General features: G+C 50.2%; 2 protein-coding genes across 2 annotated transcripts; both read left to right on the plus strand.

Annotated features, from left to right (window-relative positions):
- Positions 1 to 15,299: 15,299 nt before the first annotated feature.
- On the plus strand, positions 15,300 to 43,908 carry BAHD1 (bromo adjacent homology domain containing 1). Its single transcript, XM_032993132.2, is given in 8 exon segments — positions 15,300 to 15,311; positions 28,267 to 29,025; positions 29,028 to 29,915; positions 33,207 to 33,568; positions 35,641 to 35,800; positions 36,786 to 36,862; positions 39,275 to 39,366; positions 40,822 to 43,908. Coding segments are annotated over 7 exon segments (2,511 nt in total). The 5' UTR covers positions 15,300 to 15,311; positions 28,267 to 28,283; the 3' UTR covers positions 41,012 to 43,908.
- A 14,131-nt stretch (positions 43,909 to 58,039) lies between these two features.
- CHST14 (carbohydrate sulfotransferase 14) lies at positions 58,040 to 60,307 on the plus strand. The gene has a single exon (XM_032993103.2). It carries the CDS (start codon positions 58,258 to 58,260, stop codon positions 59,236 to 59,238), a length of 981 nt encoding a protein of 326 aa, XP_032848994.2. The 5' UTR covers positions 58,040 to 58,257; the 3' UTR covers positions 59,239 to 60,307.
- The last annotated feature ends 641 nt before the right edge of the window (positions 60,308 to 60,948 follow it).

The following is a 60,948-nucleotide window of genomic DNA, read 5'->3' on the forward strand; positions in this document are numbered from 1 at the left end:
AATAAATTAGTTTCTCAAAAGGGAGGGAGCTCTGCAGATGGCTTTGTTGTGCCTTCCACTCTTGTACAGCTCTAGAGCACAGTCCTCCATCCCCAACTTGTCCGTGCTCCAGATGTTCTCCTATTCCAAACACCTGGAAGAGGGGAGGTGGCCTCATCTCCACCTCCACCAGAAAGCAGCTGTTAAATGTCTGATATTTATCGCTAAACTTCAGCATCAGTTTTGTCCAAGTATTTGCCTCCTGAATGCTGTGAATCTGAAGGTTTATTGCTGGGGTTGCAGTACAGCTCCGGCTAAGTCTAACGCAGACCAGGGGGCTGTTAAAGAACTGCTGATTAAAACAGGGGGCTCAGCCATGCGCCCCATTTCTTCAGGAAGTGCGAGAATTCAATGTGTTTGGAGGGAGGTATTTGACACCTACACTGTTATCCCGCAAAACAAATTGCTGAGCAGGGAGGATTTTAGAAGCCACTTCAGCAGCCAGCAAGCTGTGGGCCAGGGTCAAGGTCTCCATGCCCCTAACTCAGCCTCCTGGACAGCTTCTCCTCTCTTGGGGAGAGAAAACCTCTCCCCTGCTGCAGTCATTTGCTCCCCGGTATGGGCAGGCCTTTTCAGGGGGCGGTTGTCTGAACCCTCAGGTGAACGCTTGATCTCCAAACAGCCCGTTTCAATTGTGCTTGTTTTTTTCTGGCAGCCTGTTTGTAGCAGTGTTCTGAGGGGCTCTGGTCCTCTTGCTGTGCAAAGCCAGCCCTGCGCCTCCAAATTATTCTATCTGCGCAGGGAACACCACAGCAGCAACACACAGTTGCTGAAAGTTTATAATTTCCCATCTCTTCATTTCCCTGCTCCAAACAGGGGTCCTGTTTAGCTAAGTGAGTCCAAGGCGGTGGATTTCTGAAGTCCCTCAAACACATCTAACTCCTGGTGGGCGTGTGCTCTGTATGACGCCAAAATTTCCCTCGCTCTGGTGCTCAGCGGTGCTTTAGTTACCCTCCCGTTGGCTGGGGCTCACAGCAGAGGGGAGGGCGCTACTGAAAATGTCATTTTTAGGGGGCACTTTGGCAGCGATATGAGCTGCCTTTGCTTTTCAGGCAGGGAGCGGTGCGGCGCAGCGCTGGCCTGAGGGGCGAGGCCGCCCTTCGCACTTCGGGAGCGGTGATGCTCGGCTGTGCTACACCGGGGTGGTGAAAGCCTCACCCGAGGGGCACGTTCCCACATTGCAGCCCCTGGAGAGAGCAGCAAAATGGGGTAATGTAAGAGTGTTCTTAAGGAGAATTGCTAACCCCTGAGGCAAGCGTGGAGAGCAAGAGTGAGTGTGCTGCACTGAGCAGACTGTCATGTGCTTTTTGCCACAAACCCACTTATTTAAAAAAAAAAAAAAAAAAGCGTAGTCCCGGGCTGTATCTTTCAATCTTTCACCCCACCAAGGGCAGGCTTCAGGGAGTGACTGAGCAGAGGGTGTGACTGCATTGTAAACCATGGTCACAGCCCCCGCAGGGACAGGCTCTTCCCCGAAATCCAGGAGGCATCCCTATTTTTCCACCTTTTATGTTCTGCTGGGTATGTAACGTGTTTGCTAAGCTCGTTTGGTAATGATCGGGCAGTGGTCTCATAAACACCTCCTTGCGCGAGTGGATTCCCATCTGAACGCTGCCGAAACAGCCGGGAAAGCTTCTTGTTCAGTCCTGTATGAGCACACAGGATTATATTCTGAGTGTGCTGAAAGAGGGGATCCGCCACGACGGGAAGGTGCAGATGCTGCTGCACATCGCCCTTGTGGGCTGCCAGGGTTGTAGCTCTTCAATCTATTTATTTTAGCTCTGTTCTTTTCTGCTGCATCACCAATGATTGGTTTTTTTGTTTCAGGGAGACTTCTGGTTTATTTGTGTGTCATGCTCAGATGCAGCGCTTGCTGCTGGGGTCTCTGGTGTTGAGCTCTCACCCTCTAGACAGGCCTCCTCTTTGCCTCGGGCACTCCAGAAGCACCATGGTGAGCGCAATTTATCCACCCAGCTCATGTTCACTGAGGTACCATCAGGTACAGTTCCACTTGGCAAGAAAAAAGTGCTGATCCCTTTCCCTACATCTGCTACCCGGCTTGGAATCGGTGCTGCCAAGCCTGTGTTGTCCACAGGGTTACTTGGTCACCGCGTGGGAGCCGCTGCTGCTCCGAGCTCGCAAATCCTGATTGCGGAGAATGGTTGGATTTATCGCTCATCACCTTGTGCACAACGGAAGGAAGAAAAGCTTCAAACTTCAGGTATAAAGGAAACCACGTATTTTTGGACTCGTTGTCTCCAAATGGTTGAACTTTCCCTCGATCTTCTCCTGCCTAGCATCTGGGTCCTGCAAAGATCACACCGGTGGCTGATCTTGCTCTTGCTTGTGAGGTCCTTGTGGACCGAGGACCACAGGAACAAGGGAGAGAAAGTATTTTAGCCTCCTGGGTTTCCTGCAGCTTTGTTGCATTTCAAGCAGACCCTCCGGGCTTGGGGGGGGGTTTAACTCATCGCGTGTATTTTTTTCTCCTGGTGCACTTTGGGTTGCTTGTCCATGTGGTAGTTGCTCACCTCTCTCAAGTTCCCTTGGTTTAAAAGAAACAGGACAAACCACAAACCCCGTTCTGCAGCTGGTGGAGATACTTCAGCGGTCCTGCCAAAGGTGCCACCGCGGCGCTGAATCACCAAGGCTGGTTGTATCCCTGTTAGGGTTTTAAGCCCATTTTTTGAGGAGGATGTGGGGGGGTTAGAGACACTCTCCTTGTTGGGAAGAAGAGGCGGCTGCCGCGTCTTGGGCCCGTTGGGGTCCCAGTGATGCCGTGGCGTGCCCGTGCCCGGCTACGCGGGGAAGCTCTGGGGCTCCTCGGGATTTCCCCCTGCCCTCCGCCCTGCCAGCCAGGCTGCCCAAACGCCTCCGTGAATTCCAACTTTTCCCGAGTTTGGGTGCGTTTGGGTGTAAGGGCCGGGGCCGATCCAGTGGTGGGCCTGGCAGGGTCCCCCGGCGGGAGTGGGCTACGGGGCCCGGTTGCGGTCGCCCTCCGGGCCGTGCAGGCCGCCGGGGAGGGCTCCGGTAACGGCTCCCGGGGTGTGAAGGCGTCTCGGGCTCCGCTGAGGAAACCGCCGGCGGCGCTGACAGGACCCCGCGGGGCCGCGCCTCACGCCCCCCGTCCTGCGGGGAAACCGCCGGGGTCCGGGGCTGCCCCGGCGCCCCACAGCTCCCCCCGGGGAGGGGGGGTCGGCACCGCCGGTACCGCGATACACCGGGGGGGGGGAGGTGGGGGGGCGACCCGGAGGGGGGGGCCCCCCACCGGTACCGGGGGGGGGGGGGGCGGGGGGGGCGAGGGGCGGGGACGTTCCCTACGATTGGCCGGTGGCGGCGGGCAGGAGCGCTGGCGATTGGCCGGCGCGGCGGAGCGAGCGGCGGAGCGGGCGGCGGCGATTGGCTGCGGACGAGGAAGCAGGAAGGAGGACGGAGGGGGCGAGCGGCGGCTTTGCGGGGAGTTCGCGGCGGCGCCTCTCCCCCCCCTCCCCGTCCCCCCCTCCGCCCCGTTCCCCCCCCCCCTCGGCGGCCCCGGTTCCCGCCCCCCCTCCCGCCCCCGGCCTCTGCGCGCCGCCCGCCCGGGCCGCGCCGGATCGCGACGTCTCTGCGGTCGAGGGCGGGCGGGCGGCGGGGGCGCCTCATCCCCCCCGATCCCGGAGGAGGCGGCGGCGGCGGCGCTGACGCAGCAGCGTGGAGCCCGGGACACGGGCGCCCCGGGAAGGGTTCCCGTCGCTGGATCTCTGCTTCGACCGGGGCCTGCGGCAGCCCCGCGGCGCGGGAGCTCGTCCCGGTGAGTCCCCACGCGGCCGGGGGAGCCCGCGGTGCCGCCTCGTCCTCTCCCGCCCGCTCCCCCCCCCCCGCCCCCCGGGGAACTCCGGCGGGCCGGGAGCAGGTGCCGCCGCCCCGGGGCTTCGGGGAACGACGCACACACGGAGGACGCGGAGCCACCGCGGAACTTTCCTCGCCGCCGGGGGTGGGAGCCCCGGGAGGGCATCGCGGGCGCCCCGCGGCCTCGGCGGCAGGTGGGCCGGGCCGCCCTCAGGTGCGGCCGGTAAGTTGCCGAGTCCCGGCGGTGCGAGGCCGAGCCTGACCCCCTCACGCTTTACCGCACCCCGCCGCGGCGGGTGCCCCCCCCGGGGCGAGCCTCCCCCGGCCCCGGCAGCTCGGCAGGACAAAGGCGGCGGGGCCGGCGGCCGGCTGACAGGCGGAGGTGGGGGGGGGGGGGGGGGGGTCAGGCCTCCGGGCCGGGCAAGTTACGGGGGACCGAAAGCGGTTCGGGCTCGGTGGGAGCGTATTGCCCCGGGGCGGGAGGGTGTTGCGCGGCGGGGAGGTGTCTCGACATCGCCGGTTTGGAAGGCGATTCCCGGGGAAAACGGCCGGGAGCGTGGGCTGGCGGAGCCGCTCTCCGCCGGTGCCTCCCGGGGCACCGGGGGATGTTTCGGGGCGGCAGCCGAGAGCGAAACCCGCTCTGCCCAGCGCGAAGTTTGCACGGGGTGGACGTGGCGGTGGGTTGGTGTTTTGTTTTTTTGTTGTTGTTTTTTTTTTTTTTTTTGACGGGGTCGGGGTGGTGGGGGGGGAAGAGAAGCCCCATGCCTGAGCGTGGAAATAATCCCCTGGCCTGGGTGGCCGGTAATTAACTGGGCAAGTTCGTCTCGACTTTCTCCCCATTTGCTGGAAGGTGTCGGCGATGCCGTGCGGGCTGGGAGCGGTGCCCGGCCACGGGAGCGCAGGTGCCATCGAGCCTCTTTGGGAGGACAGCGGAGGAGTTGGTCGTTTTCACGGTGTTTTAACCCCCCCCCCCCCCCCCATCCCCGGCCTCCTCTCGCCTGCACTTGCCGTGCGTTTCCCGCAGCCCTGGCCATCTCTCTTTTCCCGTTGGTAGCTCCGGTGGCTGTGAGCTCGTTTCCTCTTCTCCTTTTGTGTAGCGGTGGCTCCTAATGGAGGCAGCTCCGCTGGCTCCCTCTTTTCCAGCTGCTTCTACAAGGCGCAGGAGCCAGCACATGTGACTGGGCAGATCTCGGCAGACAAGCGAGCGCTCGCCGGGCCCCGGCTCGACAGCCAGCCGCCGGCCGGGGATGCCCGAGCCCCGGCACGGTGAGCCACGGGGAGCCCCGCTCTTTCAAAACAGCAGCCACGAAAACTTGAAAAATACAAGCATTTGGGATCTATTCTGTTTGCCTTCTCCCCCCCCCCCGGCCCCTTTCCCCCTCTCTCTTTCCCCGAGTGCTTATCTGAAAGAGGTTCTGGTTTGGTTTTGTTTTAAAGAATACAGCTGCCCCTCGCGCTCGCCCTCCATCTGAAGTCATCATTGTCAGGAGCAGGCGAACCTCAAAGCGAAAGGCTTTTCTGGGCTTTTGCTAGCCTGGTTAATTGATCTGTCCATCAGTTTGCCACAATTAGAAAGCGCTCGCTCCAGACTGGCGGGCTCTGTGTGATCTTTGGTGCTGCGGGTGCGGGACTGTGTTCTGGGGTCTCGGGTTTTTATTTTAAGGTTTCCAGTCCTTACGGTTGAGAGAGGTAGGGTGACACGAACTGTATGATAGACGGATGCTTTTGAAATCTTAATGTGATTTGAATACCAGCATGCTGCTGATCGTTTTAACAGAAATATCCTGCTAACGTATTCATCCCAAACCATCTTTCACATTTGTCATGTCCTGGCTACCTGAATCATTCTTGAGCTTCAGCTGGAACTGTCTAAATATTTGCTTGCGATAGGAAACTGTGTGTTAGTCTGATTTAACAGGACATTTTGGATTTAAACATTGATTTCTGTTTGTTTTCCTAATGAATTCAGTGCAGCATTTTAAATGGAGCAGCAGCACAGGCTTTCCAACTGCTGTTCTCGAGCAGAACAGCATTGTTACCACAGGGAAGCATAGCTTTGACTGTAGGTATAAAATCAGCTGGAAAATGCCAAACCTGCAGGTGAAAATAATTCCCCCAACTTTGTGAGAGTGGATCCTTTCTAGATCCTCTGTTTGCTGTGGGCTGATGGTGACAGTTGCACAGAACAATATAATGCCCCTTAGAAACGTAGCATTTGGGGAAAAAAGCAGTCACAACCTTGGTCACAGAGCAGAAATGTTGTTATTTCTTAAGCTGTTGAGGTTTTTTCATCCAATTGTATCAATTAGTCTTAACATCGGTGCTCTGTCCTTCTTGCCAGTCATCTGCATTACCTTTCTGTCTCCAGTCTGACAGCCTTATTATTTATTTGGGGTTTTTTAACCTCTCTGGGCAGAATAAGTAAGCTGATTTTGTTTCCTGTGATGGTGTTAATTGCTGCTGTGTGATTCAGGGGCTGTACGGACTGCGGGACACGTGTGCTGGTACAGCCTGTGGATATCTGATTTAGATAGCGCTTGGCGATTATTTTGGGGAAATACACCCTTCAGCAAATGCTTTTCAAATACTACTGCAGCAGTGAAAGTAAGCCGTTAGCAGGAAATCTACCCAAAGTAAACAATTGAAAAATAATTAGAAATCGTAGGCAAAGGCATGCTTGCTGTTTGGCATTAAGTTCAGATCACAGGGAAATGAATGAATGTTTATACCTGGTGCTGCAGAAATAGGGAGGCATGCTCAGATGTGCAGATGTTGCATCCTAAAGCAGCTGTGTGGGGCTTTTTTTGCCCCATGTAATACTCAGTTAACCGTGGCGATACACCCATGGAGGTAACGCCAGGGACAGCCCCAGCTTTGTGCCCAGCCAGCCGAACTAATTAAGTCACAACTATCATATTGTTAATAATACATGAAACGGCAGTTCAGATAACTGGGAAATAACAAAAACTGAAAAATGGGCACCTCAGAGTCGTCGTAAAACTAAAAGCAGCTTCGAACGCGAGGTGTGCGCTCGGGGCCGGGGCGGTTGGGCCGTCCCGGGGTTCCCCCTCGGGGCCGGGGGGTTCTGGCCGCCGCGCCGTTCCTCGCGGTGTGCCGGTGGGTTGGAGGCGAGCGCCGAGTAAACCCGCTGCGTTGGAGGCTGCAGATCTGTGTCTGTCTTCAGGTATTTCCTCTAAGTGCGAAGGCTGGGGAGCGTTTGTAGCTTCTGGATGCAAATTGCATTTGAGGGGGGAAAAAATACAAATAGAGAGGGGACACTTTGTAGTCGGGGCTGAGGAGGAATTGTGGCCCTTGCTTCAGCAGGATGAGGGTCAGGCTTTGGGGCACAGGGGGTTCTTCAGAAATGCTCATAGCTGTCCAGCGCAGCAATCTCCTTTTTCCTTTGGACCAAAGGCATGGTTTTTAATGACAAAAAATATTAAAATTCATGGCCAGATTGCTACTCTGAGTGCATGAGTTATTTGTAGCAAGACCATTACAATTTAACCCTTTAAGCTTTCACGCTGGCAACTGATACTCTTTAAATGGGGAAAATGCACTTAAAGGTAATACTACTGGTTTTATTTCTTAAGACGGAAAGAAAAGTGGTTGTGTGGAGCAGTGCAGTAGGCCTTTATCCAGTTACTGTCCAGACTTGATATTACAGCATGAGCTTTATTATAAGTGAGTCGCAGTGATATCTCACAAGAGTTGGAAAAAAAAAAAAAAATTCCATTAGAACAACAGGACGATGGAAGTCTTTATCTTGCTGTAAACTGAAATGAGGGACTGATGTTGTTACTGAAAAGTTAAATCAAAGGGTGTCATCATTAAGAATAAAAAATATAAACCAGGCTTAAAATGAATTCATTTTGCACCTGTTCTTTCTCCCCGGTCAGTATTTGTGCCATTGGAATTTAATTCATCTATTCAATGTTATTTCTTTTCTTGCAACGTGGGTGAAAACCCATACAAAACAAGAGAGAGAGTATGGAGAGCTGGCAAGATATAAAAAGCGTGTAAAAAGGGAAGCAACATGAGCCTCTTTTTAAAATCTCTGAACTATCAATATTACAGTAATATAATTTCCATATAATATTTTGAGTTAAATTGTAGCGGAAACCCCTCTGACTAGGGACAGCAGTGCTGTGCTCTGGTTCTGGCGAAATGTAGCTGAAAATGAGAGTAACTTGGCTGGAGAAGCACTTACATTTCCCCTATTCAGCTAATGATTGAGATACATTGAATTTAAAGAAATTGTTGATGGAGGGTGTGTGGTTATTAACTCCGTGCAAGTCAAAAATAAGACGAGGGCCACTTCTGATTTTTGCCGGGGTTCTCTTGGATGCTAGCCTGCTCGCTGCTTAGGCCGGGGTGAAGCGGCCTCTCGGCCATGGGAGCTGCGGCGTGTCTTTCCTCGGCCGGTTAAAAAAAAAATGTGGAACTGGCAGCGTAACCGGCCGCGGGCGCGGTGGCACTGAGCGGTCCCGCGCGGTGTCGGGGCAGTGGAGCAAATCAGCGCCTGGTCAGATGGGGAAGGAGCGTGTGTCCGCTCACACGAGAGCACGGTGTGTTCAGGGCCTTGCATCTGCACTTCCCATGTGTGGCTTGGCTGGGAATGCTGCTTTCAGCCCCTTTTTAAAAAAAAAAAAAATTAAAAAAAAAAAATGTGACTTGGGTTATAGGTGCATCTTCGTTGAAGACGCTCGGGTGAGTTCTTGCTGAGGGCTGCTTTCAGTCATTTGTTTAGTAGGTCTCCTTCGTTTGCTGTTTAAATTTCCCAGTGTTTTTCGAGGCTTCCAGCGCGGGCTCTCGAGAGGCGCTGGTCACAACACGTGCGGCCGTGACGAAAAAGGCCGGGGGGCAGCTCCTGTCCCCCGGGGTGTGCGTGTTGGGGCCGTCCCCTGCCAAAAGCAGGGTGGGCTTTTCCCTCCCGCTGTGCCCCGTGCAGGTCTGGGCGCTGTCCTGCGTGGCGTGGGCGCTTCTGGAAGCGGCACACGAGGCAGGGCGGCTGCTGCGTGGCTGTGCTGGGGTGGCTGTGGCATTGAAGAGCCTGGGGTTTGTGTTAAATGTGGTGTGGTCAGGAATAACGTGATGTTTGGGTTCAGAGCTGCTGGTTGCTGTACTCCTCATGTCCCAGTTCTCTTGAACAAAGGTGTGACTAAACAAGAAAATTAGGGTTTTGTTTTGTTTTTTTTTTTGTTTTTTTTTTTTTTTTCCTCCCCCCCCTTTTTAAGCCAGATAGCAAGAATGCTTTCTGGCACCCATTGTTCTTCAAGCAGTTTTTTGAAGGGCTTTCTCATGCTCAGCTTTGAAACTATACAGCTTGCCCAGCTCAGCAGGCTTGATTATTATTTTTTTTTTTTAATAAAAGATCTTGGCTTCTAGTGACTGCATGTGTATCAATATTTCAAATTATTCATGGTGCTCTTAGAAATAAAAAGGAGGCATTTTCCGAGCATTGATTTGAATAAAGCAGCTTTGCTGGTGGCTTATTTTTCAATGTCTGAATTATCATCCTTTAAATAAAATTGTAGTGCTAGGGAAGCATCGAGATCCATGGGCATCGCTGAACTGTGCTGCTTCATACGTACACCGTGCATGGCCTTCTATTGTTCCTGGCTGTGGCCTGCGTGAAGCACTGAAAATAGCAAGCTTTAGCCTGCCTGCACGCAGTACAGCATTATCCTCTGCCGCTTGTCTTCATTGTATCTCCGAGTGCCGGCGGAATACCTGGAATAGGCTTAAATTGGCAGCGAAGAAAAGAAATTGGGGAGTTGCAGGCGTGCGAGGAAACGGTGGTTGAGTTGACTTTTGGAGGCTGGAAGGGAGAAGGAGCTGCTGCAGCAGCACGTTGCTGGCAGAGCAGGCGGCTGCTGCCCCAGCCGGGCGGCACCTCGCACGCCGAATCCACGCCGGGGAAGTTCCTTAAACTCAAGCGCGGTTTTAGCTGGACCCTAAAATGGAGGGGGCTCGAGGGTTTGCGAGAGCGCCGGTGTTATATGATCGTTCGCTGTATTAGGGCAGTTGGCAGATGGAGCGCATTCTTGCTGATTTAGGTTTGGGAATACCGTAAAAAGGAAAAGGATTTGGCGGGGGGGGGCGGGAGAGGGGCACTGAAGCATCTCCCTCTGCGGGGGGAGGACAGAGAAGCACCGGGGGGGTGCAGGCAGTGAGGAATAAGCACAATAATCACATATTGGTGGAAGATTTGGAAGGAGGAGGAAAGCAGAGGCTTATGTAGGAAACTAGTGGGCAGCAGGAGGTTTGTTTGCTGCTTTTTTTTTTTTTTAATTAAAAAAATCCTCCATAAAACAGATGCAAGAGGCATGTTTGGTTTTGTTTCTTTGTTTGTCTACCTCGGTCAAAATCAGTTCAAGAAAGCAAGGTTGGAGGTGGTTCAGAGCAAGGAGACACAGCAGATCTCTCCAAGGTGAGCAAGACAGCAAAGGAAAAGGATTTGGCAGCTATAATCGTGTGCAGTCAGAGGAGAGATTTTCTTAAAATCCTAGCTAAGTGCCAGGTGCCAGGACAGGTATGAAAATCCTGACAACTTGGACAGATAAATCCCAAACTGGAAATTCCTTAGGTTTAAGCAACTGCATGAGCAACAGAAGTGAACCAGGCATTTCAGGGATTTGTGCCCTAAACAATCACTTAGTAACCCCAACTCCCTCGCACATCCCTAATTACTAGGGGTGGTACATACAATAACCAAGCACGTGCTGGGTAGAGCGCCTGGCGAGGTGGAATGTGTAATGACGGCTGTCTGCCTCCCTTTTCCCTCATGAGAGCCCTGTCATCTTGTCTCTCCCTTTCTCAGATGCTGAATTTCATGAAAGATCTCTAGGAATGTAGTTATTTAGGAGTTCTACTGCCTTTGTGTTCCAGTTGCAAAGAGGTGAATCCTTTCAAATCCTGTTAGAGAGGACAGACGGCATGATTGGGAAAACACTGTTTAGCCAGTCCTCAAAAAAAAAAAAAGCCATTTTCATTTCTTGCTGTTTCCATTTCTTCCCATATAGTGGAAGCATTGCTAGGGAATAATTCCCACTTCAGAATAAATTACCAGCTTTGCTGAGATTGCAGTTCTGACACCTCCGGGGCTATAAAGGTGTGATAAAAAATCCTGCCCCTCTGTGCTGGGGAGGAAGGGGGCTGCAGCTCGGAATCAGTCACTGGGAACAACTTCAGCCTAGCTTAGCTTCAGCCTAGCGCTGAAGTTCTTGATGCAAGGAGCATAATTACGGTGCAGATAGTGCATCAGTACCTGCGAAAGGCTCTTGTCTGCGCTCAGCATACGTGTGATTTGCATCAGTTGTCCTGCCTGAAACCACTAATGAGCTTAAGAACTCTTCTGTTTCCTTGGCACTTAACAAAAATTAAATCCTTCCCCCAAACAAAAATGTCGTGTGCTTAGCCCGATGCTTTCAGGCCAGCACAATGGGTAATCGCTGACCTTGCCTGAGATGCCACCTCAAAGCTCATTACTGAATAATTAGGTGATCCTTAACCTTTCTACAAAGTTTGTGGGTTTTTGGAGCTTGGTGGGGCTCCTGGTTTAAGGGTTTGATTTTTTTTTAATTTGTTTGTTTGTTTGTTTCCCCCACCAATAACATGACATATCCCGATACTCAGCCTTGAATTTCAGGCACTGGGCTGTTCCAAACTCCATCTGTCCACTAAGTGAATGTCAATCCAATTTAAGCTTGCATATGTTTCCAAGGAAACCAGCGGAGGCAATGGCGAGAAATGGACCACGGAGGGGCAGGGAGGCAAGCACAACAGCAGCATTTTTACTTTTCAATACTTAAACATGATTAAAACCCAGTTAGCTGTAATTACCTTGTATAGAGCAGTGTTTAGAGTACTTGAAGGTCGGATAGTTCCTCTTGGAGAACAGATAGTCTGTGATGTGTGTGAATGAATTGTAGTCAATTTACAAATAAAAAAAAAAGGGGGGGGGGGAAGTGGCTTTAGGTGCTGCCCCCAAGGTCTCATTCCAGCTCTTAGAGCTCTATATTTTCCCATATAGATTATGATTTTGTATAGTATGGTCCTAATTTTCTTGCCTTTCTAACAGGCTGGAAAACTCATGCGGCCATATAAGAGCATGTCCAGCCCCGCAGCTGAAAAAAGCGAGCTGTAAATGCTTTCACCCTGTTCTACCTGAAGGAGTCTTCATTTAGAAACTCCCCCAACACACACACACACACACAACCCAAAAAATATAAATTGAAGATGTTTAGGTAAATTAAAGATCAGTGTCCTGGTCATGTTAAAAGAGCAACAAAGCATCTCAGTGCTGCGCTGGTGTATTCCTGCGCTGTTTTGAAGAGCAGTAGTAGTGATTTGCATTGCTTGAGGAGCAGGGAAGAGGGGGATATATTTGGATATTTGCTTGTGATCACTCAGACCAGCCGAAGGTGCTGCAGTGCCCTGAGAGCTCATCTCTTACCCAAGGCCTGAGAATTTCCAGACACTTACCAGCTCAAGCACACTTAGCCTTTTGGAGGTACAAAAGGAAACCCGCCAGGTTAGATGGAGCATAAGGCTGCAGAGGTGTGTTGGTGTTTGCTACCTTTTGCAGATCCTGATGGCAGGCTGTGTTGACCACAGCAGAGAACCGACAGGACTCGTGGCATGCTCCGTGTCCGCGGGGCTCTGCGAGGCATCCCCCGGCTCTGCTGGTGCTCCCACACTGCGCGGCAAAGCTGTCAGCGGGCTGGGAAGCAGCAGAGCAGTCTGGAGACTCAGAGGCAGAATTTGCACTGGGTTTTTGTTTAGAAGAAATTACGGTGGTTGTATTTTTTTTTTTTTTTCCCCCCTGTTTAGAGGAATTCATCCTTAATTGAGAGTCTAAATTCTGCAGGAGCCTGAACTGTAAGTCTGCCTTGCTTTCTGAAGAGAAGCGTATTTCTGCCTGTTAATACAGCCATTAAATAAAATGTTTATCTTGGTTATTGAAATGAGTAGCGAGGCTCTCACTTTGGAGCTCTAAAACGGGATATTAGCTGTCATTTTAGTTTAAAGAATGCTGCTAGCACGCCTGGGCTTAAAATGTTTTACTGTGACAAACAGTTGAAGCAGGAGCTGAAATTCTGGTATCTGGGGGTATCCTGCGTGGGTTTATCGTGTCCTTGTGCATTGTAACTGCAACAGGAGGCAGAAACTCCTCAGCTCTGAGCTCTTTGCAGCTGTTGTCCAGCATCAGAACCTTTTTGGGTCAAATCTCCAGAGATTTGGACTGGCTCTGGGGAGGTGAGCACCTGGGCACGGGCACTGGGAGTCGTGCTCGGGGCTGTGAGTACGCGGTAGCGGGGTGGTTGTGGCCGGTGGCGGGGGGCTGATAAGGTACCTCCTTATCAGCTGTTTACCCTTCCACGTCTGGGCACAGCATGGGAAAGCAGAGCTTGCTGCAGCTTTCTTGCATCTTCTAGCAGCTCCTGGAAACTTTCTGCCAGTTCTTCTGCCGTTTGACTGGTAGCTGCGAGCATCTCCCGCTGCCACTTTGGCTCTGCTTCAGCTGGCAGCTCTTGCAGCTGCAGGGATCCGTCTCTGATCAGCTCTCTGGTCAGATTTATGATGGTCTAGCTTCAGATTTTGTCTACTTGTACCCCAGCCCGCTGGGTTCTGTAGCTTTAAACTGTTTCCCTCTTTTACCCTAGTGCTCTCATGCTCGTGACTTGGATGTATGAGGATGTTTTTCTCTTCCCCATCCATCTGGCCTGTGTGTTGAACATCTCAAATCATGGAGCTGACAATCAAGCAGTAATACTGATTATCTTTCTGTTTATCCACTTTTCAGTTCTAGGAGTTCCTAAAAGTTTTGCTCTTCTCTGTTACAAATTATTCTCCTTGAAGCCAGAATTGGGAAAAGTATGGGGGGTGTCTTGGAAGTATCAGAGACTCATTTGTGAAGAACAGCTTGTGTATCACTTGCAGGACTCTTGTCCCCAGCACTCATGGCACTTAGATGTTTTGAAGCTACAGCCTGACTTCAAGGGACCTTCCTGAAAATCCAGTTGGAGGCACCCATGACATTTCCATAAAACTAGACTGAACTGTTTAAAAGCTTTGTAGTTCCCAAAGGGGAAGTTGTAATTTTGCTCCTTTGACAGCAATCTGGTGGTTTATCCTCTGGAGATCACAATGACTTCATGGTGACCTGCACTGATGTGAAAATGGAAGGCTTCAGAGGCTTGTTTCTGGGCTCCCCTTGAGATGAGACAGTGCCTCTGCTTAGGGAGCAAATGTCTAAATGGGCTCCTCTTGTAGCCACAGGTCTGAATGTGAAATGTCCAAGTATGAATAAAGTCAATGTAACTGTAGGTGAGATTTGCATGGAAGCTGCAAGTCGTATAATGAAACTGTTTTGATCTTGAAGCAAATTGTAGCTCTTGGTGCTTGGGAGTTTATCTGCACCAGAAAACGCTGAACCACTTCTGGCAGATCTCTTGCAACGCGTGTTGTGGAGGTACTGCCAGTGCTTGTTTGGGTTAACTAGCTTCTTTTTTTTTAGTGTGGTCTTATGAGAAGTGCTGTTAGCCTGAAATTGCAGAGCTAGATGGATGTGGAAGTCGGGAGAGGTGCAATGCTGAACATGAGTGCTCTTAAAAATAAATGGTGAAAATGGCAATCAAGCTTTAAAGCGTCTTTGCCAGCTGTGTGTGGCCCCGGGATCTGTGTGTGCCCGGGGCAGTAGTGGGTGTAGAGAAGGAACCTGGAGTGGCTGTAGGCAGCCCTGCTCTGGGGCAGGGGGTGAATCGTACCAAAACGTTGCTGACAGATGTTATTCTAACTGCTTTTTTTAACCTCAACTTCTCTAGGCGATCTCATGCTTTTTCCATCTCAGCAGGAAGGAGACATGTAGGAAAAGGCTTCTAACCATCCCTAAGTGCAGTTCAAGTCCTCTCATTCCCTAGGGAATGCCGTATCACCATCTTCTTACATGTTGTGAAATTTCTTCTCTGCCCTTTTTTTAACTGCATGACATAAGCTCCTACGCCCTCTCCTTGCTGGCCACCCTCATGTCCTTCGCCCTTGCTGCTCCCTTGCTCGCCCAGCACGGAGGACACGGGCTGGCTGGAGCCTGCTGTCCTCCGGGCTCCTACCACGCTGCGCCTGGCCTGTCTGCCATGCAGTGGTCCTGGCCATCTGCCCCAGGGTGCTGTTTATTTTTTTTCACCATGGTGGGATGTTGTTGACTCGTCCAGCCTGTGCTCCTCAACAGACCCCAGCTGCTTTCTGCAGAGTGGCCCCTGTTTTGCATTTGTGTGACCGATGATTCCTGTCTGGCTGGGGGATAAATTGTACATTTATCCCTATTGATGAGCTCTTTAAACTTTTTTTTTTTTAATGCTTCTCTGGTCCATCAAGATCATATGTGAACACATAGCTTGTCTTCTGACTTTGCTTGCTGTCTCTTCAAATATTACCTGCAGGTGAGTCTGTGACTACTAATAAAACACTATGTGACTTACTAATAAAATATCGAGTAGTCTCAGGCCTGCCCCTGGAGAACCTGCAATGTCTGCCATTGTGTTTTGTCACAGAATCGTCAGGTTTGGGGAAGGGCCATATTTGTGTCTAGCTTACGGTGGTTTTCTTCAGGCCATACACCCCTCGCTGGTTCCAGGGATGTCCCAGAGAGCAGCCTGAGAACAGCTGAGGAGCAAAACCCAGTGCTTTGCTCCCACAGCACTGGACGTATTAAGTGGCAGCAACCAGGCAGGTTCAGTAGATGATTCCCAAATATTTCTCCTTGTAGACAACTGCTATTAGCAGGGTCTGCTTGCGTGTCGTTCTGGGGCACACTTTCTGTGCAAGGTCACGTAGCAGCAGTGGGTGGCTGTGCTGCAGCTGAGGGAGCATAACCTCCTAGGGCCCCCCCGGACATGGGGCACCTTCCACAACCAAGCCCCCACATCATTCAATCTGGAGCTCTTGGGATTGAGTGTGTAACATAGTCATTATTCTTAATTATTCCTGATTTTTTTTTTTCTTAAAGTCTGTTTTTCCTTCCAGCTGTGCAAGATGCAACAAAATCTAAGTAGCACTTTGGTGTGATGTAGTTTAAATGGCTCACCTTATTGAAAACATCTTATCATACCCATTGCTTTGAAAGCTAATTGTGTTTAATCACTCCCTTTCTGAATGGCCAAATAATGTCACGCATGTATAGGTAGATAAATGCAAGTTAATGAGTGGATATAAAACAATCACTCCCAGAACAGGTCTGCAAATGCTGTCCAGTCTATTTAAAGGTGATATTTGTTGCCATGACTGATCAAACCTGGGGCGCAAGCAAATGTGTGTATTTAAATCTACCTCTAATGATATGGGTAAAGGATGAAAGATCAGGTCGAGCTTCTAATGGGAGTTAAATGGGCTCTCGTGGAAGCAGTGTTCCAGTTATTGGGCTTCTATCTGTCAAAAGGGGCTGAATTGCCTATGTTTGTGGTTTCTGTTATTTTAGTACCACTTAACGAGTCTTGTATGGAGACATATACCAACATTCAACTGTCTTGCTTGAGTTTTCTCTCATCAGATCTCTGCCAACATCATGCCAGCTGCTGGTCGCTAGAAACTCTTCTAGCTCTGCTTGGGACCTTAGGCAACATAGGTGTTGAGTCTCTCTGCTTTCCTGGCCTTAAATTAGTAAAAGGAAGTTTGTGCTGGGGCCAGCGATTCCTCTGCCTGGGCCAGGAGCGGCGTGGCAGCCGTGGCATTCGGCGTGGTGAACGGTCCACGCATGGTGCTTGGGCTTCCCCAACCCAACCTGGAGCCCCGACAGTTCTGGAAAGAGCCAGGGCTGGGCACTGAAGACCTTGCAGTGCTAATTGCTTAGTAATGAAAAGTGTAATTGCCAAGCAATTAACTTTAAGCACGTTGTGGCTGGTGGAGGCTCAGTCTGGTCTGATGAAGACATTAATAACTTTAGGTTCCAGACTAAAATCTCATCTGTTTCCTGTACAAGTGCGAGTACCTTGGGCCTTCCCGCACACTCCCCATTGACTCCCCGAGTCTGAAACTGTCTTCTGCCTTTCCACCTGCTCCCTCACCAGAGGCTGTATTCCTGTGTGCTAATTCCCCTAATGGAGAATCAATTAAACTGCTCTTTGAAAAACAAAACAACAACAAAACCCACCTTTGAGTTCTGTCATACAGGTGAGTGTGTTAACACCACCTTAGGAATGAAGTCACTTGTTCTGCTTTGAGAACTCAGAAGGTGTTGCACCACCATCCAGTTGTGCTAGATTTTTTTTTTTTTTTGTCTGCCCTAATACATTAAACCAGCTGAGTTGTGAAATTTTAAGAGGAACTTTTTCACTTACCTTGTATTCATTTGTAAATACTGTGCTCTTGATTTAAAAAGAGGGAGGAAAGGTTTTACAGTAAGTTTAGTTAGGCTCGGCAGTTTTACCTTGGTTAGAACTGTGCCGCTAGAAGATGTGTGAATATACACCTATACGTGTGGTGTTGATTGATACTGTATTTTGTGAAGGAAAAAATAATAATTGTATGTGTATTTTAAAATATGTTTTAGAGATATTTTCAGGTGGGCTATTTTATTGAGAAAACCGATGGGTATGCCTGGTAATTTTTAGATGCTGGGATGTCAATAGGTGTCCTGTAACTTGACTCTTCCCTGCTTGGAACTCCCAAGTTTCTAGACCTGCAGAAGTTCTGCCCACTTTGTTGACAATATTTTAGGCTTCAGCCACATCGGAATTTTTATTCTGTAAGTTTAAATGCAGCAAAGTCAGCTTCAAATTTAAGCCCTGCTTAGACGTTCAGTGCGGTGCTCTGGTTTATAAGACATACAGGGAAGGAGAGTGTGTGGCTACGGGGATTCCAGTGGGAATGCGAGAGTTTTGTAAACTCGTTCTTTGACTTGAATTCTGGATTGGGATTGAAACTCTCAAATGGAAAACTGCTCAGCATAAGTCATCTTCTGTCACCTGTGTCCTCATCTGGAGAAGCACATGGAGGATGGTGGTATTTTAGGTGATGGTAGGAAAGCGAGAATAAAGAAATAGAAAGTGTGTTTTCTTTTGAAATGTCTGTTGCGCTTTGACTATAAAGAGGAATCAAAACCTATGATGGAGGAAATTTGAAATCCCAGAACGGTGTTCTGCTTTATGGACAGCTTTGTATGGACCAAGCTGAGGCTGAAGTAATGTGGTACTACTTTTTAAAACTGCATAGAAACAATGTGTATTTCTAAACAAAAGTTGATACTGTCTTAAGTACTTACTCTAGAACAGACAATACATTCAGATTACAGTTTTAGTCTGAAGAGGTAGTTCTGGTCAATGTATTTCAGCTGTGGATGAGTCAGAACACAGGAATCCCTGAAAATATTACACGAACTTGTTTTTTAAGATAGCCTTTTTTTTGCCTGCCTGCCTTTAAGGCTTCTGTAAATTTAAGTTGAGGTTATAAACATTCATGTCTGTTAAATTTTAAAATCCAGTCTCCCTTCTGCTCTCCTCTCAGAGATGATAACTGATAGTCAGCACCTGGAGCTGCAGTGCCAAGGATTCAGATGCAGAGGTGGGGCACTGTGGTGTCAGGCAGTTTTGAGGGATGCTCTGAGGTGAGGAAAGTAAGATGAATTATTTAAAGGGGGGGAAAAAAAACCAACACTGTTCTTGAAGTTGCATTTTGGGTCAGATTTTATGATAGTTAATTAAGTGTTACATTGAAGGAATGCCTTGCCTTTCCCTGAATTTCCTGTGCTGTTTTTTCCTCCCCTAAAGCAACTTTTGAGCTTGTTGAGTAGTAACCTGTCTGTGGATCTCGAGGGTGCTGTGCTGACAGTTTCTAGTCGAAAGGGTTGAGAGTGAATGAAGACCTTTGTGGAGGGAGATGTCCCGGAGAGAGAAGGGAAGGCCAGATCCAGAGATAGGAGGGCAGCAACAGCTTCGAAACGGAGAGGAGCTGGCAGGGAAGCACCTGCCCTTGAAATTCCCAAAGGCAGCACAGTTTTGCAGATGCATGTGTAATACACAAAATCACGGTGCATCTTGAATTATTTAAACTGAGCAGTTTGGAGGAAGTTCCTAAAGAGGTTGTGGAAGAGTGTGATTATAATATATAGAAGAGCTTTAATATTTACTGTGGAAAAATCTTGCACCTTGTTCTTCAAAATAAAGTCTTGGAAATAATTTGTTATTCCATTTTGTCCGTATAACCAGGAATGGTGCCAGAGCTATCTGAGCAAAGTGACATATGATTGATATTTTACCAGACTCAGCCTTCTGCCATGAAGGAATTCAGTTTGCATTTTGCATATATGGAAAATCAGATGAGCAGGGCTTGGGGTTTTTTTTAAACCTTGATTAACTTGATTGGCAAAGCTTGTGCTCCTTCTAAAAACACAACTGTCAAAGCTGTCCTGAAATATTTTTGACTTGGTTTTTCAAACTACTTATAGGCATCTTACAGGGCGTTGTTAAGAGTAGCTGTCACGTAGGCAGCTTTATGCGGAACCTATTTAAAGTTCTATTAGGCAACTCTTTGTAAACGTGGGATATTCAATGTATCTAGTATTTCATGTGTAGTAGTAGTTGCTGCTGATCTTCTCTGGGATATTTCAGAAGAATCGCAAAATCCATGCAGGCTTTAGCCTTCCTGTTTCTTGGGTGGTCCAGTCTGTGCACCTCCCATCCCTTCCAGGGCTCGTCTTGCCTAATCTCTCTACTCTGCTTGTCTTTATTAAGAGCAGACCTTAATGACTGATTCACTGGGGAGCGATATAGCAAAGGCCGAGTGTCGAAGCATCTCTTCAGCGTGAGTGCTTTCGTTCAAAATTGTCAGCCTTAAGACAAGCCTGATTTTTCACCCCTGCCTCCACGTGCTCATCCGCTGCACATGCAAATGCCAGGGATTTACTTTGCCTTACCTGGGCTTTCATTGCAGCAGTGTGGCTGGATCTGGTTATCCATGGTTCTTCATTCTTACTATTTTTTTTTCAGATTGATTTTGAGAGATGAGAAGCTGATGGTGGGCTTTGCACTGTGGGAATAATTGCAGTGTTTGTATTGGGAAAGAAGTGGCTTCTCTTCAGGGAGGGGGTTAGCTTTCTGTGTGTAAGCTTGTTTGCTTGTGTCTTCAATGCCATGGTTGCATATTATTTTTCCCCAGAGCTCCTGAACTGTTCCGTGCACCAAGAGAGTTTAGAGAATAGCATCCAAAGCTGGTGGCTACTGGCCCTGAATTTTGGAGTGGCCGTGGGTTCCTGCAGCTGAGAGGCTCTCTTGTAGGAAGATCAAGCGATGAATGCAGGATTAAAATGCTGTTCAGGAATTCCAGTATGCTCTATCACCCTTAAGACAAGCTCGGGGTTTTGTCCTCGTCCTGGTATACCCTGCTTTAACCTGTCAAAAGGCAAAAGAAATGTGTCCCCTCTGAGTGAGAGGCGGTGGTCATTTTGTCCCTCTCTGAGCAAACGGAGGGGTCAGAATGTAATCCTCATCTCCGATTTGCTTCTGATTTTTCCTGCTTGTGTAGCGAGTTTGGGGTTTTGGGGAGGCAAGAGTGGCCTTGCTTGTGGATAAGCACAGCTTTTGCATCTCTCCTCCAGAGAGCTGGTATGGAACCGTGGTTGTCGCTGCCTCTTGAGCTCCAAACTCACCCAAACCGATTTCACGGTGCTGTTTGGCAAGGCTGTAAGCAGCAGAAGCAGCAGAACTTTCTGCAGAGGTGCAGGAGGGCACTGCTTTATGTTCGGGTCACAAGCAGGAGGCGAGGGGCAACTTGTGAGGGTGGAAATCTTCAGTTCTTACAGGCCGTAGGAAGCAGGTTTTGAAAGTGTTGGTCACGGCTGTGCAAATAGCTGTTCAGGGAAGACTTTGCATTCAGAAACTTTGGTTTTACTTCAATGCAAGTATGTAAACAGGCTGTGACTATGGAGATCTGGTTTTGGTGACTGAAGTTTGAGTTGCTGAGGTTACATATTCCCACACTTATTTTTTACTATAGCATTTATTGAGTATTCCACCTAAGTGCAGCCTTTCACTGAAAACGTAACACAGTAATACAGCTTCTTAGCATCAGTAACGGGCAAAGGAATCTGCTGCCTTTTTGGAAAGGAATGTGTTTTTTCCAGGTGTTGCATTAGTCCCCCAAGCAACAAGCCATGTCATTGATTTTGAGAAAACATCTTCCCGCTCTCTCCCAAACTTCTTTTCCGCTGGTATTGAAAGAGCTGGCTTTTTTCTACTAGATGTGAGTTGAATTAAGCAGTTTACTCCCAAGCGAAAAAACTTACTAAGCAATTGAAGTTAGCTGAACAGTTCTTGATACAATCTCTCCTCTGAAAGCGGGTGCCTGCCTTTGCCAAAAGCTGTGAGTCTGAACCGAAGGCTCCCCATCGCCGTGGGCATCTCGGCGCAGTGCAGCTCTCGCGGCGCGGGCTGGGAGCCGTGCCGGAGCGTTCGCCATGGCAGGGGAGGCCCGGCAGATGCGAAATGCCTTCCCTGCCCGTGCCCTGTGCCTCTTCGGGCTTGCCAAATTGCTTTGGCCAGGGAGTTTTGAATTCTACTTTCTGTATTTGAGGCTTTAAAAGGGCCGCTTTCCCTGGGGCTGGCAAACTATCGCGGTGCTGGTCATAAATGCTGCCTGGGATTCGGGCAGCGCCTTCTGCCCAGGGCTCTGCGCCTTTTCCGGATGCTGAGCAGGCTCCTGTTTCTTGGGCTTGCATGCACTGAGGTCGGGCTTTGGTGGAGCAGCAGGGATTTCTTTTTTTCTTGCTCTTTTTTTTTTTTTTTTTTTTTTCTTCCTCCTTGTGAATGCTGCTTGCTGGGGCTGTGGAGAGTGTGAGAACAGCCGGAGAAATTTAATTTTGGCTTCCCTGCAAAGCACTTCAGAGCACTGCCACTAGGCAAGATCTGAAACCAGATAATCAAGGCTAGGACAGGCCCTCCCAAGAAATCAGCTGGGTAACTTCTCTGCCAGGGTGTTAACAGGTCTAGCTCATGTTTATGCAAGTGGTCAGCCCTGCAAGTAGGGACTGCACCCCAGCGTGTTTTGTTCTCAGCTTCCCATTGCTTTCAGACAGGTATGGCACTTCTGTTTTTAAAGCATTGGATTATAATTGCAGTTGTTTGAGCGCTGTAATTCATCACAGCCACGCATGTTCTGCAGCACTCACAGCTATGTGGCTGGAGCACAGGCTTTCACAATGAAGTTATAATTACTGGTGTTGGACCAGGGAGTGGAGCGGAGCGTAGTCCCATACAACTTCCAGAGATCCTCTCTCAACGGTGCAAGAGTTGCCCCAGATCCCTTTTTCTAAGCCTTTTTGAAGCTATGGAGGCATGGGCTGCATCCTCCGGTACAGTTATTCACATGGCTTTCAGGAGGTGCTGGCAAATGGTTAGGGCTGTGTTGATGAGAGAGGGGAACAAGCCTTTTCTGCAGTCTAATGAGCTCTGTATAAGCAGTTTTCTCTGGAGCGTGTGGATGATGGAGTTTTCGGTGGGCCTCCGGAGAAAAATCAGGGCTGGACCCTGGGAAGACAAATTGCAGCCTGCAAGAATTACAGTTTTTCTAAATGTTTGAGATTGAAACGATGCTTCTGCTCATGGGACTCACGCAGCATTTAGGTAATTCAGCCTGGGATACCTGATGCTTCTGTGATTTATCCGGATTTCCGAGAGCTCCTGGGAGGCTTCCTTCATGCAACATGTTCCTTATAGCACCGAGAATTATTCGACTGTAAAAGCAGCAGGGAGAAATGAGCCAATCCTCCAGATACTTACAGTTATAGGGCTGTTGTCATAGCATAAGCTGTGCCAATTTAAATGGATATAACTTCTTGAAGTAGACTGGGGCTGAATGTCGACAAAATGATGCTGTGCACAGAGAGGAAGATTCGTGTTGTCGTAACTCTTTGTATATTACTGAAGTGCCAAATGGATTAGGAGCTTTAAAAGCTTTAAATTTCCGTGCTTTTGGCATCGTCTCCTTGGAATGAGTATGTCTCTGCAGTGAAACTTTGGAAAGGAAATGGTGCTTGAACGGGTAGTCCCAGACTAGTTTCTTCTAATTTCGCTTGCAATCAAGTGATAGAGAGGGAGAGACAGATGCTGCAGCTGCGTGATTACAGAACATGCAGCTGTTAACACACTTGCTTATTTTCCTAGTAATGAGGCATCAACTCTCTTCTGATTCTGCTGTTTGGGTAGTGGTTTTATTCTAGCAGAAAATTGGACCGGTGGTGTTTTTTTAAATTTTTCTTTATTCTGATCTGGTTTGGGTTCAACAGCTGTCAAGATAATTTTTCAGAACTAGTCCAGTTTGAGGAAGGAAGTAGCGATTCCAGCTAGCTTTAAAATGCTCTCTGGGCTCTGGATGCAGCTGGTTAGACTAGGCTGCTTCACTGAACTTGTTTCATTTCTGATAGAGTTATACCTAAATGTCTTCTCACCGTAATCTGGCTCTTCAGCTGCAAGCAGTAAATGGGTGGTTCTGGCTTAAGTATCTTTGCTTTCAGCTCTTCAGATTATCTTGTGATTTCTTGGAGACTTCTGGGCACAGTTGGTTTTTCTTCTTTGCTTTGTGAAGCAATACAAAGATGGGAAGAAGATGAAGAGCCCTGACACTCTCCCTTCCTGGCTGAAATGAGTACAATACTCGCTGTAAGTAAACTCGGTGTGACTCTGATTTTGAGACATGATACACTTGACTGTCAGATGGTTTCATTTTGAGCCGCGTTCAGAAGCTCCGCTTCTGTGTTATGCTGGGGGAAGAAAAAGGATTGCTGTATTCCAGATAAGTCAGTAGCCTTAGCTGCTCTGTGCTTTTTATCAAGGAGGGACTGAGCAGGAGAATCCCCTTAGCAAAGCAAGCCATGCAGTACAGGCCATTTTGTAGCCATGGAAGGGGCTTTTAGTAGTCCAGCATGCTGAAGATGACCTTTGTAAGACTGTTTGGTGCCTGTTGCTGAATGCGTACTTGCCATGTGCATGAATTGTTGGTTTAGTAGGTTTTTTCTTCATGCTTGTCACATCACCTCTCCTAAAGTGGCCGTGGCATCGCTATAGCAGCCTTGTAGCAAGTCCTGCTTAGCACAAGGCCCAGGGTGGCTCCTTCTGCATTTGTGTATGACAAATCACGGAGAACAGAAAAATTCATGGAGTTCACCAGGCTGTGGTGACTTGTGTGGGGAGGTGAGAGAGTTTTTCCAAAAGAGATGTCAAGGAACAGATCTAACCCATTGCACTTGGCTTCTGTGGGATATGGAGCCAACTGTGGGTATCTCCCCACACCCACCATTGGTTACGATGGTTTGTAATAAATCCACATTGCATATGGCTCTGGAATAACAAGGTTCATTACGGATGCTAAACCTGGTTGTTCTCACCTCCATTAGAATATTATGTCAGAAAAAGGACTTGGGAGGATAAACAATGCTCCAGCCTCTGCAAACCACTCTGTGAGTCATGGCAGTTGTTTTACCATGGTGATATCATGGGGAAGTTCCTTGTATAGAAACTGAACCTTTTTAGCCATACTTTGTAACTGATCCCCTCAAAATTAGTTTATTTCTACTAATAACATACTGATAATATTGAGCCAGCGCAGAGCAAATGGGACTGTCATGTGTTTGAAGACAAACAGAATTCACCTGACTTTGGACTTCAGGTTTTTAATGGGGTGTGATCTAGAAGAATGACCTTCTCTTGGTCTCCAAACTTAATAGGTTGGAGAGCAACTTAGCTGATTTTTTTTTTTTATCCCCCTGTTTAGCCAAAGAATCCATTGTGGTAGTTTCTGAGAGAATAATGCAGACTTCTGCATTTGCTTAAGTTACTGTGATTGTATTTCTGCGTGCTGTCCTGTGTTTCTGTTTGTAAAACTGGATTTCAGAGGGTTTATAATCGTGTGGAAGTGTTGCTGGATAGTCCTGGTGTTTTCCTTGCTGGCACTCAAAGGATTTACTTGGCCATAATGCCAAAATATGTGGAGTTGGCTTATTTTGTCTTTCCACAAATTTCCAGATACCTACATCTTTGTTTGTAGATACATGCTTCGTAGTATTAGAGCAGCTGACCCCTGAGTGTGGGAGACAGAACTGAGAGACCAGATGCCAAGAAGATCTATGCAGACATAACCTCCTTTTATTAAAAAATAATAAGTAAAAACCACCAGCTGCCTGTGATTGCTTGATTACTATTGTGCCTAAGAACTACTCGTTTCAAAGGGCTTATGCGACTCAGACTCTTAAAATGAATTGCATTGAATCTTAGTGCTCTTCCTGCTTTAATGCGTTCTTTACTTGGTATCTCTGTTGTCATCTTTGTATGTTCAACTTGAGTGTTTCTCTTGACGTTCCTGGTTGCAGCCTGTCAGTGATGAAAGCTGGGTTAGAGTATTAGCTGTAAATGTGTGACAACACGGCAAGACGGTGCTACCTGTTCCATGCTGGAAGACGGGTCTCATGTCTGGGCTTCGGAGAGGGAGGTGGGTTTCTCACAGTTGTAGGAAAAGGAGGGGAGGGGAAGAGTCAGTTTTAATTTGGGGTATTGCTGCTTAAAGCATTCCTATGCTTAGGTTCCAGAAAAGATACTTTATTTAAGCTATTGTTCATCTTGTCATTCCTTATGGGGTCAAACAGGGAAGACAGTCACTGTGCTGTTAATGATTCTTCTTCACTGTTGGAAAAATCCCCTTCCTTGCATCTCTACCAGACTTTTTCTAACTTTAGAGCAGATGTGATGTGAACAAAGTCCTGTCTATAGCACTCAGTTCTTGATAGATCCCCTAACTCATTTGAGTACTAACAGGCTATAAAGCCCCGGCAAGCAAAGAATGTGAGTGGCCAGAAGGTCGGACTGCTGCTTGCAAAAGTGTGGGGAGAAAGAGGCAGCTGATTCTAGTTTTTCAGGCAAGCCATGGCTGTTTATTTTAGGTTTTTCACCTCTCTGCCGAGCACCTCTGCCAGAGGCTCAGTCTCTCAGTAGGGACAAGAGAAAATGGGTTGAGAGTTGCAAGGAAACCACTGATCCATATGTTTGGGAAGAGTTACCCTCCCGGGCGTGGTTATATAGGATGCCTGGTCTACCACTGCCAAACCCCACTGCCAGATTTATTTTTTAAATTACACTCCTCTTGCAGACTCCAGAGGTTGTGTGTAATCAGTTTGGCCTCTTGTTCAAGACGAATTTCGTTTTGGAGGAAGTAGTCTGTCTGACTTGGTAAGCATCTTCCTAACTTCCAGAACCCGTTTTTCTTATCAGAAAAACGTGGATACACATAAATGTTTGCTCCCCGCAGAGCACTCCCATTTGGGCACTAGCCAAGGGAGGTATCCTGGGTGTAACGAGGTGTAAAGGGTCAGTTACCCTAAAACAGGGGGGTGGGGGAAGAGCCTGACATCTAGAAGAGCAATGTGGAAACCACACTGATTTTCAATGCCTAAGTTTCTTTTAGTTAATGCATATATAAGCAAGTCAATTAAAACACGTTGGGCTTATTTCAAATAGATAATCTAATTATCAGCTTGATTAAACCATATCAAATGAATGCTTCTTGTAATTTGGTAGCTTTGTTCTAATCACTGCAAAAGCAGTAGTAGCTTTAATTAAGAGCCTCAAAAAGTGGCAGACCAGTGTCAATTGTGTCAATTGAAGGTGTTCCAGCAAATGCCTGATTGCAGGGAGGATCGAACTGCTCCTAGGTTGATGCTAATATGAAGGTTGACTCTTTGGTGCCAATAAAAGGAATCTGACTATTTAATAAATATCATTAAATGCAGCAGTTGTCCTTTTCTGCTGTTTCCAGTGCTCAGATGCAGGCTTAATTAAATCTATTCCAACATCACTCAATTAGGCTGATTTTTTTTTTTTTTTTTTAATGTTTATAGGTTAGTATCGCCTACCTGTATCCTCTTTTAGCTTTAGACCTACAGCTTCTTATGTGAACGCCTGTTCCTTCAGACTGCAAAATTGCTTAATTCCTTCGATATCTGATACAAGCCTGCTGCAGGTCGCTTGCTGAAGCTGAAATGCTTCAAGTACAAAGTACAAAGACATGGTAACCCTTCTGCTAAGAGTGAAACAGGAAAACTAAAAATCAGATTTAGTCTGCAGGGTGCTCAGGAAGCCAATATATAACTGGAGGGGCTCTCTGGATTGTGCTGTACCTCTCATCACTTCCTTACTAAATACTTAGAGGCTATTTAGTAGTAAACTCCCACTCCGTGGTGTGGTCAAAGCCTCATTGTGTGGCTGGGTGAGCACCCAACCTCTGCTACTGGTGCTTTGGGGGAAGGCAGGCAGCAGTTGTTCCCATTTCTTTGGGGTTTGATGCTTCCTCCTCACCTTTCCCCAGAGACCTCTTGCGATGTGTTGCTTGGAGGGAGCCGTCCTCCCGAGGCTGGCATGCCTTCTGCCTTTGCAGGGAAAATTCCCTCTGACGGTAAATCGGAGCAGGACTATTCCTGTAATGTTCTACCTGGCTGGGCAGTCCAGATGTGCTGAAGCTGTCCGGCCTGCCAGCAGCTTGGTTGGGGTGCTGGGTGCTGGTTTGCTCAGCCGTGCCTTCAGCAAGGCGGTTCCTGTTCTGGGTGCAGATTCTTATCTCCTTCTTTTTATATGTTAGTAATTTGTGTTGGTTTTGAACAGTGACTTGACATAGCATCTAGATGAAAAGTCAGGAATGACATACAGATGAGTAATTCTTTTTCCTCCCATAAACATATTTTTAGGGCCCCTCTGCTGAACATGATGATTTGGTTGTTTAATGTCCACAATGTTTATAAAACGCAACTGTAGGGAACAACAACAGCAGTGAGTAGCCAGGTTCTAACCTGCATAAGGATTTGCATGTATTTAATTTATTAATGTTGGCAGATCTCTGCTTAATAGGCCAAGTTTGCTTTTCACATGAGTAGGTGGACCTTTTGTTTTTCTTTTGTCTAATTGTTTCAGAAAACGACAATGAAACAGCCTGCCTGTATCAACATGCAAGCAGTCAAATACCTGGGATTTATTTCTGCTGTATGCCCCAGACCAGCATTCAGATCAGCTTTAGTAGATTGGATGAGAATTTGTAACGTGTTAGAGACAGCATCAATGTAACAGGGCACGTACTTGGAGTGGGAGCTGGGTGAAACAGCTTTCTGGCCGTACCCTGGTTTTCCCAGCTGCTGTGGCATTTGCTGTCACCGCCTTGCTTTTAATTGCTATCGTGTTCTATGGCTTAATATTAAACCACATCTCATTGCATCCTGTCTCTTAATTGGCTTAACTGGCCATCACCCAAAAAGACTCTACCGTGTATAGAAACAAGCTTCCCCAAATATTTCCTAATTGGCAGTTGGTGCTTTGTGAGGAGATGGGTCCCTCTCAGCGATATTAATAGATGTTTTCTTCTGTTCGTTCTCAGGATTGGACATTGATCCTATGACGCATGCCCGGAAGAAACAACTTTTCCTTCTGAAACATCCAGCTGGTTCTGCTGGCCAAGCTTCATCACCAGCAGGCAGCAGGAGGATGGACAGGACCGAGGCAGAGTGTGGCGAGCAGAGAGATGGAGATGCTACCGAGGCTCCGAACTGTCCGAGTGGGTTTGTGGGGACGAACAAAAGCAAAAATTTGCATGAAGTGCGAAAGACATACCCACTGCGGAGACGTCTGCTCCCCTCGGTGAACAAAAAAACCTGCAAAGTGCTCCTCACCAGGCTGGAGGATGTGGCTGGATCTCTGTCGAAACAGACCCAGAGCTGTAAAAAAAAGGACCTTCCCAGTTGGATGGAGGGTTTGGGACCTGCTTTGTTCTCCGAGCAAGTTCAGCCTGTGGGAGCAGGGAAGAGTGATTCATCTGGGGAAAAGTGCACAATAACTTATCCAGGGACGGAGCAAGACCTTGATACTGCTCCTACAGAGCCCAGGAAACGCAGGCTGGCCTCGCTGAACGCAGAGGCAGTGAACAACCTGCTTTTTGAACGGGATGATGGCTTATTGTCTGGCAGGCGTTTTCGGAGGGACTCCGTTAAAGCCGGTGGAGACTGTACTGTTAAGAGTTTGCATTGCAAAGCTGGTGACAACTGGCCTGCGCTGGAAAAAACAGCTGTGAAAACAGGTAAAGGAAAAAATCGGCATGAGCCCAGTCAGAAATGCAATAGCTGTGACCATTCACTGGATGAGTCTTTGATGATGGGACGAAGAGGGACGGTGCCATCTCCTATCATCCCACCCCAAAAAGACTGGCCAGCCTGAACGCTGTGGCCTTTCTGAAGCTGACCCATGAGAAAGACCAACCCCTGAAACAGAGGAGTAAATCGGACGGAGAGGGCAAGTCTGAGAACCACTGTTCAAAATCTACGCTCAAATGGGCCAAAGCCGGTAGGAAGAATTGTGTCAAATCCAAGAAGGAAATGGCTAGCTTAAAAAGAGAAGGTCAGCATGGCTGGCGAGGACTTGCTGTAGGCGCTTTTGGGAAAGGAGAGCAGCAGGACTCCTCCAGGCTCTACGGAACAACGGAACCCGTCCCTTATGAGTCGCTGTCTAGCTCCTATGCTAGCACAGAGGGTTTCTACCACAGACTGCCTTTGCTTATGGGTGGACAAGCTTCCATGAAGCCAGAGTATGGAAGACCTGGAGAGAAATCCCCGACCCCCAAACAGGAATTTCATCAGCCTTCCTTTCCCGTGCAGCAGTTCCCTCCCTTGCCTGTGCCCGGAAATCACACGGATTGTGGATGTCTCTATGAATCCTCGGATCTGACTCCGCTGAACGGGTTTTACTTTTATTATGGCCAAAGTGGATACAGTGGCTACTCTCACTGCTCCGTTTACCCCAAGGACGAGCTTTCACAATCTGCTACCTGTGAGGGGCTCTTGGTATCGCCCAGTTCCTTGCCATCAGGTGCTCATTTCCAGCCACTCCACTGGTGCAACTCTCCGTACTGTTGCGGAGAAGGAACAGCGATTAACAGTTACAGCGTCTGTGGAGTCGTGCACGTGCCAGAGGGCAGGATTAGCAGCGTGCACGCAGGACGGAACAGCTACCCCTACAAAATGCCTTTTGCAGCAGGTAAGGTGCAAAGTGCGCGCAAATCTCGTTCGGCGTTCCTGGGAGAAGAGGGCTGGTTCAGCACGGTGGCTAATGAAGGTATCTGGTTGCCAGGAGGCAAGCTCCCTCTGCGCGTGGTGCGTCTCAGCTTGGCAGCCGAACTGCAGCTGGGAAAGAATCTGCATTTCGCCTCCCCCTTCCCCCGTTTTTAGCCCCGAGGGTTTTTCCCACTGAAAGGTCTTATTGCTGTGGAAAGCATAGAATCGGTGAAAGGATTTGGGCAGTGAGAAGGTGACTCATGACTTGTCATGCTGGAGCTAACCGCTTAGCTTTGATCTGTGTGAAATGAGTGGTTTTTAGTTCCTACATGCTCTGCAAGGCTCCTCGCCGTCCTGCTGTGCTGCTCTGAGCGGAGGGTCTAAAGCACTTTGGGCTGAGTTACTCCTCCGTTCCCAAAAGCTTGCTCTCGGGACCAAAGTGTCCTCGCAGAGCGGAGCGGTGTGAAGAAGCAGGCATTGCCTTGGTCACTAGACTCACTGGTGCAAGCTGTAAGGGGAATGCAGCCTTTTAAGATTTTTATAGATCGGATCTGGCAGGGCTGTGTAACGATGCAGCTCGAGTCTGCTATTTGGACAGATGCTTGAATTTCACTCCAGTGATAGAAGTGCCGGGTACACTGAGTTTGGTGAGTGGCTGTCCCATCTCTGCTCTTAACATCTGAAAATGAGAACGGGTGACTGTAAGAGGTGATGTAGTTATTCTCCTGGCTATCTTCTGTCCTCTGTTTTTCAGACTCTGTCCTCCAGTGTGCTTTATCTTGGAGTTTTGCCTTTGCTATTGAAAAATATCTTTTGAAATATTTAAAACTGGATTGTTGTGTGGGGGTTATCAGACACCAGTACTTTGTATAAAAGCCATCAAGCTAGACAGCACTGCTGTTTGCAAGCGGGGCACGGTCTATAGACAAGGCTGCTTCTTCAGCTTTTGGGAGTGTAAACATCAGTCTTTCAGTTAACCACGCGTTCGAGTCAAAAGGAGGCATGACTTACCCGCTTAAAACAGATTTTCAGGTAGGTGGATGAAGTTTTGGTTCAGCGCTTGGTTTGAGCAAGGCTTTGTCATCTTCCGTTGTAGGAAGCTGCTGAAACTCAGGAGCATTTGGTTGAAGTATAATTTCCGTTTTCCCTAAATATCCCTGCTGTCGTGGTGCTGCTTCCTACAGTAACAGCTAGACAGTGTTCACTAGTGGCTTCATGCTCTTTAAAGCTGAATGCTTGCAAGACAACTAGCTCAGCAATGTGTTCTTGTCTGACAGTTTTCTGTGTAGTGCCCCGAGGTCATGGCAGTCTACTTTGTTCCTGAAATTTTGCATGCTGGTGCCTCTGACTTTGTGCAACCAGAAGGATGCAGGCAGTGCAAACGGAGTATTTTGGGGAGTTCAGCCCTCCCTGCGAACTCGGTAATCCCTCCTGGTGCTGGCAGGGGCAATAGTGGTTCCAGGGGCACGTATTTATTAGCAGTGTGTCACCCCGCTGCTGAGGTCTTCCTTGGTGTGGTTTCCTTCCTGTGAGCAACTTTGATTTAAAAGCCTACAACATTGGAATAATTTAGACTTTGTTTTGTGGATTGAAGTGTATGAGGAGGCCTCCTAGAATATGAACAGGGATTTATGCTTAGGAGTTGATACATGTGTGTGCCTGGGAAATCTCATCCTTCCCTGAAGTGGGTTATTTTAGTGAATTGTCTGCAAGCAATGAGCTCCTGTCTGAGGGCACTGGTACGAGGGGATCCAGCTTGGCGTGTCGCGTGCCTTGTGTTGTATCTGTCTTGTTGTGTTTGAGATGCTCCTGTGAAAATTCCAGCGTGTCTGGTACAAACCGAGGGATCAGGCTGCAGGCTTGGGCAGTCATGCCCGCCCTAGGCAGGAGAGAGGCACTGCCATCCCTGTCCTGCAGACGGTTTGCAGCGTGCCTTTGGAAAGCGGGGTGGTGGGGTGAGCTGGAGATGCTTTAGCCCTGGTGCTGGGAGGGGATGTGACCAAGGAAGGAGTCCCAGGGCCGCCGGCAAGGCCAGCTCTGCCCGGCTTTCCTGAACTTCAGTAGATACTTCTGCGAAGCTTCATCCTGCTTTAGTTCAAGCTTGAAAACTGCTTTTGTAAGCAAAATACTCCGGAGGTGATTCACTGCTCTGTGGTCCCGTGCCCGCCGAGGCCAGGCAGGATACCTGAACTCACATCCCGACGGCTTGGCTCGCTGCGGGAGCATTTGCAGCCCAGGGTCGGTGGCGACAGCCCATAGCAGCCCTCACACTTGCAGCTCGGCGGCAGCTTTATTGCAGCCCTCTTAGGGAGGGTCAAGTGGGAGACAGGAGGCAATAATTTCCTGTTATTGCGAGGGGATCTCAGCAGTTACTCAGCTGGAGCTTGGTGATTTCAGATGGGTTTTTTTCACTTCCAATTACCCTTTTTTTGCAGCTCTGCAGCAGTGCGGTGCCACAGGTCTGCTAGGGCACGCTCCAGTCTGCAGGCATCTCCTGGAGGTTGCCTGAAGCTGCGCTTTGTCACCCCAGAAAGCATGCTTTCTGCTTTGGGGACCAGGGTTGCGTTGTATATTGGTCTGGGAGCTTTCTTCCTGCTGACGGTGGATAATTCAAACGCGACTTGCTCTACTGCCAGACGCGCTGGCCTGGGCCGAGGGCTTGTTCTGGGACCCTGGCGCGGTGCGAGGTGTTCTGGGGTGCTTTTGAGCGGCAGCCGACTCATTAACCTGTTGTGGTTAAGGCGTCTGCTTTAGGGACACGGTTTTGCTGAAGGCAGCAGTGTATATCATCTTACATAGTTTTGTTCCCCGTTTCATATTTCTGGAGCTAATTTGGAGAATCTTCTCATTTTTCCCTGATTAGTAGAATTTGGCTTTTAGAAAGAAGCTGGCTGCTTCTGCTAGTGTGGTTTAATCCTTCCCATCGTTTTGATAAGCCTTTTATTTCTTTTAAACATATTGACAGGCTGGAACTGCTTTGAACACTGGCCAACCTTATGTGTATTACTGGCTGGCGTTACTTTGGGGGCTTTCAGATGGGTTTGTTGTAGTGCAGTGTCATCGGCAGCAACATACTGGAGCGTTGCAGGCTTAGAAATATCTTTGCTTTTAGAATCCAGCGACAGTGCAAAATGAAATTGCAACGTGAAGTGCCTTTACTACTCTAATGCCATAAAGGGAATTTCAGGGGAAAAGCGGTGGTAGTTTGGGGCAGTCTTGACTGTTTAGTCATCTTGTATTTGCAATGAGCTACATGTCTCTTCCTTTCTGTTAGAAGGCTGCAAGTCTCTGGACCAGCTGAACCTCACAATCCCTGTGGCAGGGCACCCCGCGTCACCTGCCCACCCGCTCTCAGGATGCCCTGTACCCAGCGTGCCACCGGCTGCAGAACCCGTTCCTCATCTGCAGACCCCCAACTCTGATCCTCAGACCATGGCCCGAGAATGTCCTCAGAGCTCCAAGCCGCCCAGCGGCTCCAAATCCGGTCTCCGAAACACGACGGGCTGTCTCCACGCCTCCGACAGCAAAGCAGCGGGAGGCCATTCCCATCCAAAGCAGCAACGTATCAGCAGGCGGAGAGCTACCAACGGCTGGATACCCGTCGGCACAGCCTGCGAGAAGGCCGTCTACGTCGTGGTAGGTGCCTGGGGAGGGCTGCCGTTCCTGCGTGTACGGCTCTACCCGTTTGTGCGTCTTCAGGGGACTCGGATCGTGAAGGCTTGAGGGCGTTTTGGGTCTTGCTTTGAGGTAGAGATGGTCGCTGCGCGCCGTCTACATCCTCTTGGAGAAGCAAATAGTGCCTTTTGGCTGGGCTTCGAGGCCGAGCTGCTGGTGGCTTCGAGGCCGAGCTGCTGGTGACTTCGTTGTTTTTCTTGTGCGCCCTGGTATTACCTTGAACAGCGTGGCAGGTGGTTTGGAAAGGAAGGAAAACCTGCTGCTCCTGTGCTAGCATCAGCTGAAATGCCATGATGATGAAGGCTTCTGTCTTTGGCATTTGCAAGGGAGGCACTTGTTGCACCCGTGAGTTCATCCTACAGAGAGATCTGCCACCAGCCTCTTCCTCCTGGCTTAGGGCAAACCCATTTGAGGAGAGGAGGGAGGTTTCAGCCTTGTTACAAGGAGTGGTTGTCAAGCTCTCTCGTAAGGTGGCTCTTCTCACTGATGGTGTCTAGAGCCTGGCTGGGATCTCCTGAAGAGCACAGAGGACTGAGACAGTAGCCTGGCTCCCAGATAGATTTTTTTTTTTTTTTTTTTTTTTTTTTTTTTCCTAGCACCTGATAATCCCCCCTTGCAACTTATCTCATGTTATGGCTAGTCATTCCTTGAAGGATTTCTTGTTTGTACTTTCCTATTTGTTGTGTTCAGGGGCAGAGACTGGATCCTGCAAGATAGATTTCCTGCCAGAAAATCTAATTAACTACAGAAAAGTCCACTTCAGTTGAAAGAGAAGCAATATCCTTCGTGTTACTAAAACATAAGAGCCGTGGACTTGAAATCTGGGCCTGCATGCTGCCTGGGAAGGCGGGACGAGGCGTTTGGTAGATGTGAGCGGCAGGGAGAGCGGTGGTCTGAGCAGACTCGTCTGTGCTGCTGCCCGGTGCAGTCGTACAACCTGGAGCTGCCAAGAGCATCATCCAGCACAGGTTTTGTAGCGTCGGCGCCTGGGGCCGTGCACAGGCACCGAGGGCTGTGTGAGGATGAAGCGTGTGGAAGCCAGAGCCGGGCCCCTGGCAGCCGTCGCTCAGACTTTGACACTTGGAAAGGAGCAGCACACCGTTAATCTCCTTAAGTCCTGCGTAATGCTTCCGACTTTGCCTGGGCAATCTGGCAGGAGGTTAAACCCGTCCTGCTCAGGCATTCCGAAATGAGTTCTCTGAGCAAAAATTTAAAAAAAAAAAAAAAACACCAAACAAACCACAAAACCCCCCAGTTCATAGTCCAAAAAGTGATCATTTTGTGATGTTAGAGGGTACGAAGGAAATGTTAACAATGTTGTTAAGGAAGGCTTTATGCCACAACCTACCTGCCACTCCCTGCCTTGTTCATGTGAAATGTTTCATGTTTTATTTGTTTTCTTAACAATGCTTGTGTCGGAGAAACACATAGCATTTGAAATGTGCCTAGTTTACTGTGCTTTTAAATATGAAGGAAATGCACACCCACAGGTAGGCAAATAAAATGGTGATTTTTCTGAAGGTTGTTTTTTTACATGCAGAATTGAAGGAGTAATCGTTTTTTAATTTGAAATAAAGGTATTAATTTCAGAAATATGTACTTTTGTGAGATTTGCCATCCTACTGGTGAGCTGCTCCTTACTGCCAGCACTACGTAGGAGAAATAGTTGTGTGTTGTCTCTTGCTTTATTTGAAAATGATGGCCATGTATAACCTGCGAGCACTTGAATGATGTTCCTCAGTGAACTTTCTTTAGCTATGAATGCCCTACCCATAGAAAAAGTAATTTGTTTGACCTGATTTTTGTTGTTATAAACCAACCTGGTGGGAATAGAGATGCCAGGAGTGGTCCTAAGCTGTATGAATTCCCTCGGAGATCTCTTGGAGTGGAAGCACTTAGCTCTGAGTAGGCTTAGGCAAGTTTTTAGTTCGCAGCAGGACAAAAGAGTCTTAGATTAGGGTAGCAAACAATAAACTAACTCTTTGCCTGTACACTCAGGTTGCTTTATTTTTGTGTGTGTTGTGATGGTATAGAATGAGCCAGAGCCGGCTGTTCGCAAGAGCTATCAGGCTGTGGAGAGAGATGGGGAGATTATCCGGGTACGAGATACTGTCCTCTTGAAATCAGGACCCCGGAAGAAATCTATGCCATATGTTGCGAAGATATCGGCACTGTGGGAAGACCCCAAAACAGGTACTGTGCCAAAAGAGTTTGTATTGCTGCTGAGCTTGACAGATGAGGGTGAGCTGGAAGCGGGGAAGTGATGGATCTCGGGAGAGCGGCAGGCTTGTTAGGGTCTTCCACTGCTGCCAGACCAGGTGATGAAGAGGAGAGATTAGCTCCATGGCTTTCGTTCAGAATGTTCCGGGAACTGAAATGCTCTTTAATCACTAGCCTGGGACTGGTAATCAAAATCTTTCTGGTTGTGAAAGCATGTAATATCTGCCAAGTGCCCGTCTTAGCAACGATCTCCTTTATTATTTCATTGCAGCAGACATCTCGGGAGCTGCTGTTTACTCAGACGCTCTATCCAGCATCTGGGCTGGGAGTTGGTGTGGAGCACGGGCTTATCTGCAGCAGCTTTTGATGGCACCCAAGTAGAAGTGGGGGATTGGAGTAGTGGGGGTTTGAGGTTAAGGTCCCGTGTCTGACTAGCGATACCTGACCCAAGGAAGCTGTGTTAAATGTTGTAAAGTAGGGGTCTTGCTCAAGAGCAAAAGATAAAAATATTATGTGTAAAAAGAAGTGATCAACGTGTGGTGAGGCCCATCTTGGTCACATCATCCTGCGACAGCAATCCTGGCTCTAGCCTGGGAGGTAATGCTGCAAGTACCTCCTTTGGATGAGCATCTTTTCCAGCTCGCAGTCTGAAGGGATGCGTTTTTTCAGGTGGAAATGTTTGAAATTTTTTTTTTGTGCCTGACCTCTTTGTGACGATGTAACACAAGTAGGAAGGGGGTGAAGGTGTAATGGAATAGCAACGTGACCGACTTCATACAGCCTCTTGCTGTAACAAAAGGACACCTAGTTCAGCATGAAATATTTATCACGGCACAGCTGCCTCTACGTGAGCGCTATGGGAATGAAAGGGATGAAGCAGGAGGAGGAAGCTGGGTAGTAGTGGGAAAACACTACGGGAAAAGTGGGGCTTGACATGTTTTAATAAATCTTCTTGCAGGGGAGCTGATGATGAGCCTCCTGTGGTATTACAGACCCGAGCACACTCAGGGAGGCCGCAATCCGAGTATGCACCAGGTGAGCCCGGCCGGCCGCGCAGCGCGGGGCGAGGGTCTGCTGCGATGTCCGTACCGCCGCAGCAAGAGGGGATTAGCCCGAGTATCTCCCTGCGTCCCTGGGGGGCCTCAGACTCGGGGGGCTGAGCTTCTGTTCGGGGTTCAATGGAGCTGTCTCTTGGCTGCGGTGAAGCTGCTGCCAGATGTGTTGAGTGGGGGGTGTCTTATAGATGGGCTTTTCCCCAATTTGTTGTCACGTGTAGAAACTCTGGGCTGTAACAGAAGCTGCTGCTGTTCTTTATGTGGCTGCCTCTGCTGAGTGTTAATGTTTCTCCCTTTAATCTGAGAAAATCCTGTGCATTAAGTAAAAAGGTGTTTTTACTGCTACCGTAGGAGCAAGGAAGCATGGGTTTATCCTGAATCAAGATCAGATGCCTTTCCAAAAAGGGTATTCTAATTCACCCAGAAATGCAGAGCTCATTGCAAAAGCTCCTGCTGCAGTTTTGCAGGACATTGAAGTACCTTTATCATGTGCTGCCTTTTTATCATAAATCCCTTAATCTGCTGCTTAAACTCCAGAAACTTGTTTGTTTTGTGCAGAAATGTGGATGCATCATCCTTCCCCTGTATAGATTTATGACAAGAATTAAAGACTGACTTGAGGATGTTGTGCCAGTGTAATAGAGTTCACTTTTTAAAAGGAAAAACGTGTGAATCATTATGTCTTCACGCCTTGCTCTGCTTTGCATGGGCTTGTGTTGGGTGACAGAACAAGCTGTTTTTAAATTGGGAATGAAGAATTTACTGCTGTTTTCAGCCCACCAAAATACTTGGTGTCTTTTTCCTTTTTTTTTTTTAAATAAAAGGAGAGGGAGGAGGTGAGCAGGACTGGGGAACAGCTGGGGAATTGTACCTGCCTGATTTGCAGGGCACAGATGAGTTTCTAAACCAAAATGTGGTACCTTACAGTTTTCTGGTCCATAAATGAAGCGTGACTGTATCCAGTTGCATTTTGGTGTAGAGAGAGTGCCCGTAGTCTGGCCAGGAGGAATTAAGCCAGTTTTTTGCACACCTGCATAATTACACAAGACTTCAAAAGAGTGTGTGCCATTTGGGCTGAGTAGCTGGGATGGGCTTGCCAAAGATGACTCAGATAGTTTTGATTTAAGGAGTAGACCAAAACCCCAATGTGCAGAAGCAAGGCGTGGCATTTTCAGTTTCCCTGATTAAGCATGTCCCCAAACGGTGACCCCTTTTTTGAGTCTTTACTTCCAGCCTGCTTCCTCGGGGCTGTGAGCAGAAATAAAGCCTGCGGGTAATGCTTCCAGACGTGTGCAGAGCATCCTTATTCCCAGAGATCATCTTTGCTGATCTAACCACACCTGAAATTCTTTTAAATGGTTCTGTCTGGGTTGCCCCACGTCTAACCAATCCTGCCTGCTGCAGGGCCAAGTTTCCTAAATTACCCTGGGAAAAAAGGCTATTGCTACTTCCCTCACTAAACCAGCCTTTTTAATTGAATTGGGATGAGGAAGGGTTGTAAAAGAAGAGATTCCTTTAGCTTTAGTGTAGAGATGGATTAGAAAGACTGGTTGTGTGTCGCAGGGTCGTAGTAAAGATAGCGAAGTGCTCTTCAATCTCCGTTTGGGTTCTGAGCTGTACAGAACTGGAAGGGTTTCCAGCACAGGAAAGGGAAAATGAAGGAAGCCCATCCCTCGGAGCTCGGAGGAGTGGGTGGGTGGGTGGGGAGTGCTCCGACCTCCTGCCTGCCAGGAGCTTGCTCACTGAGTTTTCTGGGTGAGATCTGGAGGCTCCTACCCATGGACTTTGCACAAAGTCAGGCTTTGGAGAAGCTGGAGCAAAGGCATCTCTCACAGAGGTTTTTCTCTTTCTGAGCCTCTGCAGTTACCTCTCCTGATGGATCAGCCTTCCTTCCTTTTACCCATCTCCTTGTCGTTCCCAGGCATCACAACAGCACTTTCAACACACCGCTTTTATTTTTTCCAGTGCAGCATTGCAAAAGCTCATCTCCTGGGACACTTCCCAGCGGTGGCCGCAAGCCGTCTGTCATCCCTGGGAGCAAAGAGGAGGCTGAGGGGTGTAGCTGATAGTGGCCTTGCTGCTCAAGTGCTCCTGTAACGTTGGCACTGTGTGTGGGACTTGGACATTTGGCCTCACGGAGTGTGCCAGGCAGCACTAAATGAGGGGACGCTTTGCTCACATGTTTCTGGATAAAATTCTGGTGCACGCTATAAATAGGTCCCAAAACACCTGGAAGTTGTCTGGTTTATGTGAAATACTGACTCTGAAGAGTATCTGCTATGAGCATGCTTTGATAGACTCCCCTTTAAGGTGATGGGTGAAGGTGTGGAGCTGGCCCTATCTCTCTGGGGCTCCTGGCCAGCTGGGTGACCTCTTCCTTCCTTCTCTGCAGAATGAGATCTTTGCATCCCGGCATCAGGACGAAAACAGCGTTGCCTGCATAGAGGAGAAGTGCTACGTGCTGACCTTTGCAGAGTACTGCAGGTAGGTGGTGCTCTCAACTTGCTGCTGCTCCCCAGACCTTCATCTGGCTCCAGCTCTTGTCACTCTTTCCACTTCCAGCCATCACCCAGCAGAAGTGTCCCAGCCCCTGGGGACGCTGGTGTAGCTGGAGCTGCAGGAGTTACGCTCGCCCCACGTACAGGTTCAGTACTGCAGCCCGAGAGTGCTGCTTCCACTCTAGATTCATTACAAGTCTGTTTTGTGTAATATATGTGCATTAAGGGGCTCACAAATGTTTGTACTTGTATGACCTTGCTACCACAGCATGTGGAGACCAACGCAGGAAAACCCATAACTGGAGCTAAAAACTAAGCAGGGCAGGAAATCACCCGGTGATCACCGTAGCTCGCCGAGAAGCCTGCTGATATATTTTTGTAGCGTTGGAGCTGATATATTTTTGTCAGTGTTGCTACCAGACACCAGTGTATGCGCACAGATCTGGGTGTTTTGGCAGCAGCAGCAGCACTGAGTAGTGACTGAGGCTTTTGCTGTTAAGCTCTTGCTGATGGAATTGAAACTTTGTCATTAAGAACTTCCAAGCATCCATATTCAAGACTGACATCCCGTGATGGATGGGTGTGCAGGGCAGAATGGGAATAGGGGTTGAGTGGACACACAAATCCATAATGCAGAGCAGTGCTTTAAATCTTTCCAGTTTTGCTGGGTGCATCTTGTTGACTGTGTGTCTTACCACAGAGAGGATGTTTAAGCCCTAATGCGCTCTTCTTATCCTGCTCCTAGCCCAGGGCTCTGCTGTTTGAATTTCTAACAAAAAAAAAAAACACCAAACCCAAACTACTTTACAAACCCCTCATAAGCTGGATTTTGCTCTTTCTTTTGAAAACTCAAATGAAAAAAAAACACCCCAACCCACAAAGCAAACAAACAAAAAACTAAGCAAACCAAAAACCAACCAAACAAAAAAACCACAAAACCAATCAACCAAAAACCCCCCTAAGCTTTGGATCCCAACAGCTCATTTCCTTTCGAACAGCCCAGTTCTCTGAAATAGCTATTGGCAGGGATTTTTTCGTGCTGTTGTGGGTAAGGTCACCTTTGAGAGATGTTCCCTGAAGGCATTCTGAATTCTCCTTTTGCCTAAACAGCCTGATGCGTGAGGCTTTTCTGGGGCTAATTAATAAAAATGAGGCCAAAGTCATAAAAGCGAGGTGAATTAATTGCAGTCATCTTCTGTACTGTACGGCATCCCCCGGTGTAGAAATACAAACCGTTGGGCTGCTTCCTGCAGTTCAGGGTGGGAGCAGCAGCAGCAGCTACTTCACATCCTCCTCTCGAGCAAAGCCTCGTGCTCCTCCGCACTCCTCCCCTTCCCCTGTCCCTGGGCAGCCACTGCCGCGGCTTCCGCCGAGGCGCTGACACGAACGGTGGAAGATGCAGCGAGCCCCTGCCAACTTTTCTCATGTCGTTGCGTTGCAGATTTTGTGCCTTGGCAAAGCGTCGAGTCGAAGGGATCCCAGGCAGGAAAACCATTATGGTTCCTCCCTCGGAAGAGTACTCCACACCTCTGCACCGCAAGGTGCCCGAGGACACTGACCCCGAGCTGGTTTTCCTCTGTCGTCACGTCTACGACTTCAGGCACGGGCGCATCTTGAAGAACCCGCAGTAGCAGCGTTGCTGGGTGAGCGGTGCCGAGGGCCTGGCACGTCCCCGCGCTCGCCACGACTCCCCTCGTGCTGCTCGCGGACGGGAGCGCCCAGCGCTCCTTCCTCGGACTGAAAGGCGTGCGCAGGAGCAGATCCCCGTGGAGGAAGGCAGCGGTTGAAAGCACAGCACTTCGTTAAAAGCATAAATGAAAATATATACCTATAAAATAAATATATGTATATAGATATAGGTACTTGCATATGTAAATCTATATCTATATATGTATCTAGAGATGCGTATATTGGGAAGGGTTTGTAGGGGATAAAAGCCAGTAAACTGAATGCAGAGCCATCGCTGGTGGGAATGGTGGGAAGGTGCAGGAGGGATGCTTTGGTGCGTTGTGTGAGTCAAGCTGTGACAGTTCTGTTGTTTTCGTGCCCTGGCGTGAAGTGCGAGGACTGAGAGCAGCTCCTTCGTCCCACAGGACAGACTCTGAGGATTCCCGGAGGGCGAGAGCTGCTTCGGGATACAGCCCTTGCTTGGGAAGCTGCCTGGATGCAGAGCGGCCTTGGGTCGTGCTTGAACGGGTTTCGCTGCGTCTGGGGAAGAGCTGGCCACTGTTTGCCCTCATCTTTCTCTTCCCCTCGCCTCGCCGCTCCGGGATTCACCACCCGGACTGGGGCTTGGGAATCTCCGCAGGTTTTCCATCCCAGGGCGGTGTGGGGGAGAGCTGCAAAGCCCCGACCTCGGAGCACAGTGCCCGCAGCGTGTTTTCTCTTCCGAGTATCGCTCTTCCTCTCGTGGCTTAGGGGGCCGTAGCGATAGAAGTGGGTTTACTCTTTCTTCCCAGTTTGTTTTCCTGTAACATCGTTTACAGTCCCTGTTCAACCCCAGAAATCTTCAGCGTGAGGAAGGTAGAGGCTGGTGGGTGATATGGCAAACCCATTTCTTGAGCGGTTTTGGCTTTTTTAAATTATCCCTCCCCTCTCCCCTTTTGTGACTGTCCTGGCCCCGGGCGTGCCATTGAAGCCCTCAGCAGTGCTGTCTCGGTGCTGCCTTGCAGCCTCCCCCCTGCAAACCCATCGTGGCATCCGAGCAGGCTCACCAAAGTGGCTTTGTGGCTCCCGAAAGGAACCGAGCGTTCGTAAAGGTTCGCACCGACAAAATGCGACCCGAGCCCCACAGATATTGCCTCTTGCCTTACGTGTATAGGTCCTAGATAGACGTTAGTTTATCTTAACGCAAACTGTTCGAGTTAATTCTAAAGCAAACCAAAGGACAGCGTAACAGTCCCTTGAGTCGTTCACACCAAGCCAGGAGTTCATTTCTAGATTGCACTAACGTAAAGAAGGAGAATCGACACCGTCTCGGCCCACGTTCCTGCTGGCTAGAGTTGCTCACTGAAAGTAGGGATCTGCATTGTTCCGGTCTTTGGGGGCTTCTGAACTGGTGTGAAACGGTGGAAACGTTCGTACGGCTTTAATGTTGTCCTGTCAGTGGCAGTAGCACTACCCGGCCACTCGCCACGGGCTCCTTGGGTCGCTCCGACGGCTGCACGCCTGCCTGGCCCGGCGAGAAAACCCCACAGCATCCACTCCCTTCCGTGGGAATAGTTCGTTAACGCAGGAGTTCTCCAGAGATTTGCTCTACATACCAAAGAGGGGAACGTGTCTAGAAGATGCTGACCTGCGGGGAGGCGACAAGATCTGGCCCCCCCGCAGCGGGCGAGCAGGGCCCGTCTCCCTGCTGTCAGTGGACTGTTCCTGCTCAGCGTTGCAGAGGATGATGGAAAAGCCCTTGTTATTCTTGCTGGTGTAGCCCAGGGGAAAGCACCCACCTCCGGGAGGTTTGATTCTAGCTGTGCGAGCAAGAATTTGTGGGCGAAGCATCTTTTATACCTCAAGATACTGTTAGTGTCAAAGGAATTGCTCAGATTTCTCCTTAACGATTAACTTGGGCGCTGGTGGTTCTTGGAACGATGGGGTGGGGGCTGCTGATACGCTGCTGCTGCTAGCAGGGCGGGAGCCGGGAGCGCTTCGGGGGCTCTCGGATGGAAGTGCGGGAGGTGCTGGGGAGAAAGCGGCCTTTGGTGCTACCGGGAGAGGGTGCGGAGGGGCTCTGCCCCTCGGCAGGGAGGGGGACGCTGCAGAAGCGTCACAAAAGGGGGGGGATTGCAGCTGCGCCCCGGGGCCGTGGTGCGGAGGGTGCGGGGAAGCCCCGGGCGCAGACTCCCGGCTTGCTGGGGACCCTCCGGCAGCCGGCGAGCTGCCCACGGCCCCGAGCAGGGTGGGCAGGGTGCTTCACACCCCCCGCCAGGCCAACCCGAGCATTGCTGCGCGGTCAGGGAAGGGGTTGAGCCCCGGCCTTGGAAACCACAGTAACTTGCTGAAACTCCTTCCTCTGACCCCTCTCCCCCTCACTCCCACCTTTGTCCTGGCTCCTCTCCAGGCAGAAAAGAAATTGAACTTGCCCTGAGCCCTACACGGGCTTTGGCTGGTGTCTGGAGGGGACAAATCCTGACTCTTCTCATGTTAGAATCTGCTTCAGGCCAAGAACATTGTTCGAGATTCACGTGGTTGCTTATGCTGTTGTGCAGACAGCATGTAAATGAATTGAAATGTCTTATCCATAATGAAAATATTTCATGCTTTTTTAATCTATTAGATATGGAAATATTTTTTGAAACTGAAAAGGCAGTCGGTAGAATTTAAATTGAAACGTAATACATGTAAAATATATTTTAGTTGATAATTTTGTAAAATGCACTTTTTGTGTCTCTTCCCTGGTTTCCCAGATCTGTATTTCAGTGTTTACAGATGGAATGAGAACATTCCCTATACCCTCCTTCTGTGAGAAAGATATATTAGAAGTAATTCTTAAAAAATAAATTTGAAAAATCGTATTGATTTAGAAAACAAACCAGTGCTGCGCTGCTCTTCTCTTCCTTGCCCAAACACTCCCCTGGGCCCGGGTGTGGGAGCAGAAGCGCTTGGAAGGTGCCGATGCGGGAGCAGAGCTGGGTGCTGGGGGTCTTGGGGTGGGCGATGTGGGCACGGCGCTGGGCTGGGCAGCTCTTGGCTTTCCTGGGAGGATGGAGCACAGGGAAGGAGGGTCGGCTCACAGCTCTCGCTTGGGTTTTTCCAGTCTGCTCCTGAGAGCTGCTGTCGCAGGAATATTTCAGTCTCTGCCTTTCGGGCAGGGGAGGTGGTGGTGGTGCGGCTCAGCTCGGCGTATCAGCCCCTGCTTTAGGGGCCCCGCAAGGAAGCGGTTTGAAACGTTGCTTTCGGAAATGCATCTCGCTGGGAGCACTGTGGAAACCACCCGCCAGCTCGCTCGGTGCCATCGGCATCTGCCCGCAGTGTCCAGCCCCGTGGCACCAAGCGCTGCCCGCCCTGAGGACGGGTCTGGCAGCCCAATAAAACGACTTCTGTGCTGCTCCCCGCGCATCTGGGACCTGTCTGGGCTGGCCTTGCCCCCTCGGCTGCAGTTAACTTTGTGTTTTCACCACCTTATCTGTTTCTGCAGCCCTAACTGAACACTTAGATTTCTAGCTGCCTCCCAGTTTCCAGGAAAGGCCTCTCTTAGGCTTTCATGATTTCTGCTCCCTGCTGAGATGGTGTTTGCCGCTTCCCGGGGCTGTGGCCCCTCCTCTGGGGTTGCCTGTGCTCGTGCTGGGGATGCTCGGTGTCACCAGGGAAGGGTCCCAGGAATTCACCTCAAAACCTCGGTGACCTCGCTAAGAACTCCGTGCCCTTCCTACGCCGAGGTGCTGCTGATCATCTGCACGTGGGTTAGTTCCTGGCCAGGCGGCTGGCCCTTGGAATTGGCTATTTCTATAAATAATGCCGTGTATTAATTAGAGCTGGACCCTTGCACACCTCGGGAGGGAGAGAATAAGCTCTGGGAACAAAATGAGCAGGAAGAAAAAGTAACGTCTGTTACCGATGCTGAATTAACTCCTAATTACGGAGAGGGGAGCGAGTGGCGAGCGTGGCTTGTGGGCTGAATGTGGAGGGGCTGGGCAGGGCCACCGCATCCCCGACACGGTTGGACTCCTTCATGGGATTCAGGTTTTTGCTAGAGGATCCCCGCCTTTCGCTTGTGATGTGCCCGTCATGTTAAATGAGGGGCCTTGTTCCAGCACAGCTCCTCCCAGGGAGCTGCGGGCAGCTTGGGCTCAAACCTGGAGAAGCTGAAAAAGGGAACAGTTTTGACCATGAAGTGTATTAAACCGCGGATTATCTTCCCAAAGGGAGTAAGGAGCCCGTCCTGTGACATATAAATTTGCAAGCTGGTGAGTGGTTTAGTGGGCGTGATACTCCTGACCCAATGCCCTTGGATTTTTGCTGAAGAATCAATTTGAAATTTTCCAGTTGTATTTAATGCGACTCGGCTGCCCAGAGGCATCAGTAATGTGGGTGCCAGAAATGGAGCGGAAACCTGCGCCCCGTGTGCCCCGCGCTGCCGGCCGGCTCCGGCGCTTTGCCGCGCGGGGACAGACTCTCCCAGAGGTCGATTAAAAAGAAACCGAGAAAAAGCTTTTCTGTCCCAGCTCTTGCCGCATGGCGAGCCGTCGTCAAAAGGATAATCTGTGGCGGGCTGAAAAGTTGGGATTAATGTCAAACAAAATTGGATTTATTGTTGAAATCTGCTACCCGAGGGAGCTGCGCTGAGTTGTATCTAGCTCTCCCGTATCTGACGTTCAATGCACTCCGCTCTTGCAGATGTCTGATGCTGCCAGGGACTTTCTGCTGCCGCGTTGCCGGAGTCCTGCTGGCCACGGGATCGTCTGTAAAGCAGGAAGGTGTGTTGCCCCCGGAATCCCGCGCTGCTTTGGCCACCCGAGGTGGTTCCACATCTGGGTTTGATAACCCAGCAGTGATCGAGACGCCCGGTGAAGCCAGCCCGCTGCCCGCGGGGCGAGATGCTGCCCGGAGGGGATGGAGCATCGCCAGCCCTGCGGAATTGCGGGGGGAAGGTGGCACTTGGGGTGCTGGGAAGGAGCAGGGGGGGCTGCAGGCGCCTGCAGAGGCTCTGGTTAAGGTTTGGGCACGGGGACGAGCGCGCTGGACGGGGGGGAGGTGTTCAAAAGCGCATCCTGAGTTCCAGGAATTCAGTCCGTGCGTTGAGAAGCATGGGATGGTTCGTCCGCGTCGTCGCTGCGGTTTCTCGCTCTGGGGCTCTCAACGCATCGTTTTGGATGAGCTGCTTTCGCCAAGGAAGGGGCCAGCTGGGCCCCTGGCACACACCGCTGCGGGAGCCTTCCCACCCCGCGCCTCACTCCCCCCATCTACAGCCAAGCAAACCCAAAGCGGCGTCCGGGGCTTGCTCTGCTTGCTGAAGTGTCTTCCCACCCGGAGCAAAAGCCGCGAGCTCCTGGTTACATTTAACTGCTGCTTTAATGCCTCTAATTGTAATTGACTGTAATTGTGCCAAAATTCATCCCAGCCAAGAGACGGGAGCAATTTGGACTGTCATATTAACGTGACGGAGCACTCAGTCACTCTCCCAGCTTGGTCCCTTTAAAGCGGCTGCTGATAAATGGGCTGTGCCGGCGCAGCGGCACGCGTCTGCGTCAGGTTTGCCCCTGCACCGGGGGCAGGATCGGGCCCTGGCAGCGTCACTGCCACCCAGGGAGGGGGGATGCACGTCCCCACATTAACCTGGTGTCCCCAGGGACCTGGAGCCTGGGCGATTCCCCAGTCACTGTGCCCTTCTCACCCCGTTGATACAGAAAAGGCTTGGCCCCCCGACTCGGGTGGAGGATGACGGAGCAGACGCCCCCTGATCCCTGCGTGCCGACGCTGGCGCTGCCACTGCGAGGTAAGTGCCGCTCTGAATTCTTCAGCCGTGTACCAGCAGCAAAAGCAAGACACCGGCTCTGCTCGGCGCAGGCTCCATCTGACGCAAAAGCATCCGCAGCCTCTCAAAGCCACTTTTTGTGTCGCTCCTGCACAGGCTGTTTCATTTGAAGCTGAATAAAAATTAGGTTAAGCTTCTAATGTTCATCCCTAGCTGCTGCTTCTGCCAGTTGCTGCGTCCCTGTGCCTGCGCTGCTGGGAGCAGAGGCTGAAACGTTTCCTTGCTGCAGCCTCGGGGCCTGAGAGCAGCAGAAAGCCGCAGGTCACCCTCCACGCCACCATTTTTCCAGAAGCAGCCAGACGTGTGTTCCCAGAGGCCGACTCCTACAATAAAAGCCATCAGCAGGAAGGGAATGCTCACTCTGCCGCTGGGAAGGGAGCTGTGCTGGGAGCCTGCGCTGTGGGGACCGGCTGCGACCACACCGCTCCAGTCTCCTGCAAACCCCAGAAATTTGGCTAAATCAGCCCTTTATTCAGGAATTCTCCCTGAGGGTGTTTAACTGCAGGGTTGGAGGGACGTTCTTCCAAACGCCGGCCTGAAACACGGGCCGAGAGCTGCCCAGAGCCCTTAAACCCCCTGCGCAAAGCTCTGGGCTCGGCCACCAGCAAGGGCAAGTTCAAGGGCCACCGCGTCTCTTGCCAACACGAGTGGCTGCTGGGCGGCGTGGAAAAATTGAGGGCGGTTGTTGAGAAAAAAGGAAAGCAACGAGCCCAAAATCAGGGGAAGGGAGGAGAAACGCGTCGGTCCCCTCCCTGTGCGCCCAAGCTGGGACGGGAGCCGGCAGCCTCGGCGGGAGCCCCGCGGCGCCGGGAACACGGCGCTGCGCTCGGGACCGGCCTCGGGGGGTAATCCAGGACGGGAAATGCTGCACCGGTGACGTTTGGAATGGGAGCGCGTACCGGCTCCTGCGAAGCCGAGTAACTGGTGTGGAAGCGCGGGGGGCGTTTGTGTGACTTGTTGCTATAGAGATGGGATGGCTTTTCCGTCAGAGCCTCCAGTGAGAGCAGTTAATCCATTTTTAAGAGGAAAGGATATTTAATAAAGGAAACAATTTAAACTGGATTTACAAGATACGCTGAATGGAAGCACCATTTATTCTGTGGCTTCGTATTTAATTTTAATATCTCTATAAACCTCTCCAGAGTGTTCTGCAAAAAAACAAGCCGGAATTGGAGCAGGTTCGACTGCCCAATAATTCTTAAAAGCAAATCAATTTAACAGTGCTGAAAAAAAAAGCCTGCATCTCAGTGAATATTCCTCCGCTCTCCATAGTGGCAGGAGCACTGGAATGGGTGTATTGGAAAACAAACTGTTCTAATGGAGAGGTGTTTTGGAAAGGCTATCAAGCAGAAGCCTAGCAAAAGAGGGTTGGGAGCACCCAGTTTCAGCGGCAACCGGTACTTACGGTGCAAACTTCATCCTCTGTTGATTGTGCAAGATTTCGGAGGGGGTTTGCAATGAAGCAAGAAAGCAAAGAAGATGGTGCTTTCCGTGCCTTCCCCAGGGTCTCTGCAAATCCCCGGGCACCCACGTCCCCCTGCCAAGGGCTGCCAGCGTCTCCCCGCTGCTGCTGCTCGCTGGCCCTGCGCCGAGGATGCCGCGCTCCTGTCTAGAAGCCTCCAAGCATGAGGCAGGAGGGATTCTCATCATGCTCTTCGTTGTCTCGATTTGTGTTTACCTGGCACGGGAAGCAAATGGATATGGGACTTGATAAGTAAGCCAGGAACGCCAGGGTCAGATATATAACTGAAATAGCTGTTATCAGCATCCCAGCCGACTCTCTTGTAAAATTAATCTGTTTTTTTGGACGTCAGAGACGTGTGTCACAAACCCCAGCGCAGGGGACACGGCGCTTTCCCAGGGCCAGCTGGCAGAGCGAAGCCGAAAAGAAATCGGTCCCGTGCAAACGTCTTCTAAAGAAGTGTTTCAAAGGAGTTTTTTTCACTGCTCTGAGTTTTCTCTGCGCCCTTTAATATGGTTCGTTTTATAATAATTTCATCAATAATCCATCTTTTTTTTCATGGCTGTGCTCACTGCTGTTCGAGCAGGGATGCGGCGACGCTCCATGCCGGGACGAGGGCCGGCGCCTGCGTGGAGAAGCCCTTGGGAAAGCCGGGCTGGGCTGGTGGCACCTGGCAGCGTTTAGCACTTGATAAATGGGAAGGTTGCGGAGGCTCAGCGGGATTTCCCGCTGGGAAACGCTTTGTGACTCTCCCCGGAGCGGTGCCACTTCACGCACTGGCAATGTCGTGGTTTGGAAAGCATCGAGAGCCCCGGGAAGGGCTGGTAGGAAAACATCTCCCTTCCTCTCCAGAAGGTAAATTCTCCCCACTCCTTAATGCCACGGCTCAGGGCACAAGAGCAAATTCTCTGGGTTTTCCTGTGTCTCTTGAACACACTGATTTTTATTTCTTTTTTCAGTAAGTAGAGATTGAAGCGCACAAAGCCAGCTGCAGTTTCTCCTCCATCAGAAGCAGGAGCGCGGCGCCTTCGCACCCGCATGCTGACCAGTGAGAGCATTAAGGAGCAGCAGTTTGTGCTTACAGATACCCCCTTGCCTTTTCTTAAGACCTTTTATTCCTCCTTTTCCTCATACATACACACGTGCCCCCCGGCCCGGGGCAGGGGAACCAGCCACCCCCGCTCTCAGGGGGCCAAGGGTGTTCACTCCTCGAGGAGGGGACTCACCGATTAATTGTTTTTCCTCCGTCCCAGGCTGGGAGATGTTTCTCCGTGACTGAGCACAGCCCCCTTCCGCATGGCAGGCGAAGTGCAGTGAGTAAGTAGGGTTGAATTCATACCACACTGCATAATTACAGTCTATAAAAAGAGAATTATATGGCATTAGTGTCATTTATTTTACCATATTAGCCATTTTCATGCACGCAAATGAGCGTGGTGGGGTTTTGTTCTCGCCTCCCTGCGAGGTGAAGGCCGGGGCACCCGCTGGGATCTGCTTTCCCAAGGGATCTCCCTGGCTCGGGATCGCGGGGAGTCGCTGCAGCACCCAGCGACAGCGACCCCGTAGATGGGGGGGGGGCCCAGGGAGGCAGGGGGGCTGCTGCACACCCACCCCATCGCCGGGGGCTTCATCCAGCTACAAAAAGAGACCGCTTGCTCCGAACTGATAATTTTTTTTTTCCCTAATATTTGCGAAAATTTACTTGCAATGTTACTTTCATCCATTGCAAGGGGTTTCATGAGAAATTGTGATCTAAAGGAGATGACTGTTGGGCTGGCTGGAGAATCAACCGCTTCTCTGCTACCCGAAGGTCCTAGCGAGGGGGTGTGGAGGGTCCCCACATCCCAAAGGGACGGGTGAGGCGGCGGAGCTGGCTCTGCCCCGGCCGTCCTCAGCGAGAGCTCCCCGCCGGGGACAGCGGGCTGGGAAGGTGTGGGTGTAACCACATAACAAACCCGCCAGAGAGGATTTCTGTGTGAAAGTGTCAAACCCACTGTCCTTCAACAGCTACTTGAGAATTGCAACACCTGGGTTGGATTCCTAATTGGCTTTCTTCTAAAATCTGGAAAGAATGCAACATTATTTATAGACGGGGGGAAAAACCCCTTTCCAGTGTTTTTTTGCAGAAAGGCTCATTCCTTCACAGTAAGGAAGCAAGAGGAGGCAGATTTACTTATTTATTTTATTCCTCTTGATGTTTATTTTAAATTAATCCTGTTGGGACAGATGTCAGACTACAATTCTTGCTCAAGACGCTTCCGTTAGCTGATGTAATTAACAATGGTGCATGTTTTATAATAATTCATTTTTCATGAGATGGAATTTGCTTCCTCTTTTCCGTCTCCCTCTCCCTAGATCCTGAGTTTCCTCCCTAATTCTCTTCTCTTCAGCGCTCATTTTGAAAGCTGCCTTTATGGTGATACATTTGAGGCTTGAAAACACTGGAAGCATCTTCCCAAATATGCTGTGTTTATAGAAACATTAAGATTAATCATGCATGTTTATTCATTTAAAAAACAAAAACAACAACAGAAAAAAAAAAAAAAAAAAAAAAAACACTCAAACCCACAAAAATCAACCTTTGCTTGCAGCATCTCTTTTTGGACCTCGACTTGTCCCCCCTCAGGGCAGTGGTTTGTGTTTGTCCCTGCGGTGGCAGCACCGGGACCCTTCCCAGCAAGCCAAAGCTGCAGCGACGATGCCGCAGCCCCGGGACGGCCCCGGGCTCGCTCCGCGCTCCGGGTCGGCGCTGCGAATATTCAGCTGTGGCTGCCATCTGGTGCTGGTTTGCTTCCTCACTTCAGCTGCAACCCAAGCGCTACCTGCAACGCACCCACCGCCAGCGGAACCCCGGGGGGTTCCTCCCGGCGCTCACACTTCTGGCCTCGCTGCTGCCGCTCATCACCCGATTAACGAGCGGCGCGGGGCGGGGTGGAGATAACCCGAGCCCTGCACGGTGCTGGAGCAGCTCAGCGCTCACCACACGAGCAAGGCTCTCCCCGCTGTTCTGTCTGTCAGGAGCTGCCTGGCTCGCTCCATCCCGGGTGACCTGACCGCCACAGCGGAAGGGATGCTTTGATTTCCTCACCCTAACCCAGCCCTTTCCCCCGTGTCCCAAAGGAGATGCCTCTGAGAGGTGGGCAAGGTGCTGTTCACCATCGCCGGTGCAGCCCGAGGTCTTTGTTTGAAATCCCACGCCTGGGAGGGGGATTCGTTTGGGTGGCTCCCCAAGGAGCAGAAGCAAGCGGGCCTGTGACCTCTGTGAGTTCACAGCGTTAAGAAACGCTGCATGTAAGGGAAATGAGTCTTGGTGAAACAGGTGAGCTGGGGGCTCGGTTTGTTTTTTTCCTTTGCTTTTTCGGGCAGGTGAGTGGGCTCCTGCGCGGGCAGCGTGCCCCGTGCTGTGCTCGGGGATCATCGCGCCGGGGGCTGCGCTCAGGGAGCTGCTCCTCTTCAGGGGCTCGGTCAGGTGCCGAAGGGCTGTGGGAACACGGCTGAATAACGCTGGTGACGTGATGACCTGCCAGGGCAACGCTGTTAATTTGGAGTCAGCCAGCCTGGACCCCAGGCAGATCTCATCACCCCTTCAGGCAACCCCCTCAGACACTCAACTGTTCTCTGGAGGACAAGTTCCTCCATATTTCCAGCCAGAGCCTCAATCTCTCATCTTAGATGCGTAATATTCCAGCACTCACCCGCTGCCAGTCTCCAACCTCCCCCTCAAACAAATTTCCTGGGGCAAAGTGTGCAATTTGCAGGCTACTTACTGTTCCTGACGTGTGGAAGGATATTGCAAATCTAAACAGGGCTGAGTCAAGCAGGTAATGATCGGTCCCTTTCCGCACATCGTTTTTTTTGCCTCATGATGATGATTTCTGGTGTCAGAGACGAGATGCTGCAGGTTTCAGAGGCGCTGAAGCAGATTCAGTCCTTGTTCTGCTGCCTGTGAAATTAAGTGGGTCACAAAAACATTAGTCAGACGAATTCAGGCAGCGAAGAGCAAAAAACTTGTTGGTGCTGCACAGAGGTCGTACTGGCCAGTCACCCAGGGCATGGGGCAGGGGCCTGGGCTTCAGCTCCATCTGTTTTGCTGGAAAGAGGTTGCTGCTTCTTATCCTGATGTTTGGCTGTGTTTTATTAAGGAATGTACATAACTTATTTCTCCTCAGAGACATCAGACCCAGAAAAGCGTTATTAGGAGCTGCGTAGTATTGTCTTTCCTTAACAGGTATTTCTGCCTTTTAGTTGAGGCTTGGGAGGAATACTCATAATGGAGGAGGATTTCTAACCATTTATCACAGTCATCAGTGAGAGCAAAGTGTTTTCCTGAGACAGTCAATCCTTCTGAAATTATTTTCCTACTGGAAATGGTGTCTTGTCCAGCACTGGATCGCCAACCCAGCCTGGTCAGTATTTAGGATGTGGCAAAGCATAAACCCTGCGGCAGCTTCCAGGGGTCAGTCCCGGCCCCGCAGCGTCCCCGGCACTGCAGCGTGGGAGGTTGGTCACTGCTACCACTCGCACAGATCACTGCGACTGCCTGAGCTTTCCGTGTTATTTAAGTGTGTGAGGGGATGAGGAGGCTGGTGGTGATCCCTGGAAAGGACCTGGGACTCACAACTTCATTACAGCCCCACAAAAGCCGCTCGGCAACTGCTCGTCGTAAAGAGTAGCAGATATACCGGGAATGAGCTAAGAGACTTTGAGACTCTTGCAGCACAGGTTTCATAGCTGCGTTGGGTTTAATGTGTGTTCGTATTGAAAACTGATGGTAAAACCACGGCTGGCTGTGATTTTTGTGGGTGTTTGATGTGTGCGAACCCAGTAGTCAGAGGTGGCTCTGGTCTGAAAGGGTTGAAAGGGATTCGAGGTTGGTCAGTGGGTTTGTGGAGGATAAAGGGTAGGAGAAGGGAGGTGCGGTTGTGACTTACTTTTAAAATTGAATAAGCCCAGCCTGGGAATGGTTTCTGCACCTTGACGTGGCCTTTTTGGGACGCCCTGGGAGCAGCCTCCCGGGGCAGCTCTGGCTCCTGGGCACGGTTACCCAAAGGCCAGCCCCGTGGTGCTAGTGCCCGCGGGACTCCCGAGCTTCCTCCAACCTCCTGCCCCCGAGCCTCAGCATCCCAGCGCCGGGCCGAGAAGCCGGCCAGAGCCTCGGCGGGACGAGCCGTTCCGGCTTCTGCTGCCTGTGTTGGCACGTGGCGGTTTTCCTTGCACGGAGGAACTGGAACTCCTGAGATGACCCGGTTCGAAAGGAATTTCATAGTTATGCGCAACGGAGCAGGGAAAAATGGACCTGAGCTAGTGCGAGGTCTCTGCAAATTCGTCCACCTGCGTATCGATTAATTTGCAGTTGCAAGATAAGCAGATCCTTCAGCACTACATTTTCCTTGAAATAGTGATCTTTGTTATGAGGGAGATCGGACTGAGCCTATCGTAACAATCTCCTCTGAATTACTTAGCATATTCATCCACCATGTTTGACATCATTTAAAGACCTTTTTTTTTCCTAGAGATAAGAAACTGCCTTACATAGTGAGCTGATTGTGAAATGGCTTCTATGCTTATCCACTTGGTTAAGAGGTTTTATTTTACTAAATTACTGAATAATCTCTGGACACGCAGCCACGACATCAGGTCTCTTCTTCCTCTGCTTGTTTTACTTTTTGATCTGGAGCTGCTCAGGTCCGTCCAAGGGGTCTCATTTGCCTACGTTAGGAGTCACCATCCCGTTGCTGGTTTGGCAAGTTGGCATCAGCTCAAACTGTGGGTCTTCAAAGAAACCTCCTTCCTCTTGCTGAGCTTTTTAAGGGGCCTCATGCATTCTTTCTTCTTGCAGTTTCTCAGACCAAAATAAATATGTGATCTTACCCGAATGGCCAGCAGAGCCTTGGTAGGGCACATGGCAGTGCTTGTGATGGCCATCAGCGTCCGACCTCTCCCCCCAAGCTGGAAGGACAGGAGTGTCCCTCAGTCTTTCTCTCCACCCCCTCTAGGAACTGGCACTTTCCTTATTAGACCATCATTTCTGATAGCCAAGGCCAAGTTCCGCAGCCTGCTTTAAACCAGAGTGTGCCCGGCATAAATGATGCAGGGAGACTAGCTCAGTGTAATGCATATATGACAGTGCATATAACAGTAACGCATCTCATTGTTGCTCATGCGAGTTAGAAGTGATGAAAAGGACCAAAGGACTGTTCGACACCAGCTAGGAGTTGCCTGGGCATGGAGGTCTGCTGCTGCTGCTATGGCAAAGGCAAATGTTGGGGTTTGAAAGCATCTTGAAAAGCGCCATGAGTTACAGAAATCCTCCTTATGTACTTGGAAGAAGTAATTGTGGGGAAGAGGCTGCTGCTACAGCCCCAGGTGGCGGGGGGATCGCCCTGAGATCTGGGAAAGCAGCTCCCCGGGCAGCGCTCGTGGGTTTCCCTTGTCCCGTGGAGCTGTATGCCCATGGGACACAGTTTACTGTGACCTGGGTTGGTGAACGGGTCTCTCTCCCGCACCATTTATAAGGACTTTAGGATTCCTCTGGGTGAATGGTGCACTCTAAGTGCAGGCCATGATTTACCCATATCTAGTAAGGACAGCTGGGTTTGGTTAATCTGCTGGGCATGCTGCAAAGCCTGCCTGTTTTCCCGGGCACTGGGGGTGGGCTGAGAAGGTTGCTCTGTGCAGGGTCACGAGTGCTGCTGGTGTGGGGGACAAACAGCAACGTGCACTGCACGCACGGCCCAAGTTATGAGAGGCGTGGATTTTTACAGCTGCTGTGGTTGTCTTTGTCCCTTTGGTTTTCCACATTTAAAGATTCTTAAATTTTACATTTAAGTAAGTTGGTACACTTTATTTCAGACCACGTCGAAGGTAGTTTTTAACACAATGCTCCACGTGCTCTGGCAAGCTCCAGTGATAACATCAGTTTGCTGTGGCTAGTCATCACGTGCTCGTCTGGGCTAGGCAGCCAGATGATGACTAAAGCAGAAATACTTACCTGCAGTGGAGAAACAAGTGCTGAAGTGTGTCCAGGGTGCACCAGCACCAGGACTCAGCAGATCAGTCGGATGAAGCAGCACATCTGCAAGCCTCTTCCTTCCCAGGCTGGCGCTTTCCCTGGAGGATCAGCTGGACACTCGCAGGTGCCGGCATTGCTGGCCTCCACGTGCAGCTCCTGTGCGGTTCCTGTCCTCGGGGCAGAGCCAGAATACACACCTACTCAGCCAAAACAAGGTGGGTTTGCATCAGCTACCTGGAATAAAGTGACAAAGGTAAATGGTGGGGTTTGAAAGCACCTTGAAAAGGGCTGTGAATTATAAAAATCCTCCGCATGTATCTGTAAGAACTAAACACTTCCATCACTTGTGGTTTCCAGTATAAACTTGTAGGCAAACCACAGTAGCCTAAAGTTGGGTTTCCTCAGTGACGTTTTATTTTCTAAATGTACCTTTTCTGAAGAAGTGGATCTGTGAAATGTATTCCCGTAGTTTTGCACACTCTGAACGTGAGGCTTCTCTTAACTGCTTTGAAAATCAAAATTAACATCCAGAGTGAGCAACAGGCATGTTCAGTATAACCACAGTTAATTTTCTTCAGTGACATGGGGTTTAGCTTTGCGAACAAACAAAACAGCCCCCTGAACTGTGTATTTGCTTGGCTGTGTTCTACAGAGACTTTGCATCCTACCAGATACCTGTGCTATTCAGATCAGTCCTTAAATCAAAATTCCCTTACATACCTAGGAGAAAAATAAAACCACCGACATCTTGGGCAGCCTTCTGTTTCTGGCAGTCTGGAATATATTTTCAGAACCACTCCATCATATAGAACTACTCTAGACCTATAGATATTAGGGGAGAATAGAAACAAAATAGGACATGAGGTGCCAGACTAATGTGCCTTCTAAGAAATAAAAATTTCCCTTGTCTGCTTTGGAACTAGTATTAGTGCCTGTACTGGAGTTTACTGTAATCAGAATCTTTTTCACTAAGATGAGGGCTTTCCAAGGAGGCCTGATTCTCATCTGGGTTCCACGGATTATACACATTGGCGCAGCTTCAGTTTATGCTGGTGTTGAGATCAATATCAGATCCTTGGACTTGCCTTCTGAAATCAGAGCAGCAATCTGATAATGCTAGAGAGTGTGCAGATTTACAGCTGTGCTGCTGGTGGCAGAGTAGAATATACCATCTCTTCCTAGAGCTAATGCTATATTTACATCAAAATAAAACTGTAAAATGTAAAATCATCTAGCTTCAGGCTCCCTCACTGCACTACAGATGCTTTGTCTGCCTTGGCTGACAAAATGCTCTTGGCTTTTGATCAAAGAAAACTGAGTGGAAGCTGGTTTTCTCTTGATGTTAAGAAAGCTTTTGACGGAGTCCCTGCAAGACTAGCTGAGACGCAGCAGCTCCGTGCTGCGCTCTGAAAGCGCGTGGAAGCAAAATACACAGAACAACGCCAGTCTGAAGTGATTTCTGCTCTGGAAAGGGCTGTATGTAGAAATGGCATCTTTAGGGCTGGCTTAATGCTCGGGCTGTGCCGGCTGCCTGCGTGGCCCTAAGGACAAGCCGCTGGTAGCAGCTCCTTGCTACTTTGGTCAAAGCCTCAGCATCAAGCTCTTTGCCTGCAGCAGAGGTGGTGTTAGAACGTCAGCTGGAGTAATTCGAAGAAGGTGGCTTGAGGGAAAATACCTACAACTCTACAAATCTTGTCCTTTGGCTGTCGGGCTCTGGCACAGCCGGCCTCGGCGTAGCTCTGTGCTGGGCTCAGCAGGTAACTCGCATCTCCTTCCCCTCCACGCTGCTAAAACTGCGCCTGGCACAGCTACTAATTAAAGCTAGTTTGGCCCACGATTGTGGAAAAAATACTACAGCTGTTTAATTAAAGGCTGTATTGCTGCACATAGCCACAGATGGGCCAAATACAAGCTGGGAAGCACGGGGCTTTAAACTGTGTTGCAAGCAGCGCCCTGTAAATCAGAGCAAACCCCGGCGGGCTGGATTTTAAATCACGTTTTACATATGTTTTGGGGAGAGGGGAGCTCGGGATGTTACTCAGGCGCCTGCTCACGGCGGTGGTGCCGGTTAAACGTCCCTCCGGGGCGGCTCTGGGCCCGCTGCCCCTCACGGAGCCGCCGGAGGGAGCCGGGCCGGAGGGCGAGGCGGGAAAAGCGCCTTCCCTCGCCCGCCCGGCTCCGGCCCTCGAGGGAGGAGAGCAGAGCTCCGTGCCCCGCTCGCCACCAGCCGTTCCCCGTGAGGGAGGCGAGCAGAGGTCACCGGCCCTTTCCCGTGAGGGAGGCGAGCGGAGCCCTGTGCCCCGTGAGGGAGGCGAGCAGAGGTCACCGGCCCTTTCCCGTGAGGGAGGCGAGCGGAGCCCTGTGCCCCGTCAGGGAGGCAAGCAGAGGTCACCGGCCCTTTCCCGTGAGGGAGGCGAGCGGAGCCCTGTGCCCCGTCAGGGAGGCGAGCAGAGGTCACCGGCCCTTTCCCGTGAGGGAGGCGAGCGGAGCCCTGTGCCCCGTGCGGGAGGCCAGCAGCTCCGTGCCCCGCCCGCCCCCGGCTCTTTCCCCCGCAGCAGACGAGCAGCTGTCCCCGCCCCCGTCCCTTTCCCCTGAGGGAGGCGAGGGGAGCGACGGGGCGGGGCGGGGCCGCCGCGAAATGGCCGCCGCCTCCCGGGGCCCGCGGCCCGCCCTCCGCGGCCGTCACTGCCGGCCGCCGCCCCGCCCCGCCTGGCTCAGGGCGCCGGCCGCCGGGCGGGGAGCCGCGCCGAGCCGCCAGCCCGCTCCCCCCCGCTCCGTCCCCGGCGTGCGCCGCGGCGGCGGCCCGGGCCCTGCGAGGCCATGTTTCCCCGGGCCCCCTTCCCCGGGGAGGCGAGGCGAGCGGTCGCCTCGGGCCGCAGCCGCTCCCGCCCGCGGGGCGCCGGCGGGCGGCGGCACCGTGCTGCTGCCCTCCATGCTGATGTTCGGCGTGATCCTGGCCTCCAGCGGGCTGCTCCTCATGATCGAGAAGGGCATCCTGGCCGAGGTGAAGCCGCTGCCGCTGCACCCGGCGGCGGGGGATCTTTCTCGGCGTGGCGGCCGCGGCGGGGAGGCCGCCGGCGATCTGGACTACGAGGTGCTGCGGGACATCCGCAACCGCACCATCCGCGCCGTGTGCGGGCAGCGGGCCATGCCCCGCAGCGTCTGGGAGCTGCCGGCCGGCCAGCGGCGGACGGTCCTCCGGCACCTCCTGGTCAGTGACAAGTACCGCTTCTTGTACTGCTACGTGCCCAAGGTGGCCTGCTCCAACTGGAAACGCATCCTGAAGGTGCTGGACGGCGCGCTGGAGAGCGTCGACGTCAAGCTGAAGATGGACCACAAGAGCGACTTGGTGTTCCTGGGCGACATGAAGCCGGATGAGATCAGCTACCGCCTGAAGAACTACTACAAGTTCATCTTCGTGCGGAACCCCATGGAGAGGCTGCTGTCGGCCTACAGGAATAAGTTCGGGGAGATCAAGGAGTACCAGCAGAAGTACGGGGTGGAGATCATCAGGCGGTATCGGAAGAACGGCGGGAACTCGGCGGGTGACGACGTGACCTTCTCTGAGTTCCTCCGGTACCTGCTGGACGAGGAGGTGGAGAGGATGAACGAGCACTGGATGCCCATCTACAACCTGTGCCAGCCCTGCGCCGTCAGGTACGACTTCATCGGCTCCTACGAGCGCCTGAACGCGGACGCCAACTACGTCCTCGAGCAAGTCCAGTCGCCTTCGTTCATCCGCTTCCCTGAGCGGCAGTCGTGGTACAAGCCCGTGACGGCGGAAACGCTCCATTACTACCTGTGCAGCACCCAGCGCCGGCTGATAAAAGAGCTGCTACAAAAATACATCCTGGATTTCTCCCTCTTTGCCTACCCCCTTCCCAACATAACCAGCGAATTCTGCAGGCAATGAGTTCTTCATTTCGCGATCTGGCGTAAATTCTGCCTACGCTGCAAGGATTTGCTCACGCAGCCGTTGCGGCGAACATCGTATCGCTGCAGGGCCTGTGAAACACACTCTTCTATGCATTATTTCCTAATTTTATACTTTCCAAACACTGTTTATAAAATATTATATATTGCCTTTGCTACTAGAATACTTTTTGTATTGTTCTGGTTTTATTGTGTACATATGCCGCTGACTTGAGCACAGTAGCTTTTGTATATCTATTTTGCTTTAAATCCTTTATTATGGCACAACATGGAAAACATCTGTAAGGAAACTGAAAATTTTAGATATGTAAGTATTTTTTTCCTCCTCTTTTCTGTTTTGTACTAAATAGTATGCAGCAGAATTGCAATCATCATATAGTGGTTGATGCGCTAAAACTTAGCGGTGTTAAAACTGGTCCTGGATTAGGCAGGAGTTTTTTGGGTATGAGTAGAAGAAAAGGCCTTTATAAACTAGGCCCTATTTATTCTTTGTTTTCTCATATATAGATGGTGGTTAAATGAGTCTGGTATTTTTTTCTGTGGCAGTAGTACCTCTGGATTTTATTATTAATTATTATTTACTGTCAAAATAAAACTAGGGATAGGATAATATTATCTTCTGTGCAATCTTAAGATTTGAAAGTACCAACTATTTACCCAGCATAGCGTATCAGGTGCAATATCAAGCCATAACAATTCGCTCTTTTATTTCTCTCTCTTTGGATTAAAGCAATACAGCCTTCTGGTAAGATCAGAAACCATCCTGGTTCCTGGGACAGAAGCAACAGAAGAACCCACCCGCGGTGTGGCAGCGCGCAGCCTTGGCGGGTGGCTGCGTGCAAACCACCGCGGAAAAAATACTTTCTCCAGCCATGTTTGAAACAATGGTGACTTGAGGATTAGTTCTCCCTTCTTTTATAGATGTGCACGCCATTTTTGTAGCTGTTTGTATTTAATTATGGCTGATAAATTGTAAAAGTTGGGGAGATAATGTAGAATGTTGTTCCTGGGAGGATGTGTCCTCGTTCTTAATAAAGTTTTTATATGAATTGTTGCTTTTGCTTGTTGCTTTTCCTTCGATGTTAGTGTTTATTTGCATTCTTGGAGAGGCCTTCTGCCCCCTGTGCTAAACCGTGGTGTGAAAGTGTGATGAATTGGCAGCTTCAGTCTTGATTTTGTGTTTTAGGTGCCAGAGCAGCGGTAACAAGAAGAGAAAGAAACGCGTCCGCGCCGAGCAATGAGATGGTTATGTGACACGGGCAGTTGGCTCAAAAGCAGGAGTCAGCAGCAAAATCGGCGCCTCATTGCTGTGGAGTTGATACAAAGCGGTAGGGATGGATTATAGATGCTGCAGGGAGCTGGTGGTTTCCTGCGATTAATCTCTCAAAAAGGGGGAAGGAAAATTAAGGTGTTTTCTTTAGGATTTGTGAAAGTGTCTGAAAGAAGGGCATGGAGCCACACCCAAGGAAATTCGAATGGTGGGATGAAAAATCCTGCCTAGGGCATGACTTAAGTAACTTAATGGACTTACTGTATCTATAAACTCCTGCAAAATGACCGCATTTCTGCCGGAGTCAGTAGCCAGGCACAGTTTGGGCTGAGTGATTTGTACCTTTGCTGATGGGATCTGGGCTGGGCACGAGAGCAGTGACTGGTGTGTCCCTGGACTTCAGCTCCTGGCTGCGTCCTC

The sequence above is a fragment of the Tyto alba genome, unplaced genomic scaffold (genome assembly GCF_018691265.1).
Source record: "Tyto alba isolate M040663 unplaced genomic scaffold, T.alba_DEE_v4.0 Super-Scaffold_8, whole genome shotgun sequence".
Classification (NCBI taxonomy): domain Eukaryota; kingdom Metazoa; phylum Chordata; class Aves; order Strigiformes; family Tytonidae; genus Tyto; species Tyto alba.

Excerpts from the sequence above, each read along its gene's own strand:
- CHST14 (XM_032993103.2), top strand. The coding sequence starts at position 58,258 with ATGCTGATGTTCGGCGTGATCCTGGCCTCCAGCGGGCTGCTCCTCATG.